At 41.3% G+C, this 72,089-nt stretch overlaps 1 protein-coding gene across 1 annotated transcript; it reads left to right on the top strand.

Moving 5' to 3' along the window:
* The first annotated feature begins 18,737 nt into the window (after positions 1-18,737).
* On the top strand, positions 18,738-67,359 carry SPHKAP (SPHK1 interactor, AKAP domain containing). The gene is made up of 11 exons (XM_010213320.2): positions 18,738-18,837; positions 25,032-25,142; positions 48,283-48,342; positions 51,171-51,305; positions 53,624-53,879; positions 54,148-57,862; positions 60,498-60,677; positions 62,119-62,205; positions 64,243-64,295; positions 64,386-64,570; positions 66,934-67,359. The coding sequence occupies exons 1-11, from the start codon at positions 18,754-18,756 to the stop codon at positions 67,075-67,077; spliced, it is 5,010 nt and encodes a 1,669-aa protein (XP_010211622.2). The 5' UTR covers positions 18,738-18,753; the 3' UTR covers positions 67,078-67,359.
* Positions 67,360-72,089: the final 4,730 nt, after the last annotated feature.

Raw genomic sequence — 72,089 nt, 5'->3', positions numbered from 1 at the left:
GATGATCCTTTATATCGCTGAACTTTTCAAAATAGCAAATACACAAACGACAAATAGTTCACAGCAAATCTGCACAAAAAGGGTATATAGAGGTACACCAAAAATATTACTATTTGTATCACAGTAATGCCCAAAGGCCTCTATAGTTCTAACTGGATTTTTTTTTTTTTTATTAGAGAGTAAATGATCTTCACAATATTGAGAATTTGACAATATCATTTGACAACTTTCCAGAAATGCTGTCTCTGTCCAGAAAATTCTTATTTGTGGGCTTTCTAGATCCTTTTCTAGATCCACTATTCTAAACACACAGCACATGTTAAATTTTCCAAGGTCCTGCTTTTAATTAGGAGATTTCTGTAACAAAGCAACTCATTTGGCAAACAAAGAGAAGTGAAAAGCAAAACTGCTCTCCTGGATGCCTACAGAATTAATTAATCTATTCCTGAAAATATAGGCAGTTATGAAACAGTATGGACTAATCCCCATCTAGATGCGTTTTCTGAGAAGAACCACATCACACGTAAGTTCAGTTTTCACAGAGATTTTTTTGCTGCAAGCAAACAAAATGTCAATGTCAAATCTAAGTCTGGGTGCAAGTCTTGCTCCCTCTGCCTCTTTAGGAGGGACTGACACATTTTCTGACGAGCCCAGCAGCTCAGCTGGGCACTGGGCGTGCAGAAGCTGAAGCAGTAAACTCACACGCTGCAGCAGTGCATCCTGTTCTGCCTACTTAACCAGCAGAAGGGCTGATGAGATATTTTTAAATAGCCCTTTGGGCATTTTCGCAGTAGTTCTAACTGGAAAAATCTGAGGGCAAACATCCGCAAGAGTGTATCCTGCAAAGGTGCTTACATTCTCTGCCCAAGACTTTGTTATTTAATGCAGTAACACTGGCCTAGACTGATACATAAAAGACAGAACAGCTAACTACAACACCAGATTAATCCCTTCCTATTGCCAATTCATATCTAAGAGACAGGGAAAAAACGCACTCCTAGTGACAGCTCTGAAGTAAGTCAGTATGTGACAGTAATCAGTTTTTCCCTGTCAAGTCAGGTTCTGGGAAAAAGAATAGAGTTTCTAGGCTATATACCAACACCATCAAGAGAAAAGAACAAAGCCACGAGGTCATGCCTGGCTGCTGCCCTCAGAAGCAAGGTTTTCAGAGAATAGGAAAGCCATCTACCTAGAACCTACCTCCCTAGAAAGAAAGTTTCTAATAAATTGAGAGGAAATCAGGAGCTAAACCAGAGAGGGCTCTGAAACCACAAAAAGAGCAACTGGAAAAAAAAAAAAAAAAACAGGTACCCTGCCCCTGGGCAGCCCAAAACAGCAAGGAGTAGGCAGTGCAGGGACAGAGCCCACGTCTGTACAAGAACCAGAGTCTTTGCAAGGCGATGGTGCCAGATTGGGGCATGACAAACCTACTGCCTAATGCAGAGGGAAAAGGAATCAAATTAGAGGACAAGAACCAGAGGGCTTCAAATTGGTTGCTCGTGTGTGGTAAAAATCAAAGCAACAACCAGCACTGGTGTAATCACGGTCCACATGCTGGTGTAAGTGCAGGATGAGCGGGGATATTCACCCGCTGCGCCTCACCCAGGCGGTAGTGCCCTCCTGGATCTAAACTGTGATTGTACTGAAGCCGCCAATACAAAAAATAATCCCTCCACATGCATCACCCCTCCAAAACACACTGAACTTCCCGGTCTCATCACACTGCTCCATCCCAGAGGGCAGGGAGGTGCAGGCCGGACACGGCGCCAGGGCAGGAGCGTTGTGCAAGGCAGCGTGGCCGCCCGCCTCGGGCTCACCCGGCACGGCCACGGCTCAGGAGCCATCGGAGCACTGGCCCTCGATGCTCCAGCAGCATTCCTAGACGTCTACGGGCTCCTGCAGTGGTTTTGCTACTCAAGCGCTCTGCTTGAGCGCCAGCGCTTGCTACATACCCGGCTGCATCAACGTGCCCAGGTACAACACGGGGGGGGGGGGGGGGGGGGGGGGGGAACTTTATCTGGCCCAGCAAGTTTTCTCTTAAATAAACAACAATGATGACACCTCGCGCTCGCTGGCAGGTTCCAGGCCGGGCTCCAGGCGCACGGTGACACCCCCCGCGCAGCCACGGCAGCCGGCACCGCCACAGCGGCTCCCCCCGGGGCACCGCGCCGGGCCGCGGAGGCGGCGACGGGGCCGCGGTGAGGGCGGGCTGGGGCGGAGCGCGGCCAGGCGGAGGGCAGGGCCGCAGCCGCCGCGCTCCCGCCGTCCCGACAGCGCCGAGGCGGAGGGTCCCGCCGCTGCCGCCGCGCCGACATGGCCGCCCGCCCCCCAACGGCGGCCGCCGCCGCTCCCAGGTAGGGCCCGCGCCGCCGCCCCCTGCCCGCGCGCGCCGCCGAGCGAGGCGCCGCCGCCGCGTGCCGCGCAGCAGAGGCCGAGGCGCCGCGGGCCGGTGAGGAGGGAGCTCGTCCGCGCGGGGAGCGGGCGGCGGGGCCGGGGCGGCGGCGCGGGGCTCGGCCGGGGGGAGCCGGGCGACCCCGGCCCCTCACGCGCGGTGGGGAGCCGCCTAGGACGGCTGAACGCGCCCTCCCTCCACCGGTATCGCTTGAGCCCCTATCTCTGGGTCGCGGCATCCTAAAAAAGTCTCTGCGCGAGCGGGCTCCTTCCTAATAAAACGCCGTTAGGATGCGCTGTTTGAGCCACCTGAGCCTAGGGACGCTGCCCCTGCGCCCGCTTCTTTCGCGAGGGGAGAAAAGCAGAGGATCGCTGCACTTTCAGTGCCAAACGCGTATTTATAGCGCTCTGGAACGGCATGCGAGGGCAAAACTTCCTCGGAGAAGGGAAGGGAATTGCTGCACGGATCAGAGCTTCCCGGCGGGGACGCGGGATGTTGTTCGCAGTCACCTCGGCGAGCGCGGGCAAATCGCATTGCCAGGAGAGCGGGCAGAGGGGAGCGCTGTCCAAATTGTACCATTTAGGGATAACACCAACTACCCGAGAGGAGAACGCACGGTAACGCGGTTACAGCAGGGTTTGTTTTGCTGCCTTCAGTGCTCTGCGCCCCAAAGAGATGAGCGCTAAAAACGAGACACAAAATTCAGAGCAAATACAGCCTGAAGCAGGGGGAGAAAAGTAAAACACCATGTGAAAGATGCAGGCCAGCCCGGTGGGTGGGGAAGGCATTTAAGAGAGCAAATTACTAGTTATTTGCAAGATTTAAAAAAAAAAGAAAAAAGAAAAAAAGAAAAAAATTTAGAGCAGCTAAAAGCTTTAAAACAAGTCCTCAGAGGACTGACTGACTAGGGTCTTCTACCAAGAGTTACTTACTGACTAAAGTTCAGTAATATTTTTATTACATTTCAGTCTGAATTGCCTGACCTAGAAATAGCCTGTTCCAATTTCTCCCAATGCATTTCAGTAGGAAATTAGCAGATAATAGTTTTTTCTTTTTTTTTTTTTTAAAAAATGCACTTTTTAAAGGAGGTAGTTTTCAAACATCAAATATGCTGAGGTGATTTTACAAACACCAATATTTTATGAGATGTTTGAGTCTGAAAGTAGAAAGCAACTGAGACATTAAAGCCAGAGAGATGTTCAGATAACCTAGTCCAACACACACTACAAGGAAAAGCAGATAAGATGGAGCCTTGACTACACAGTATCTTGGGTCAATTTGAGACAGCTCTTTCCAGGCTGCTGCTTTCCTTGCTTGCAGTCTCTCTTCTCCCGTTAAACACTTATGTTCCCATATAGATACACCTGTCATCAACACCACACAGTTGCTGCTGGACTTTTCATCACTACATAAAACATCTCAAGAAACGAGTCCTATTCTGCTTAAGAGCTCTGCCGCATGGTCACCTCTTCACACCAGCTAGGAACACTACCTGGAAAAACATAGGTCCATTTTTGTTGTCAAGACCAGGGCTTCGCACTCGCAGTCCTTCAAGTGACATACCTCTTTCTTCCCCCTGAGAAGCAAGAGATTCATCTCTTGTAGCCTGAGTAAGTCAGCCATCCCTGGTTCAGGAACTCAAGCTTTCCTTTTCAGCCCTGTTATTTCCTGCAGCTGCTATGTTGACAGCTGCTTGTTGTTTGTTAATCAGGATAACCCTTTCTTTGCTGGAGAGCTATCTAAACCTCATCACTTTTTGTCTGTGAGTAGGAGTTAAAGGATACCAGGAAGGATGGTGGTTAAAACAGTGAGCAATTCATTTAGTCCATTTTTGTCTCCTCTAGAAAAACTTAGAGGAAAAAAACATAGCTGGGAGCAAGCCATGGCACAGATCACTTGTCCTCATTCAACTTCTGCTTGTTGTTCCCACCATACAGTGTCTGGGCAACTTTAAGTGGGAATTAGTTATTTACTAATTCATTGCCTCTTTGGCAGTAGCTACTTGCATTGATCACTTAGCCTGGGGATCAGCTGAGCAGCTTCAGAGATCAGTACAAACCTATAGCTGCCGCTTTTTCTGACCAATATCTTGAAGGGACTGAGAGACATTTTTGGTACATAGCACAGTTGGGAACTTCGGAGGCTGGTGTATAATTCTTGTCTTCATGGTAAACTAAACCTCACTAAGTAAAAGTGCAGTTTTTGATCTGCTCAAGCCTCTCACAGAACTGAGATATATGTAATTTTTGGTCAAGCCTGTATATCTGAAAGTCTGCTTGGATGATGAAGAAATAAGAGTCTTCAAGCACTTGTCGTTTGGATTGGCACATGCTTTTAACACACGCTTTGTGTGAAAACTAGAAAGAAAAGAATTGAATAATAACAGTATTCTTCAGTTGAGGCTCGGCTGTGACATTAGACTGAACAGTAATTCAACAGAATTAAAATGCATCTCCACCTAGCCAGAGTAGCAAAAACTGGAATGAAGTAGGCAAAGACTGAGCTACTCGGGTGAGACTGCCTGCTTAATTTATAGATCCCTTCTCCACATTTTTCATCCTCAGTGAATAAAAGAGGAACAAATGTACTACAAGTCATATTTAATAAAAAAGCAAATGAGGAAATCCTCTGAACAAGAGCGTAGTTTTGGAGCCCTCATTATCAGGGTAATTGCATGCACTGGAGCAGTAGCTGGTGCCACATATAAAGATGAGATTTTGTTTTCTACACAAGTGCAGAATTGGTACAGCAGCCCTATCAGAGCAATTGCTTAAGTTCTTGCTGGAAATGTTTTTCATTTGCAAATCACCAGACAGATTCACCAGATGTTTTGAGTGGAGAGGCCAGAAAATATATTGACTACAGTTTGATCATTTTGGAGATTCACCACTTTCTTCCAGTGTCAGCTTGTACTGTCAGTTTGATTGTCAGAAGTGGGAGTTCTTGAAATGACAAGCTGCATCCTATTTTCCCTGAGAATTTCTTTTTAACAGTTCATTACCTTGTCTAACCTGTGTTGTCAAACACAGGCAACAGTTCTCTGGGATATCTTTTTATTCATTGAAGTCAGAGGAGAAAAAGTTTGGCTAAAAAGAGAAGGAACTTAAAATGTCAGAAGTCATAGGTCTGTGGATGAGGCATCTGATCGCTTGAGAAGTGAGCCTGTGGGTGACAGGAGGAGGGAGAGCTGCAGAAGTAGTGAAGAAATGAACTGTAATTTCTGTGTACTTTCACTAACAGAATAAGGACTGAGGTTTTTGTCACTGTGGTGCACATTTCCATGCTTACAGCCACACTTCTTTTATTGTACCAATTCCATCTCAGCTTTGAGTTCTCTAATCCATGCTCCTGGAGCCTCCTACCTGAACTTCACACCTCTCTTCCTCAGCACTTCCATTACTCTCACTCAACTCCCATCCATCATGTCTCCACTTTGTGACTGCGGTGCTGGTAGCACTGTCCATCACTCTGCAGTGCTGCCCCCATGCATCAAGCCTTCTTCCTCATCGTTCAGTCATCTCCTTCAAATGTCCTTCCACCAGGATAGATTTGAGATGCTGTAGTGCACATTAGTGACAATTTGATATGTGTCCCTAATTTGTGTCTGTGCTGTTCACATCATATATGTTTGCCAGTAATCATTGCAAGTGTGCTCCTTAGGTCAGCGAGGTTGTGTTGTTTCATTCCTCAGCCCTAGGTTAATTACTTACTTCCCGTGGATACATGTGGATTGGAGGGAGGCACTTAGACGAGTGGGAGCCTTTCCCCGCACTGCGGATGAGGAGCCCAGGCAGCAAAACCCACATCGGGTCTCCCCGATACAGCTGTTTTGGCCACAATAATGTAAACTGCAGCACCCTCTGAAGAGCTGTGTTTTCAGGCACAACTGTCACCTGGACAGCCAGAAGTTGGAACCGTCTGTCCCCCACGCTGACTGTCTTGTTTGCTCACAGTGCTGAGGAGCCAGAGGCTCAGAGGACTTGGTCTAGGGCTGAGGATCCAGCTGGGATCATGGTGATCCACGCAATGGTCCTTCCGATTAGGCTGTTCTACATGAAACACTCTCTAACCCACACTGGAGTGCAGCAGCTCTGCCTCTCAGAGCCAATTAACACTCAATTATTTAGCATGAGGGAAACAGCTTCAGCATCAGAAGCCTGGGCCCTAATGGCCAGGTGTTTCTGAGTGTTCCCCTGACGTGCAAAAGGCAGTTTCAGGTTGCTTGCAGAAAAAGACAACAGAATTCAACTCTGCCTCCCACATCAAAAAACTGTTTAAATTGGGTCCAAATCCCCACCAAGCCACCCACTCGAGGCCTCGGGTGCAGCAGGGCTCCCCCTGCTCCTGGACTTTGCGCAGGACGGGGCCGGCTCGGGCTCTCCAGGGAGCCGCGGGATGGGAGCGCCTGCCCGTCCAGCACCGCACTTTGGATATGGGGAGCTTCTCGTCCAAGACTTTTTCCAGACTTTCTTACCTCCTCTGTGCTTGTCAGTGGAATAGATAGTGTTTCAGGCTGCCTTGACAGTATACCTGCCTTCCTTCTGCTTCCTAGAAAGGAAACAAATGGAAAAGTCTATACTGGTTATTTTTGTTTTTTTTTTTTTGTTAAGCAAATAGTACAAATTTAACACATGCAGATTAATACTGCAATTGCAAGGTTTTATTTTGTTTCACACATAGATTTTATGATTTAAGATTTAATTAATTATTATTAATCTATGCTTCCTTCCAATGCTCATGACTCATAAAGGGGAGCCAGTGTTTTTTGTTAAAACTGTTTTCTCTGGTTTGTGCCATCAGAATTTATTGTACATCTAATAAATTCTTCTTCCCTGCTATTTAAGAAATATTCTTTTCTAAATCTTGATATAATTTAGTTTGTAACTGAGATGAAAAATGAGTTACTTAGTGGTAGTGTATGTCCACATTACCACTATTACAGTTGGATGCGTCGTGTTTTCCACCCGGAGGTTCCCGGGGTTCATGTGCTCGGTACGTTCAGCGAGCTCGAACGCCGTGTGTCAGCGCTCTGCAGAAAAGGAGGGCACTCAGCAGGCCAAGGCTGTTTGCAGCGCTTGTTTGCACAGTAATCCTAAGCTTTTGCTTTTTAGTTTAGTTTTACTTCCAAGAAAGCTCAATATGCTTAGAATGTCTCGCAGGACTGGATTTTATTTTGTTTTAGCAGTGAAAAACCTAGTCTTTGGGAAATTGCATATTTACAAGTATTACTGAGAATTTCATAAACCAATCACACTACTTTTCCACAAGAAATGGAACTACTCATGACACGCAGTAGCTCTCCAAAACATTAAAGGGAAAATGAAAGTCTCTCTCATTTTGGAAAACTGTTTAAATTGGGTCCACATCCTTTTCCCCCAAGATTAATTTATAACTATGTTATTTCAGTTTGAAAAGTGAAGAGACCAAGTCAGCAGGGTAGCAGTCCAACAACTTGCTTATAGATTATTTTGCTTTTATGTTGTCAGGGCAATTTCTTCCTCCTCAGTTCTGATGTCTATTACCATTGTAGATACCCAATAAAAATGAAAGCTTATTTATTTTTAAAAGGAAAAGATTTGCATACTGAATGTGTCCACATTATCCTCCCACAAATTCTGGAATGAGAGCCTCCCCTCAGCTAGATGAAAAAAAATGTTTTTTGAATTTATAAAAATATAAAAGTGATAGTGTGCCTATTAGAGACCTTAGTTAAATTTTCACGTGATCTTGGCTTCACATTTAACATGCCAATAGATTAAATCCTGCAACAATACAGACCACAAATCCAGTGAAAACCAATGGCCCTTTATTCACTTTCTTAAATGTAAGTAGCATATTTGAACTCTGTCTGTGGTTTGCATAATATAATTAGTGGTACAGTTATCAAATGCAAAGTCTTGATACTTCTTCAAGTGCAGCCATGTTTCTAAGATGATGGAAATCAATTAGTGTACATTATGGAACAGTGCATCTGAGTATAGTACAGATGAAAGTCCTTGGGTTCTGCTACCAGTAGCAAGTGTTTATTGCATACAGGTAAAACTAATTCACTGGAAAGTACATACTTGCTGAATAGAACATTATTTTCTGATTTAGTGTGGATTTCAAGGTATCACATGTAACAAAATTATTGATATCTATTGAAAAAATGGCAGAGAGAGTGATAAACCCAAATCCAGTAATCTTAAAAAAAAAATTCATACAGTGATCTCCCACTTATAAAGAAATTTTGCAAAACCTGGGTTTAATCATGTATCTCTTTCTTTATGACTTAGACTCGAAAAGGCTTAAAATTTGTAATATTGAACAGATCAGAACATCAATGCACTTAAAGACAAGGTGGGAGCCTAACTCTGCTCCTATTGAAGTGACATGACAGCCCGTGGAAAAGGAGTTTCACAGATTCAAACAAGCAAAACCAAAGGCAGGGTTGCTCATATCTGGATGGGAATACACAGAAGCGTGTTTTATCACATTAGAAGCCAAGATAATCAAGGAGGCAGCTTCATTTTGTTCATATTTCTGTTAATATTACTGGGTTGTTAAAAAAGCACACTTTTAAACATGTCAGTTTTGAGGGCTTGTTTCCTGTAAGTTAGCACACATTGCTGTTCATTGACCAATTAATTAGCATCAAAATTGATAAGATTTGTGTTCTAGTGGGATATCTGTAGGAAAACAGAATTGTTATGAATGTTTCAGTCATGTAAGTTTTGTTAAAATAAGATTTGTTGTGAATAAGCCATGACAGAATGCATTCCTTGGCAGTGAAATAATTTCAGAATGTACCCTGACATTTTAACTAGATTTTAACTAGATAGTTTATGAATGTAACTGCAGGTGGTCATAGAAACAATACCAGATTAAAGAGAAAATGAAACTTCTGAAAATATTTCAGATGAAGACACATATTTTTAGACTATTGTTTTACATCCTGTGATTATTAGTTACGAAAAAGTGCATCATAATTATAATATTACAATTATTACCATAAAACACTATTAGATTCCTTTTTTCTTTTTCCTTGAAAATTTTAGCAGGAATGTAAAGCAGTTGAACTTTCTATATTCAGAGTTGGAGATGAGAATGGTGTTGAAGAATGAATGCATTTAGTAGATAGATACTTTGAAAAGATAGGTACTTTAGTAAAGTACATGGTACTTTAAATGTAAATGGTACTTTAGTACCATCAAAGTAAAATATTTATCAGAAATGAGTATACTTTACTAGAGATCAATATCACACCTTCACAGAGTAGTCTTGACCAGCTGATTTTTGAATATATGGGTGTATTCTAATCTATAGATGTATTCATCTATAGATATATACCTTCCTGTCCAGGGAAATGTAGGCATAAGAGACTATGAATTGTAGTCTTTTGTACAGCTGCAGAAATTATTTTATAATTGTCTAATAGTTATTTCTGAAAGCTGAGGAAGAAGGCTGTAATTTCCATGGAAAGACGTCCACCAAAACTGCCTGCTTTGCTCACAGAAGTCCCGGTTCTCCAGAGAGGACTTAAGGGAGGAATTGAGGCCAGTGGGTCCAAACTATCTGTTCTGCCAAAACAAAAGATCTAAGCAAAAGCCAAAACATCTGCAGGTCACCTTTACGCTGAGGCTGAAGCTAGTCTGACCCATTCCACTTAGCCCTCTGCCCGCTTCCCAGGTTAGAACAAGCCTGGGCCAAGAATGGCTTTTTGGTGGCAAGGAGAGATGGCGGCCAGAGCAGCAGAAGGCAGTAACAGCCTTCCTTGTGTGTGGTAGCGCATGGAAACGGGCTCGGAATAGCCCCAGCCCAGCCAGCTGCACGCCACACACATCCCGCGCTTTCTCTTGAACTGCCTTTGTCATCGTCTTGTGGGTCTCAAATAGAGGAAAAGAAAAAAATGTGCCTCACTGATTTGGTCTGTGGTTATTGGTATCCAGGGGAGCTTCTTGCATTTGGAAGATTTTTTTAAATTGTTATTTCTTTTAGTTTTCAGAAACATTAACTTCTGTGATATGGAAACTTGTTTTTTTTTTTCCTTCTTTGCTTCTTCAGTCATGCTATGCTGAAGTCATTCTACAATCTCATGATTTTGTAGTAAAGAACACTGTACAGCAAGACATTATCATCCAACAATCATCTGCAATATTTATCTTATTTTTCCAAGACACCAAAACTTTTCCTAATTCCAATTTTGCATTTAAACATTTTTTTTCCAGTACCACCAGTCTCTGTTAACAGCTTTCCCTCTATGAATTCTTTTATCATTTTTAAAGTACCTGAAAGTAATACTGTGACAGTAGAAAACTCCCAAGCTTTTCTCATAAATACATGGGGAATCTATGCTTTGTCAAGCACAGAGCTTTGGAAACTGTCAAGTTTGCAAGACCAGGTTTAATACTCCCAAGCAGAGCTGGTGCAAAGAATTTTAGGAAGTCTCCTGCACTTTAGAAGTACCACACTTTAAATGTGAAAGCATCATTCACTTGCCAGTCACACGCACAGTACTATGTATCACTGCATTTCATTACACTTTTATAGTCTTTTTGGTTTGTAATCAATCTAAAAAAGGAAACACTAGAACATCTAGAAACTTTTGATTAGGTACATGCATTTTCTATTCAGATATTCACGGCATATCATTGCCTTTTAAGTTCTACGTCTTTATCATGTTTGTTTTCTTTTCAGGACTACTTGGTATCCATCTTGACTTTAATTAATGAAAATCGTTTGTAGAGTGGACATCTGTAAATAGTGGCTTTTAAGAAAAGGAAGGTCAGATAGTGAAATATTTCATTGCACACGTTGCGCTCGGAGGACTGTTTTGTCAGTGTCTAACCGTGTTCTAATGCTCATAAATCAGAAACACTAAGTATGAGAATATAGCAAAACCTGATTAAGACACTTGGCTGTGAAGCTTGACTATACAATAAAAAAAAAGATGCCAAAATATTTAACTAACTAGGGAAGCCAAGATTAACACCCTCCCCATTAAATCAAGCAGTTGCTCCTATCTCATTTTCCATTAACTTTCCTAAAACGCCCACGTGATGTATGGATAGCAAAAGAGAAGCAGTCAGAACATGTCATTTTTTCTTAACCACAAGAAACATTTAAACCAAACTTTTAAAAAATAGGTAGTGGTTTATGGCCTAATTTGCAACATCTTTGACTTCATCTTGAAAATGCAATTTCCAGTTTTAATTGAAGTCTGTGGGAGCTGCAGATATATTTGTAATGTTTTCAACTGAGATTAGGTTTCACCAGATTCCAGCTGTTTCCGACATTTTTTTTTAGTTATCTTTAGAGGGAGTAAGATCAGATCACATGTCACACTTCTGTAAGTGATGCGGTGCTTCACTAGCACATTCATTTCCCAAAGACAGGGCATTGCCACAAAACTGTGTCAGTCACATAAGTTGGTTAATAAATACACAGTAATGAATGGTCCTGTCTGAGAAGAACGAGTGTTTTCCCGGTGTCCTCCAGGCTTGCTTTCTACAGCAAAAGGACAGGTGCCACTGTGCAGTGTATCTGCATGTGCCAAGTGAATAAGGAATATTTGTAGAGCATGTTTTCAAGAGGCTTTCTGATTTCATATTCCTGCTTTTTTACTCCCTAGGCTTAAAAAGTATCAGGCTTATTGCCTCACTGCAGAAGAGGTAAAACTGTCTTATTTTCTAATATATGTGCCTGCATATAGCAGACTCAAATTTTATCTTTCTCAAATCATCTTCCTGATTAGCACTGCCCACTTAAGTACATACAGATCAAGTAGCTTGAAGAATTCTTCCTTTAACAAGATTTCTTACCTATCCTGAAGTCAAGCCTTAGTTACACCTTTGCTTCCCGTCTTGCTGGCACCCCAGAATTGAGTGGGGTGTCCTTGCTTTTTGGGTAGAAAAGCAGACTCAGCTGTTTTCTGTTTGTCTGCATCTGGAACAGTCCTTCAGCCCTCTCCAAAATCTCCCTGAAGAAGGTCTCTTCCTCAATCTTTCCCAGGTTCTGTCAGTTTTACTCATTATCAGACCTTGGCAGTCTCCACAGCTTATTTTTATATCTTATAAAAAGTAATCCAAACCAGGAACCTTTCAAAAAAGATCATGACCAACACTGCATCTTAGATGCTTCCTTTGCCTTTTGTGTTCTGTCCCTGAATCCAGACCCCAGAAGTAGTCTCATGGATTCTCATGTTTTTTTCTGTAGACTCTTGAAGAAAGGACATCTGTCTCTTTTTTTAAAAGGTTTCCCTAACAAGTAGCTGTTCTTCTACCAAAGTTACAAAAGTTGTGCTTTCTCCTTTTTTTTTTCTCCTCTGAAATCACAGTAAATCCGGCAACAGCTGGGAAAAAGGTAGGATGTGTCTCAGCTGTTTGCTAAAGCCCCGTTTTTGTGGGCCAGTTCTCCGCCAGTAAATGACTGAAATACCATAAAAAATAGCCCAAATCCTCAGTCATCTGTCATTCAGCTCCTCATTGTCAACTTTTGATTCTTGCCTTGTTTAATCTCAGTGTACCCTGCTGTAGCTATTAAATGTGAAGAAGTTTAAGACAGACTTGCAGATAAAATACTGCAATTCCTCCTTCAAAAAGTCAATCAAATATAGGGAGGAAAGAATAATTTAAGTATATCGTACAAAATTTTGTTCCTTTTTTACATTAATTCTTTTGTAAAACTTGCCTGTTTTGAAACAAGGCTGAGCTTTGCTAATGCATGCTGAGGCTTCCAGATTTGTTTATTTCTTTAATTTGGAATAGGATGAAGGGCATTCAGGGCTCTGAACATGGTAAGAGAAGGCTTTTTTATTGTCCAGTTCCTTCTAGAATAGTTTGCTTTTTTCTCTGCTCTTGTTTTTCATTAGCATGTAACAGAAGACTGAGAATTTCTGCAGCTGTATCACTGTGATAAAAATGAAATGTAAATCAAAAGTATATTGAAGACATGATGAAATGAGCAATCTCAGTATAAAGCACTCAAACTTCTTCTCTTTTCAGTGCACTCATCTCTAACACTAGCAACCCTGTTAGACTGTGCAGACAATCAGATATGATGATGACGGGAAGTATTCAATATTTTCAGTTGCTGGTAAAGTCAACAGCAGCCAAGGGAAACTGAAGCAAGTCTATGAAAACTTGTAAGATCAGGCCCTGATATCGCCAGTGATTATATTCAGCACATGGGTTCCAAATCCATAACAAAATCAAAGACATTTGTTTGAGGTATTTATAGAGCGTCTGTGTGAATAACCATCTGTGCTCTGAGGGAAGCATACACATAGTTCAGACTGTATCAAAACCAGTTCTATGCATTAAAATAGGAACTGTTATATCATAGAATCATAGAATCTTATATCTGAATATTTTACTGCTAGTATCTGTTTTGACCTGTTTACATGCAGAGGTAAATTTTAAAACTGCAAAATTTGAAAGGTAGCACTAGGAAGAATGTGATTAGTCTGTTCACTCCAAAAAGGCTTTGGTCTTTGAAGCTCAGGAATGATGTTTGAATGCTGTAGGCCCTTCAAAAGTGGGTTTGCTTAGCGTCTGGATTCAGCCACTTGCCTGCCTTAAAGCTTTTAAGTAGCTTTGGGGCATATTTGGGAATGTAAAGGTAAAACCACGCTGAAGAACTTTGCTGTGCTTTCACTTGTCATGTAATTCTATTTCAAAGTTAGATTTATATCTTTTTGGGAGTGATGGTGTTCAGTAAAAATACTGGTAAAATATTCAAATGTAGCTGACTACAGTGTAAGGCTGATTGTACTGAGAAAACCTGTGGTTGTTCAGTTTGCTAACTTCATCTTTTTCATGGATCGGTATGTTATGTATGCTCAAAACACTGAGATTAGCAATCAAAATGAAATGATGAGTACTAGTAGGCTATAATAGGATTCATGCAAAAAAAATGTATAATGGTCACTTATATATTGAACTTGCTCCTTCGGAATAATTACTGAATAGCAAGTTTTGGAAGCTGGTTTTGCTTGTTCGAGATAGTAGGAAATTGAAGTTTCTGATACTATTTCACAAGATTAATTTTCTTTAGTGATAACCTGGGGAATTCTTTAAATTACCTCTTCTTAGTTGATGTAGCACCATCTGCCACATCTGCAAAGATAATTATTTTTGGGAGCAGCTGTGCTCTTTTGATTAAGTCTTGAGTCATCAAGATCAGTATTTTTGAAATGGAAAAATAGAAGCTATTGTTTTGCATTTTGGTCTGTAATAAATGATGTGTGTTTGTAACAGTCAGTGCCATAAACCTCATAGCTGTCGTCTTCTAATTTCCGAGAAATTTGCTTTCATTTGAATGAAAGCTATATAGCTACGTATAGGAATAAAAGCATCAGTCATAATTCACATATCGGTAAGACAGTACCTGGTGGCCCAGAGGCTACTCTAGAGACTCTTCTGTTAATGGAAATATTATCCTGCTAAAGGCATACTCCCATCCCTGGATCATAGCCTGGGTTTCCAGCTTCAATTTAAAAAGGCAAACTGTAAATTACTGTCACCAAAGCAAAATAAAAATTCCAAGGGAACGTGCACATCTCATTCTCCCACAAGATCCAGAACATTTTTAGTAGCTATTACTGAATATTTGCATCCTCTACTAAGCACTGTACTATCTGCATTCCCCAAATGAACCTCCTTGTAGCAGAGATGCCATGTGAAGCCTGCGGCCTCCTATAGCTCTAAATCGGAGAGCTGGCACTGATCAGATGAGCACATCTTAATCAGGTGAGCATCTCCAGAATAAAGAGAGTGAATTAGGACCTGAAATCTCCACAGCTTGTCTTGTGGTAGTGAAAAGACTCCCATCTGCTTCAGCCATTTTGAAAGGTAAACTCATAAACCCTGTATGTGCCGTAGTAAGGAGCCTAGTGTGTGAAGGCAGAGCGATCGTTTGGTGGTGACGTCTCTCTGCTGTAGTTTCTTTCAGCTTCCTGGTGCTGAAGAACTAATGGGAGCAGGCAGCTTGTGGAAGACAGGATAACTTTTCCCTGGGGAGTTAGTGAAAAGTGGGTTTATCTTGCTGGCTTTACTGCAGAGCGAAGGTGGCAGAGCTGAAAGGCCTGAGGAGGCCTTCTCTCTTTAGAGGTCACACACGTGTAGAAAGCTACCGGTTAGAAGGGAGCCCAGAAAATAAAGGGAAGAACAAAATTTGATCTTATTGTAAGATGAGATAACCGTAAAAGAGCTGGTGAAAAGCCAAACCTGAGGTCCTTCTTGCCTGTACACCTGAAGATATCGAGGCAGAATCTGATACACTGCGCTTGCTTGGGCTGTGAAGGACTTAGGTTGTAGAATCCTTGTGACACTTGATGCCCAACCTGAAGATTATCAGTTGGGTGCTCTTTTTCCATCAGTTGGTATCCACTACTGCGTATCTATTACGTGTGATACCTAGAGGCGTTCACGTGTCTGGCCATCAGTGGTGCTCAGCATATGAGTATGTGTACTTCTCTGTGCTTTTAGGGATTGCATACCCATAAACACACTGAAAAATAAGCTATGGAGTTTCCAAATATATCTCTCATAATTCAGTATTTCTTGGTTAAAGTTATTCCACTTCCAGTGTCTGCTGAATTCCGATTAGGTGAGCGTATCTGCTAACAAGGCTGGAGGCTGTAGTTTGTACCGGTAGCACTGCCCTTGGTTTGAATTGCAGTGTGAGAAGAAAGGTTCTGTTCTACGTTTACAGAGCAGGAACCATGGACCTTAACATAAAACAGAGGCTCTGTCAGTGTTGCAGATAATCTTGAATGTATTGCATGCGTTGGGAAACACAGTTGCTGAATTTACCTATGCTCTGGGTAGCCAGTTTGATGTGAAATGCAGCTCTGAGGACTGGGATAGCTTACAACAGAATTTTATATTTACCAGATTTCAGTAACCTCATTGGTAATCGTTCTTAGTTGCCTGAACTTCAGTCTGAGATGTGGCCTTTTCTCATTCAAAATGTATAATGGCAGCATACATTTATTTCACTCATCACATTCCTTTGACTAGCCTTTCCATATGTAGAATTGAAAGGTAGTTTTATTTTGGAAAGAGAACAGATTTTAAAGGATCAAGCAGATATTACAGATTTTTTTTGCTTGTGATTGGAAAGTCTGCTCTGCTGCTCTGTGTTACACTCTACTGAACTATTGCCCAGAGATAACACAAATTTGTTAATACTCCAGAACATGACTCCCTAAGTATATATCCAAGCTATTCATTAACTTATAATTCTACTTGAGCTGTTTAATTAAAGTCCAAAAAGACCTTAAATTAGTAATCACAGTTTTAGGCTCACCAACACTATGGGTTCATTTACCTGCACACATTGTAAACGATAGCAAACAGAGTTATTATCTATCCATCAACTCCCTGCAGGGCAGAGCAGTGGCAAATCCACTCCGTCTTCCTCTCAGTGAAGAGCATGAAAAAATAATGGACCTTACACTTCAACCTGAAGGCCAGACTTGATTTGTAACTTGCCATTCGATTGCAGAAGTGACACATCTTATGAAAAGAGGCAGTGCACAGCTTCGTTAGGGAGTAGCGAGTTGTACCTAGTGCAGAGGCTACATCCAGCCTAAATGTGGGCTTGTCAATTCACTTATACTGCATTCAACCTGCTGAGCATGATGTTCTTATTTTTAGTAAAGGTATAAAACCAGATGACTTCATATATTCACTGTCCCCGATTCCATTAAGGAACAGGGTATACAGGCATGACCTGTAAAAGTGTTGTTTTGCCTTGTCAAATGTCAGAGAAATTACTGCCCTGAAATGTTGACATTTGTCTATGTTATCTGATCCCTTAGAAAGGGAACAGTATTTTGTGGATAGCCCCTTCCCTTCTAGATGGAAAGGATGTTGATATCTTAGACAATATTAAGTGGTATCACACTTTTCAAGTAAACCCAGTATACCAGTGTCATTTGTACATTTGTATTCAGTCCTCCCATGCATTTCATAATGCATTTCCCTCCATGAAATTAATAGGTGCTTAGTTTTATGTTTTCCACTTACTATTCTAATTCTAGAACCTATAGTTTTGTTGTTGTTGCTTGTTTTTTTTTTAAGTAATTATGGAATAGCACCTCACCTGTTTCACAGTGGGAGGCATATCCTAAACGATATCAAGTAAAGTATACACATATGTATCCTTGGGAAAAGAATAGCTTTGGTAAGTTTGACTGTGGATTTGGGCAAATAACTGAAACAGCCTCCTCTTAAGGCATCGTCTTGAGCTCCAGGGAAGCAGTATTTTGAAAATGCATTTTGCGTTCTAATTGGGTCATATTAGGAAATGGCACTTGAAATTGAACTTGTTATCCGCCTTGAGCTGATGAGAGATTATTAGTTAAGCCTTGGTAACCGGATCACTCGCTATGGTCTCTCACCATGTGTTCCACATCTTCTCATAGATGACTCGCAGTACTAGAAGCACTCTACAGAGCCAGCCTGGCCTGCAGAAGCAGATGGTGAAGGATGCTCCTTTCCCTAGCACATTTCTGGAAAAAACAGGCCTTTAGCCCTGTGTGGCTTTTAGTTGGTCCCACAACATATCTAGAGAAAAAAGCTTCAGTAAGCTTGCTACAGTTTGGTTATTATGTAGAGGGAGATCTTACAAGACTGGCCTAAATTACTCCTGAAGTAATCTGTGGAGTGTGAGCAGCTGCACATGCAAATACCTTGCCCAGGAAAGCTGGGTTTTATATTTTTTTTTCTTTCACATCTATACAGTCTCCGAGTAAATATAGTTCAGCTGTGTATAACTGACTCACAAAAGTGAGTACATGCATGACTTACCTTTGCTCTAACCCTGCAATATATCAGATATCCTGCCTTAATCAGGGAATTCAGCTACTCTTTTTTACATTTTAATGACTGCTCCTTAACTTCTCTTATCCAGGCAGATAATAATGAGGATGAACTACAGCAGGCACTTCTTTGCATGCTGTCTACCAAGCTGAATTAATGCAGAGAGTATTTCATTTGCTGTTTCAAGCCGCTTACTTACGCAAAGAAGCTAGTCCTGTGCTTTACTGTATCATTCAAGGTAGGCAGACGTAATTATAGGCAGCTAAGTGCTAGCCTTTGGTCTTCAAAAGGCATTGGGCTGCTATTTTGTATTCGCTGTATGGCAGCTCAGGATAGTAGTCTTCCAAAAAGGGAGTATTAATGTAATAAATAGAATAGTAATGTCAGCAAGGAGACTATAGAGAACTTCTTGTAATCTAGGTTAATTTACATCTCTCTACTGAACTGCATTTTTGGTATCATTTCAGTAATTTATGTAGTTGAGTCACTGAAAAGATTTTTTGGGTTTCCTTTCTTTTCTTGTTCTTTTTCTTCAGCAACTTTGAATCTCCACTGATGTATGAAGTTCCAGAGCACCAAGGCAACAGCGCAGACAGTTCGGGAAGCAGCTTGGGAAGCTCTGTGACAGCATGTAAGAAGGTAACTTCAAGTTTATTTTGCTTTCAAAGCTAGATATATCCCAGGTTATAGCTCTGCTTCTTAACGTATGCATTTATTGGGAATACAAAATTAAACTAATGCCTTAAAAAAATAAGGATTGATACAGAAGAATAAAGTCTGAGTTCTGCTACATCATCTTGCAACTACAAGGACTATGCTCGTCTAGCACCAAGATTATTTTATATATCTGACAGCTAAACTTTGCCTGAACATTACTATTTTTCTTTATCTGAAAAATAGGAAATACAAATACTACTTAGCATGAGTGTCTTCAGGACTACTCTTTAACGGGCTGTAAGTTTATAGAATCTAGCCTGAAGGTTCGGGAGCTTTGCATCTCTCATTTCAACATGATGTAGTATCTTGCATGAAATGGAGCTTTTCTGCCTTCCCTAGTATCTGACTAGATTGGTTTCAGCAACCTAGGAGGTTATATAGTTTGACTGTTTTTGTTTTTATTGCCTCAAGAGTTTTTTCTGTAGTTACTTACTTTAGAGGACATGCAAAAAAGAGAAAAGCAATGACTTTGTATGTCATTATGTGGAGACTGATATTGGTTTATGCATATAGATATTTCAGGGCAACTGAGAATATACCCTGGGTGCTTTCATTTATTCCTGCTCCCCAGGTTTGGATTGTGTTGGCTGGTCTAAAGGAAAGGCACTGTCAGAGACCTATTGAGGCCAGTGGGTTATCTTTTATCTCTCACTTTGCAATAACCCACAAAGCTCCACTGTCTCCCACAGGCATAATTCTAGAGCTGATTAAAAAAAAAGCATTTGTTTTGTCCCAGAAATGTTATGAAGCTTCACAGTTCATTCAGTTTGCTTGCTACTTTTTGTTTCTTTTCCTTCCACCAAAAAAAGCATTCCACTTGTTTTTTTTCCAAAGACATGCAAACACACACACACATATATATATATATATATACACACATGCATATATAATACACAGAGAGAAAGTTAAAACATGCAAAAGACAGATATATTTTCCTTGTCCTTCTGAAAACCACCTTGAGTAGGGACAAGTATTGGCTGTTTTCAAAAATGTCATTAACTGTAAAATCATTGAAATAAAAAAACCTCAATAGACATGTATTTATGCTAGAATTATATTAGGATTGGGCATCTCCAATGCACCACAGTACAGCTGAAATATAAAGTGTCAGTAGTTCAGGAGAGTTTATTTCTAAGAGAATATCTTATTTAAATGAAAATAAAGCTAATAACTGCTACTGAAATCTCATTTTTTATAGGAGCATGTGGAACACTGTTAGATAATTAGGGAAAATGCCTTAGATTTTTTGTTTAATCTCCAAATTGGCCATTTTATATAAAACTGAAGGACAGGAGCACAGCAATGAGAAATATTTATAAATGTTCCATCTTGGTCACCTTCAGCAACACTGATCACTTTTAAAGAGAAGCCTTTACCACCTATTTTAGAGCTGCTTCACTTGTCTGATCTCTTACATTTGAACTTTTCATTGTAGCACAATTCAATTTTATGATTCTAGGCATACTAAAAGAGGTGATTCATTTCTGCCAACACTTCTGACAAACAGCAGGATATTTTGGGCTTCTTTACAGCAGTGTCACAGAACGTGTTAGTCTTTTTTTTTTTTTTTGTGGAAAAGGATACAGAATTATCAAAGTAGGCCATTTCCTTTTCTTTTATCCTATGTTTGTTACCGTGGTTTTCAAGGTAGATGAATAGCTGGTGCTGGGATGAAATACTGTATATTCCTGCTGCAAGGAAATCGTTTAAATAGTTCACTTGCAGGTTTGAATAGTAGTATTTAGCATGAATGACTTCGGACAGGAACCATATGAAATGTGATCTGTTGCCACACAGGCCAATCTGAACAAATGCAGAAGATCTGCTCCTTGATATCTCATCTTATTCTGTATGTCCCACTTTCCTATCTTTTTTGATGAGTCGTAATTAACCAAGGCAATTAAGATGATCAGCCACGACGACGCAGATGTTTCATTAGTGGAGCAGAGCCTTTTTAATGTCATCTTGGTTATAGATATTTACTGTATTTTAATGTCTTATGATCTAAATCTGGGAGCAGGAAGCTGCTACACTAAACTTGTATGCCATATTTTCCTCTGGGAAAGAGTGACTTTTCCAATGCACACTGGCTCGAGGCTGATTTAGTTCATTGATTCACAACACACTGAGTAATGCTGACGGCTGAGTCTCTAGATGAGAGTGGAAAAGTTTGGGTTTTTATTTATTTTTTTATTTTTTTAAGAACCATGAATTACGGCTGATTTTACATTTAGTGAACGTTGCAGACTCATCCTGAATTATTTTCCAAGTGTGATGATCCCACTCTGCAGCAGATACACAGCAGTATAGCATGTGCGGCTGTTACACATAAGTATGGCCAAAGAATCAAGTACTGTTTTAGCTAGTACTGTTGTAAATCAGAAAGAGCCTCATCAAATTCAGCAAAATTACTAAGGATGTATGTCAGAGGAGTTGGCCCACAACTTGTCTCAATTAGGTAAGAATGAAGAAAACTACAAGATCGGAGGAGGAAATTTTGGCAAGCAGTGATACTCACCATAAAAGTGTGGGCTGTATGCAAGAAGGGCTCTGAGTGACAGTTGAAGCAGAGCAAGTTCAGATTTATTATGCTTTGATACAGAGCAGCTCAGTATATTTTGTAAAGACGTGCCTAATTGCAGAAGTGGCGGTCAGAATGTACGGGTGAAGTTACAGCTCCGAGGAATAACTGTGCTCACACTGCATTTGAGAAGTTCATTAGCCCTGTTAATTTAGGACAGCTCCCTCAGGACGTTCCTTAAAAGCATGAACATCCTAGCAAGTTCAAATGGATACACACACACACGTGCCTCATATCACATGCACATACTCAACAGTCTGTCATGAAAAGATGCATAATATATTTATTACCAAAAGACCTAGCAATCTATAAACCATCCTAGAGTGACTTGAAATTTGACAACCAAGGCCTGACTGAAGCATTTCTTCTGTTTCTGTGTTACCAGTATTTGCTTATTTCTCCTGAAATGGAGATAGAGGTGCCAGGGGTCATCTAACATCTCACAGGAAGAAACCTATATGAAGTTTGGACTACACAGCTCATTTCATGGATTAATTGCAGTAATCTGCTACAATCCAACTGTTCTGATGAGAAGATGGGTTGTATACCAATTTGTTGCCACACAATAATTTCTGTCTAGTCTAATTTCTCAGAAACTGGCTGAGATTTGGGGCAGAAAGATCTGAAGTGATTAAACTTAAGACAAAGTTGCTATGATTTTTAAGGAAATTTAATGAGTCAACTTGTTATAACAAGACTGTTTCCGCTTAAAGGACTGTTTCTTTTATATGCCAAATTATGTCAAATAGGTGGTTATAGCTTCAGCACTTGAGGATAAGAAGATCTACCATCAGATGAAATCTAAAAATCTTATACATATATACATATATATATATATATATAGTGTGTGTGTATATATATATATATCTCATATATAAAAATATAGAGTATGTGTGCATGTATCTTCAATTCTATGTCTTAATAAAAGCCTCAGAAAATAGCATTTTGTGGAACCCAGGTACATTAATAGGAATATAAATGACTGATTCTGTGTTTTACCCATCAGTTTATAATAGTTCTATTTTTCCACATTTGAAAACATTTATAAAAAAAACAGTTTATAATGCTAATGGAAAATTGTTTCCATGGGATATGGAATATATTATTTTTCCCCCTCTAGTCTCAGAGTTAGTTATGGTGGCACAAATCTATTCTCATGGAGACAGGAGGTTATTTATTGAGTGCAGAGTCATTGAACTGGTAAACATGATCAGCTAGCAGCCACCAAGAAGAGGCTACTGTAGATGTGAAACATTCACAAGCCCTAGTTGTTCTCAGAACAAAGTCTTTGGGTATTGTGTCTTTTTATGAGTATTTTGTAAGCGCTAAATACATTTGTATTCTGAAGGTCTCAGGTAGAAATCCCATGCCAGGTCTATAGTACAGAGTTTCTTTGCATATAAACCTACTTTCTTCTGCATGATAAAGCAAAAACAAACAGCGCAAAGGTGCAAAGCCTCTTGCTTGCAGATGGCACGAAAGGAACACCAGATTTATGAGATGTGGTGTTTCCCACTCCTTCATCCATCCTCTGCTTCTGGCTTTTATGTAAAAATCAATGGAAGATAATACAGGGAATACCGAATTAGCTATCTCTCTGGCTTTCTGCCAGGGAGGTAATTTTAGAGTGGTTGTTAGTCTGTGGGTAGTAATAAGCTTACTCCTGGATTGTCCCCGAGTATTAGAAAATTGTGTCAGCTCGTTAGATCACTCTGTACACCCAGTAATCTTCCCTGAGAAATGAGGAGGCCTCAAATTCTTTCGATTCTCTTCCTAAGCAAAACAGGTCAAATGTTCCAGAATTTTTCAAAATACTATAAGGGTCTGTCAATGCAAAATATGCAGTAAGATACAGCAAAATGCTGTGGTTAAATTTTTACAGGTATGGCAACAAATTTATGTTTTAAAATATAATTATTAAAATTAAAGGCCAGATAGATAGAACATAGCCAGTTTCTGTGTAATGCAGGAATTCCCAGAAATACAAATAAAATATACCACCCTTATGTCAAATATGTTTGTAAACACTGCTGCTGGGGAAGAGGTTATAAATATATATATAAAAACATATATATATATAAAGATATATATATATAAAGTATTCTACAGGTACCATCGTTGCTGTTGCTATTCTTTCCCTGCAGTTATCTATAGTAAGGATCGTCTTTCACAGAAGGATTTTGCAGAATGGGGAAAAAATGTGTAACTGGTGGGCCACAGCCGAGTTCAGCAGACTCTCACAGTACCGGGAATAGAGGCCTCAGCCCGGGCGATGCGAGTGCCCCGGCGGGACGCCAGCCTGAGGGGCGCTCGGCACCGAGCGCTCAGGGCCTGCGGTCAGCGCCCTCCTCACGGGCTGGGCAGTGCACGCGCGCACCCCACGTCACGCATGCACATACCTCCTCTCCCCGTTCCTCCCCATCCTCAGCCACCTATCTTTATTGCAGAGAAAAGGCAGACTCTGATCTCTCCTGCTGCCAGCTGCCTCCCTTCTTGCTATGGATCTTCCTGCTGCATCCCTGTAGCAGGAGTGCAAACGGGCCCGTTCTCACAAGCTCTTCCTCCCCGCATGAGTTGCGTGGGTAGAGGAGCCCCCTCACTCTGGCTCCACAGTCACGGTGGCCACGGCTGGGCATAGCCAGTCCAGGTGCACGAGCTGCTTTCAGATGTGGAGGCATTTCAAAGAAATCTCGTGCCACATTCAAAAGAACAATCCTTTCTAAATGCAGCTTGCTGCAGGTATGCTTTAATAATGCGTTGGGGCTCTGTTTATTAGAAGGGAGATTTGACCCCCATTAACGTCGAGCATATTTATACAGGGGCAGCAGATAAGGAATTCAGTTTGGTCTAGACCACGGGACTTAGAAACCTGACTTGGCTTCTTTCTAGGCTACAGATACCGTGGCCCCACTTTGGTTTTGTAGGAGGCAAAACTTGTCCTTTTGCTGTAGAATTGAGTCAACAGCACTGAGGGATAAAATTCAAAGCTTTACCCTCATAATACAGACTGACCTCGGTACTCACTATAGCAGGTCTTTAACTACTTTCAGCTTCTCAGAAAGCAGAAAAATGTATTTTAGAAGAAAAAGTTTGTAGCCTAGGCAGCCCCAGAAAAGAGGCTGCTAGAATAGAGCTGATCTCTTGTGGAAAGAGGTACAGTAAATCATAAAGGCTGCAAGTTTGTACACTTTGTTATAATTAGTTTTCCCAACATCCATGTTTACCACTTTAACACAGAGCAAAATTCCCAGCAATATTTTCCAATGCAATTGTTTTAGTAGGCATCTTCCTTCAAATATTTTGAAGGACTTTCAGTTCAAGGAAATTGGCCAATACTTTAAATCATTTGAATCCCAGTTGCTTTAGCTGGATAGGTCCAAAATGAACAAGGCTCCTAATCTTGACTCAAAGAAAACTTCCCAAAGATTCCCTTTGAGCTCTGTGATGGAGTTCAGGCCCCTGGAACACATTAGAGCTGAATAAATTTTTACTTTTTTATTTTATTTTTTTAAACTATTTTTAACTATTTTAACAGATTCTCTGCAGTAACAGTCTGCTAGAGTCAACAGACTACTGGCTGCAGAATCAGAGGACACCATGCCAAATTGGCTTTCTGGAAGACAAGTCAGAAAGCAACTGTGCCTCGGTAAGTACTCACTATAATCTTTCTCTAGGGAAAAGTCCACAGGGAGCTCTTTGGGTAGGTGTGGGGGCAACCATAGGATATCAAAAAAAAAAAAAAAAAAAGTGATGGACACTGAAATTATAGTAATCTGCCTATAGTTTTTGTAATTTTCAGCATTATGTTGAAAGCAAGCACCCAAAGCAAAAACACATGCAGATTTCTATACATTAATAAAGATTATTTCCAATGTTTCCCCACATTCAGTCTTCAGACTTTGACCCTCCGTATTTTATTATGCTGCTAGTCTGCTACTGGAGAGAAGAAAATAGGCCAAAGAGAAAATTTTTCTAAACCATAACTCATGGAAAGAGCAGGTGTTTAAAAGGCTGCTAAATGTTCTTGAAGGCATAGAGATAAAATTAAAGAGAAAACTTTCCATATTAGATGAGGAGAAGCTGCTGAAGAACTCAAACAGAATTATTTTACATTTGAAATGATATGTAAGTGTCATTATTATAATGCAGTTAAATTAAGAATAGCTTTTGGTTAAAAGTATATATGGGATGGTGCTGGCCTCTTCACTGGTGGCCACTGACAGAACTAGAGGAAACGGCTGGAAGCTTTTTTTGAGGCTAGGCTCCGGAGAGCAGATCATAGAATCATAGAATCATAGAATCATAGAATGCTTAGGGTTGGAAGGGACCTCTAGAGATCATCTAGTCCAACCCCCCTGCATACGCAGGGACACCTAAAGCACGTGGCACAGGACTGCATCCAAGCGGGTTTTGAAGATCTCCAGAGAAGGAGACTCCACAACCTCTCTGGGCAGCCTGTTCCAGTGCTCTGTCACCCTCACTGTTAAGAAATTTTTCCTTAAGTTCCTATGGAATTTTTGATGTTTCAGTTTCCGGCCATTTCCTCTAGTCCTATCAGTGGCCACCACTGAAAAGATACCATGACCGTCCTCTGCACTCCCTCCCTTGAGGTATTTATATACACTGATTAGATCCCCTCTCAGCCTTCTCTTCTCCAGGCTGAACAGGCCCAGCTCCCTCAGCCTCTCCTCATAGGGCAGATGTTCCAGGCCCCTGATCATCCTGGTGGCCCTGCGCTGGACTCTCTCCAGCAGCTCCACATCCCTCTTGTACTGTGGAGCCCAGAACTGGACACAGTACTCCAGATGCGGCCTCACCAGGGCTGAGTAGAGGGGCAGGATCACCTCCCTCGACCTGCTGGAGACGCTCTTCTTAATGCAGCCCAGGATCCCATTGGCCTTTTTGGCCACGAGGGCACACTGCTGCCTCATGGTCAACTTGTCGTCCACCATGACACCCAGGTCTTTCTCCGCAGAGCTGCTCTCCACAAGCTCAGTCCCCAGCCTGTACTGGTGTCTGGGGTTATTCCTCCCCAGGTGCAGGACCTTGCACTTGGCCTTGTTGAACTGCATGAGGTTTTTCACCGCCCAGTTGTCCAGTCTGTCCAGGTCCCTCTGGATGGCAGCACAGCCCTCTGGGGTATCGGCTACTCCTCCCAGTTTGGTATCATCAGCAAACTTGCTGAGGGAGCACTCTGTGCCTTCATCCAGGTCATTGATGAATAAATTGAACAGGACTGGACCAAGGACTGACCCCTGGGGGACCCCACTAGCCACAGGCCTCCAACTAGACTCTGCACCGCTGATCACCACTCTCTGGGCCCTGCCATCCAGCCAGTTCCTAATCCATCTCACTGTCCACTCATCTATCCCACACTTCCGGAGCTTGCCCAGGAGGATGTTGTGAGGGACGGTGTCAAAAGCCTTGGTGAAGTCGAGATAGACGACATCCACCGCTCTCCCCTCGTCTATCCAGCCGGTCATTTCATCATAGAAGGCTATCAGGTTAGTCAGGCAAGATTTTCCCTTGGTGAATCCATGCTGACTACTCTTGAGCACCTTCTTGTCCTCCATGTGCCTGGAGACAACGGCCAGTATGAGCCGTTCCATCACTTTTCCGGGGACGGAGGTGAGGCTGACTGGCCTGTAGTTACCTGGGTCCTCCTTCTTGCCTTTTTTGAAGACTGGCGTGACATTGGCCTTCTTCCAGTCTTCCGGCACCTCCCCCGTTCTCCAGGATCTTTCAAAGATGATGGAGAGCGGCTTAGCTATGGCATCGCATTTGAGTGTTACCACCCAACGCCAGAGAGCCCACAAGGGTTTAACAAAAGAGCAGTTTTATCTCGGGCTAAAGGTTTCCAGTATCACTCATACCACACAGCCCAAAGACCAGCTGGGCCTTTCGCAGAGCCTGTCCCTCCGGGACATGAATGTTTCAGCTGTAGCTGGTGAGCTCAGATTCCTGCTGTCAGAGAACTGACTTGACAGCAGCAATGACCCGAGGCCTCATGTCATGCCTGGGGGTGAGGGAGGGTGCTCTGCCCAGCTCACCTTGTTAAATGACATGCTTGGCCATGCTGAGTGCACGAGCAATCCAGGAAACAAGAAATTCTTCCTGCTGTGCAAGAATTGATAATTCAGCGTTCACACTGAGACCCTTCAAAGCGTTTCGTTCTGTGTCCCTACCAATGACTGACACTAAATGAGCAGAGGCTGCAGGGATAAGGAGGGAGAAAGACATGAACATGAAATGGTTTCCACAGCTTCTCAGTTAGCCACCGAACCAGACTGCCCTCAGGAAAAACTAGTCTGCCCTCTTTACCATGGGGAATATTGTGCAAGTTACTATTAAACAGTTGCGCCAGAGATGTTTTAGCCCTATGAAAGCTGCCACTAAGTTTGAAAAGTGAAAACGAATATTATAAAAAACAAACGAAACCTCAAAAGTACCAAATCAATAGTGGTTGCATTTCCCAAAGACATCTGGAAATACAATTAAAGTGTTCAGTTTTTATTTGGAATAGTTCATGCGTAGTTGTAAGGGGTCTAGTCTTACTGTAACTATCAATGCAACAGGACCATATGAACATAGCTTTCATAAATGTTATATTCATTATATCCAATTACAGATTAGCACACTTAGAACAAATAAAAATAGACTCATGGCTGTCCTACATATGCTCACAAGTGTGTAGTAACATCAAATTGTTAAATACTAAACATTTAACTAAACCATACCAGATTGCTTTTCCAAAGGAAAATTTTTTAAACAGAACAGGCATTTTCATATATGTAATAGTCCATTAATTTCCAAACTGTCTAATGAAAAGATAGCTATTAGGATATGAAAATAATTGTGTCAGAGGAACTATATTTCATATTTGCTTAAGCTGCACTTTTTTTTCTGAAAGTATAAATATTTTTGCAAGATATGATCGTAACTTGGTATTTCAGACTGTGGTTCCCTGTCTTGAACAAAGAGCTACTAGCATGCCCATATGTAATCCAACATTAGCATGTTGCTACCAAACGTCCGTGTTGGTGATAGCTTGTTGCAAGTGCTGATGATCAGCAGCACTGCCATCATGGGCAGATGTGCTCGTGAAATAGCAGAAGTGCCTGTATGTGGTACAAATATTTTTTTTGTGACACATTGCAAAGTCCTGTTCCAGAGAATTGTATTTCTAGTGCTACATAGAAATCAGGTAATTACTGAAAAAGAGGTATTTATCTAGCAAGTGGGGCTTCCACAGCTTTCCAGAAAAAGCCCTCAGGGATTGCATGGGCTGTAGGTCCAGGCACTTGCATAGCCCTGAGCTGGGCGTAGCTGAGTCCTGGTGAGTCCCTGGTGCTAGGGCAGGACAGAAGGCCTATCTAGTGCATTGCTCCAGGCAGAATTTGGCCCTAACCTTATAATAATCTCAATGCAAAAGGTCCTTCAAAGCCTCATAGACATCAAATTTCTTTCAAGAAAGAAATGGCTGTTATTGTTAGGTTTTCTTTAAAAGCTTTGCTGTATGCTTTTACCAATAAAAAGTTTTATCAGTCTCCTAATCCATCTCAAAACTCTTACTTTATTTTTCATACACATAGTCTTTTCACTTAGATCTTAGGCTACGCTCTGTTTACTCTTCTTCCCTTCTTATCCAACTTAAGAGACCTAGTATTTATTTATGGACTAATTACGCTATGTAAATCTGGTGACATTAACTTTATTGGTTTGCTTCAAGTATTTATGAGCAGAAAAGGTTTTCGGTGTAGATAGTCAGAATCTCTCCAAGGTCTGTGGTCATCAGGGATAGACAACAGAAATCATAAGCAGAGCTGGGTGCCCTGCCTGTTCTCCACTCAGCAGTTCTGATATGTTGGCAAGCTGTCTATGAAAAGAAATGTTGTAGGAATTATGAGTGAGCATGGTGTGAACACGGTTTGAAAGATCATCTTGTTTTAATTTTTCTACTTTCTGTGGATGAGCAAGGAGTAATTATTATATATTTTTTAAATCAGAGTTCTTTGTGTTTCCATTTACAAAACCAGATGAGGTTTAGTCCAGGTGGACAGGGCTAACTGTCCTAGGTAATTAGGGATTTCTAGGAGACTTTCAGCAGAGGCTAATCAGGAAGGAACAGTTGGAGGGTTCTGAGAGCTTGCAGTGGGAAGGAGTCAAGGTAAATCCTAGGTTGCACTGCTGTTTGTTTCCGTTTCTGGAATAAAGAATTTTACCAGGCCTTTTCAAAATCCCCAGGTCAGAGTATACTACCTTTGTATTTAAGACGAACCTTAGATTTTGCTAAGCCATCTGCTGAAAAAGGTTCAGCACCCTAAAAGAGCTTCTTCTCTAGACTGATATTATGAACATGCACAGTGAAATGCTCCAGCAGCTCATCTAACTCTTTCCCCTCTTCAGAGAATATTTGAATAATTGGTAAACATTAAATTAAACCTGGTTTAATTAGCAGTGATATTGTTTTGCAGCAGTTTACTGCTGCAGATTAGGATATATTGTTTTGTGCTAATGTCATAATTAGACGATATAAATTTTAAAGGTAGTTTAATTGTGGAAGCTTTATTTTGTTTGTTTACACTGAATGAGAATTTAATCAAAATACCAATAAAAGTAAAATATATGGATTCATGAGAAGTAATAATTCATAAGCGCTGCAAAATGATTTACAAATGCAGTGAAAGTATCTGTAATGCAACATTCTTATTACCCCACAGAGAGATGTGTGAACAGTTACAATTTGGTGCATACATATCTTCGTTTATTTAACTGTTTCGCACTCTCTTTCACTGGACCTATATAAATGTTCCCAGCTTCAAACCTGTTTATAACAAACCTTGATTAGAAATAAAAACCTGGTAGTTGCACTGTCCCTAGTTTCCCTCCAAAGACATCGGCTATCTCATCCTTGAATGTGTATGGTTAAGTGGAGAAACTGAAGTTCTTCCTTTCTCAGAGGACTTACAGTTTCTTCTTCTAGCATAAGACTCTCCTAAAGCACAAAGTCCTAATACTGCCTCCAGAAAAGTCATTTATGAGTCTCCTTAATAGATCCTCAGACTCGACATCTTCTTTTTCCTTCACTGCCTGTGCAATAAGTATCATCATGAGTAAGGTCCTATTGTCAGGCTGCTATAGATAAATCACAATTTATCTTTTAGGAATTCTAAAGGAAAAAATGCAAGTAGGGTGCAAAATAGATAGGTGCATTATAATCCTGTAAGATATTTGGCATTCATTTACTTAAAGGTACAGTGAGATTTCCAGAAATTCTCTGGATTTTCATGCCCCAGACCAGTGATTGGTAGCAGACAGAAGAGCTATTGGAAATGATATTTGCACTGAAAAAGAATCCTGTCTCAAAAATGCATGCAGACCCTCATGAAATGCAACATATATCCTTTCCCCCTTCATATGACTAGCAGGGAGGTTGGGAAGCAAGCCTCCCACTACACAGCAGTCTACAAGAAGTTACACAAACTGTTACAAGAAAATATGTCCTTCCCTCCCAAAGCAATATTCTTCCTTATGAAAGGTAAGAGGATTTCCAGACCTGGACCAGAAAAGCTTTCTTGGTAACACTATGTAAACACTGCAAAATATTATGCCAAGTGTCCTGGAAAACTAGAAACAGGAACTTTACACCATTACACCATCTCTAATTAAAAAAAAAAAAAAGAAAAAGAAAAAAAAGAAAGGAAAAGAAAAAGAAACAACAAAAACAAACAGAGTGCTCATTTGTCTGACTTAACAAGCCTTGGCCTATCCTGCCAGCTTTTAAACAGACAGTACGTGTCAAGGGCTGTAAAGCTCATTTTTACATGATTTTTAGTGGCTTATAGTTGAAAAAAAAATAGCTGTTCAGATAGATGGGTGAGAGAACAGTTTGAACAGTTTCAATAAAAGGTTTAAAGATGTAAGCATTCTTGAAATCCTTGCAATTCCTTCAACTCTTCTGCACTCCTACTGTGTAATAACACTCATAACTGATCGCACCATAAGACTCCATAAAAGTATGTTTATAATATAAGATATATATGCATACACACGCACAGTCATTTATTAGTTTGATGAGCCCAAGTGAGCAGCAGGAATACATGGTCAGAGTGGAGGAGAGGTAGCAGCCCAAAGTTAGATTGGACTCAGTATTATTAAAATATTCTCTGAGCCTTATTCAAGGGATGGGACTGACACATGCAGGAAACAGCTCTCACATTAATTCAAACGGGAGGATAACGTATGCAGAAAGGGAGATTCATTGGCAAGATGTATTTGAGTGGGGAAAGAATAAGTGCACTTTCCAGTTGAGTCAAAGTAGATTAAGAGTGATTTTCATCCATTTTTTCACTTAAGGCTTTTGGTTAACACTAACTATAATTTAGATGTGTTTAGTTACAAATAAACCAATTTATATTTTACATCAGCCTCTTTAAGTTTAGAGCTACTTCCAGGTAACTAGCTAATAACAGTGCAATTGCTAGGTCAGGAACTGAAAAAAAAAAAAAAAAAAAAAAAAAAAACTACACGTTGGGAGACTTTGTCCTCTTAGTTGGTGCCCATGTCTCCAGTGTGTTCTCTTGAATCCTCAAAGGATAGCTCTCCTCGAAGGGTAAAGGTGTAGTAAAGGCTCAGAGTTCTTCCCAGGATTGGTAGTATCGTGGAAGACTCTCCATATGCAAGTACAGACACGAGCTGTTCAGTTCCAAAGGAGCTTTTTTGTTTGCTTGGGTTTTTGTTTGTGGGGTTTGCTTGTTTTTGTTTTTTTAAAAATCTTTTTTTTTTTTTAATCAAAACCAGATGTGTGATTTCAGCCATCATTCAAAAACATTCCTAAATATACTTTCCTGAATAGCGACCATAGTTAAAACAACTATTTTGTTTTATTGTGTTTGAAGATTAACATTTCTTTGTGAAGAAAGGCCTGTTTGTCTGTATAAAGCAGCAGCCCTACGTTCCAAAGCGTTTCCCCTCCCTGCAGCACACACTTGCAGCTGGCTATGTAAACCAAGAGCTATGGAAGGGTGTTTGTTTTAGCGTGCACTCCATAGTAACTCAGGCATTTTCCAGGACAGCATTGTCTCTTTCAGAAATCAAAATCCAGTTGTTGCTTTCCACATCTAAGCCATAATTACCAGAAGTATTTTTAGTTAAGTCACATCTTCCTATTCATTCTGACAGTACCTTAATTATACCCTGACAAGGAGCAGGAATCAACAGCTGCAGGCTAAGTTGTAGCATCGAGTCTCAGCCCTTTCACAGGCATGTGTGGGTGTTCGTGCTGCCCTGGTAAGTAGTGTTATGTCCAGAAAGACCCACTATAGTTTGCACAAACTGGGAAATGCCTCTTCACCACTTCCTCTGTCTCCTATGGAGCCCAGTGCAAGTAGACTGAACACTAGCTCAAAAGAGTACTGGCTTCTGAAAAAGAATTTCATGCATAATTTGTAAAATATTTTTCTCATTTCTCTTGAGCATATTTGGCTCAGGAAAAGATATCTTTATATATGAGCTAATGTTCAAGCAGAAATTAAATACACCTTTAGAGGGCTATATTTCTGCATTTGCAGTGCCACAGATGTAATTTATGCAGTAGTCAAAAAATATCTTATGAATTCTGTGGAGGTAGAACAGTGACAATAAGCTTGCCTTTCCTTTACAACTTGAGATTGAGACATGCTTGGAAGATCTGTCTAGATCTTCCATCTGCTTTTCTGGTCCTTAATGATACCCTCATGTAACAGTGTTTTTGATATCTCTATGTAAGAGAACCAGGTAACCAGCCTTACTCTGACAATGCTAGAAATAGTGTCCAGCACGCAGAGGATTAAGCATGGTAATGTAGCTGTACCCCCTTCAGCATTTCACATTGTCACAGTGCCTCTGTGATCTCCTTTCTCAAGGAATGGGATCCTTGACCTGCCTCCAGAGTGCACATCTGTAACTGCTTGCTGCTGTCACAACCACAGGCTCCTGCTAACATGAATTGCAGTGTAAGGCATATAGAAATGTGTTAAACATTGTGTGTATAGGGCACTGGAGAAGCAGATGGTGCATGTGGCATAAATATTTATTGGCATATTTTCTTTAAGTCATAAGTGACAATTAATTACATCAAACCCAAAGGAGTAAGCATTAATGGAAAGAAAACATTTGCAGCTGTTTTTGAAGCCATGAATTATGAAGAAATGACTTTAGATGATTCATTAATGCAGTCTGGACATTCAAATAGGAACAATCTCTAATATACCTAGACCCATAAATTCATCAAGACATTTGAGATTCTGAAGAGTATTTGGGACCAAATTTCAGGTATATTTCCAGCTAAAAATGCTGGAAGGAGAAAGGCTGCTTTGGAAGCAGCATAACACGTCCATCTGACAACATGCAGTGCTCTCTCTCTCTCTTTCTCTCTCTCTCTCTCTCTCTCTGAGAGAGAGAAAAAAAAAAAAAAAGATTCATGGTTGGGCTGGGGAGACATAGCAGCTAGGGATCATGCCAGGACCTTACTACGTGAATTTAAATGACTTACAGAAGGCAGTATATACATATATATACTGCGTTGCTTTTGGAAACTACTGCTTGCAAAAAGTGCATTTGGAAACCCCATCTACGTGATAGGTAGTAATTGTGCAGCAAGCCTCCTGGACCCTGTGTGTCAGAAGAGAGAGATACATAGGGGGTTAAAAGCAAGAAAGAGGAGACGTGCTCAGGCACTTCCATTTCCACAGTGCTATTTCCCAGACCCATTTTCTTGCTTGTCTTCCTGGGAGGGCAGAGGGAGAGTTTTAAGAGGCTACCCTTCGTATGAGTTACTGCGTTCTCAGAGACATCGGCTACCTTGTTCCTGCCTTTGAGCTGCGGGTTGGCACTAAGCACTGAAGCACAGTATAGGCCCACTTATCCATCCAGTCGTTCTGAAGACACTCATACGTGCTCATACTACGTTTTAGATATAGGTGATATGTCCCCTATGGCAGTGCCATCAAACTGCACAGAAGTGCCAGTAGAAGGATGCTGTCAGTAGGGTCACTTTTAAGTTTTAAAGAGCAAGAGGAGCAATACACTCACAAACGTCTACAGGTCTGCTGTCTTCTTTCCTTACGGAGAGACTGTGAGGGTTGAGCACAGTGCAAGGGTGAGCTAAGCAAAGGGTGCCAGAGACCTGCGAGTTACTCATTCCAGCACCACTAACCTGATGTGTCCTGAGGCAAAATTACTTAGCCCATCTTCTGCATCCATACAAAAGCTACAGTAGCTCTGATAGAAGCAGAAATTAAACTAAGCATATAATGCCTACATGGTATTAGAGGGTATAGTGTTCAACATACTGTTTCTGCTTTAGCTGAAAGCCATTACCCTGTCTTCCTTCAGCCACAATATAAAAGTCCATCTGAAAGTCAAGGCAAGTAGCCTAAGAAATTATGGCAGAGAAATAAGATGTTATTTTCATAGCATACCTTAGCCAAAAAAAGCCCCTGGGATTTTACAGTCTAAAAGGAATAATATGATTTTTGTGGCTGTCATAATGAAAAATTCTCCCACCCATGTAATGCTGCTGCCTTGCATTTCCATTTGTGTACATCCTTTTACAAGCAGCTGCGTGGCAATTCTAGTACTTCCAAACTAATGTTTTTATTTCTACATTTTACAGCTGGTTTCTCTGCCAGAATTTTTTTGGCAAGCATGGAAATTAATGCGAGACAGGCATTGCATCCAAATTTTAATGGATAATTAGTTCTGTCTTCCAGAGGATGCTTTTTTCTTCTGACTCATTTACTATCGAGTTATTCCAAATGCCTCATAAGACATATTCTACTTGAGATCCTCTTTAGCCATTTAAATATTAAGAATCAAATTGTACCACATACGGAGGAGAGCCATAGCCTCTTACAACATTCTGTCTCCCATCTCCCAAAGAGTTGGGCTATGCATGTTAGTTACAACATTGACTCCTCATAGAAGTGATTATAGCCAGTATCAGGGAAAATAAGAGTCACCAAAATTTAGTCAGTGAGGGTAGGAAAGATTCTGATCTAAAAGCAAGTAATTTATATGCAATAATTGGCCTTTTTTAGTTTCCTTATTTATTTTCTACCCAGAATCTCAGATTTGTATGAAAAGAAGTTAGTCCTTATAAAACATCCCTTTTCTCCAGGAATTTATCTCTGTGTTCAGGAAACACAGTTGCCTTCTTCCATCCTATGACTACAACTCACTGGCAAGGTAGGAAACAAAATCCCACCCACTTCCCAAAGCTTTTCAGAGGTGAAGCAACAGAAGGCTAAACAACAGAAATTATCAAACAAAAAAAAGAAAGGAGAGGGGAAGAACACATACCCTATCCATAGAGTATGTAAAAATTTAGTTAGCAGTTTGTGAATATTTGAAACCTGTCTCTCCAGAAACCAAAGACAACAAGTGTCTTCTCCTTTACAGGCTTAATAACTGAGTGTCACAAGCTTCCCTCCCCAGCATGAAGATACTTTGAAGAAGCAGTTTAAAAACAGAAAGATGATGAATGAGGATGGTAAATTAGTCATTATGAAATTATATGTGCAAGAAATGTACACTTCAGATAATATTCATTTCTTCTTTGTTAGCGTACGTGTGACTGCACAGTTACATCTTTAAACAACACAGAATTAGTGAATAGGCCTGAGCGAATCCATCTGCCCTCAGGCAGCTACTCTAATTGCCTCTCTTCCAGTTCAGTCTTCTGCTAGCTGCAACAATAAAGCCTCTTTGGGGTAAAATGAACAGTTATTTATTACACAGATAAACAGTGTGAGAGTAAAGAGCATGCTAGGGCTGGAAACTCTGCTGAATAGCTTTGCACATCAGGGTACCAGTCCCAACTCTTAGCATTTAGAGTATGAAGCTTCCATTGCAAGTTACATGTAATTGCAGTGTTTTGCCATAGCCATTTTACTCTGGATCTTATTCACCTTATTCATGCAACGTAACATGTTCAGGTGCCCACTGAACTGAAAGATTACCTTTAGCTATCCATGCAGCATCCATTTCTTTCTTAGCTTAACTAACAAACACTTGCTACCGTCTATGTGAAACTAAGGATGGGGGGTTGTGGGTTGTAGAAAGTTTTGCTTTCTGAATCAGCATAGATCAGAGAAAAAAAAAAAAGGAAGAAAAAGAAATCTGGAATCCTACCACATAGCATTTCTGATAATACCTGATTTACCCCTACCACTCCTGAAAGCATAGCAGGAAACTGTCTCAGACAAAGGTTTCTGGGTTCAGACGCCAGGATTTCTCATCTTTTTGCTCTTCTGCAAAGAGGCAAGGAGCTACCAAAGCCATGACTTCAATCAAGACTGTGGGAGCATCTGAGCCATTTTCTAACACTTTGGAATATAAGCCCACATTAGGGATGGTGCTTTCAGCCTTGGAAATCACAGCAGGGAGCCTAGCAGGCCTCTGGGCACAGCTGCTCTGGAGCTACAGATTAAAGAAGCCTATGAGGAAAGCAAATGGTGTCTTAGTAAAACCCTGTTTAGGGGAAGAAGAAAATTCAGACCAGAAACATTTTTTAGTTTCCAGATATGCAGTTTAGGATGTAATCATTTGGAAGCTAGAAAATGCTTATTTTATTCAACAATTTTGCTGTAGAAACTTCAAGGGCATTACTCAGAAACTTTTTCTCCAGCCAAATACACAAAATGCATTCATACAGCTATGTGGACAGGAGACCTTATTTTTTAAATCTTCAGAGCTTAAAAACAGGACTGGAAAAGCTAAGAATCTGACTGATTCCCTTGGATGGAGAGATGTTTATTTCTGCCTGGTGCTATTTAAATTAGTAGAAAGGCATCCATAATTTCTGCAAATGCATGGTCTGTCTCTTGAAATACAGAACTCGTGAGACTGGACGAGTGCGCAGAATTGCAGATACTTGTGCATCACTCACAGGATTTAGCAATGGTAATTCTGATCCAGCGGTCCCCAGCTCCAAATGCCAGCAGATGTTTAGCTGTGACGTGTCCCGTGTTCTTGTCAAGTCACAATGTAACAATGAGGGCAGTCATAGTTTTCTAAGTAATTTTTCTAAGCATTGAGGAAGACTCGTTGTAAAATACACCAACATGATTTCCCAGTCAAAACTACTTTATGTATCATGAACAATTTAAACAATTTTCTAGCTTGCTTGTTAAACAGTGAGTGAATCTTCCCGGATCTTTTCTTTTGAAAGATGGTCAAAGAAGACTGTAAGAAAGAAAATTCTTTTATCTGTTTATCTTATCATACCAGATTCTGGGCCACAGAATCAGACTTCAACTGAAGCAAGACCTAAATCTGTCAAACTACCTGCAGTTAGGAAAAACATTGTTCCAAGTAGCTGTGGATTTGCGTGTGTGAAAATGCTTTGACGGATTGCTTGAATTAGTCTCTTGATTCTTAAAAAAATATTTAATCAAGCTACTGTAAACCTATCTACCTTCAATTACAGTCTCACTCAAGAACCATAATGATGGTTTCTGGTTGCCTCTTTACTAACAGTAATAATTTCAGGCTCAACTGAGAGCAATGAAAGAGCAAATCCAAGCTGAGGGGAGAACACATAAAGAAGTGGGGGGCAAAGGAATCAGAGCATGGTAAGGAGAGTGATTCATTTTATAAAAAAAGGGGAGGGGATGGGGCGGGTTCTCAGGTGGTCCCATCCTACAAGATGCTCACTTTTGTAATGAAAGCTAACACAAAGGAATTGATCTGAAAATAGGCAGAGAGAAAGAGGGCAGCACCAAAGTAACCTGCTCTTTCTGCAAAAGCACAGAGTGCTACTGGCACTCCTCAGAGGCACCAAGAGAAACAGAGGAGCCAGGGACTTGACCAAGTTAGGTCAAACCTAACTTCCTACAAGACGCCCTCAACAGAAGTTCAGCATTGAGCTTCAGCTTTTTCCAAGCCAAATTTTAAACCCTGATGGTCTATGAGAAGCAAGTGAGGAGAACAAAGGTTGAAGGGTGGGCAGCCCACAGCAGGAGACAGACAGTTGCCAGTCAGTCGTGACAGAGGGAGATGGAGGAATTATCGTTTCTGCCACCCCACCAGTATTCTTGCAACAACTCTGCAGTTTGCAAGATCTGCTCTCTGACATGCTTGACATGCCAAGCGAAGCTGCCACTCCATGTGCTGCAGATGAGAATTTCATTTCCAATAGAGACATAGCTTAAGAGAACACAGCACCCACCTAGACTGCTTGTTAGATTTTGAACTTGCTGATTGATCTCTGCCTATTTTGACAACAGCACAGAGATCCCAGAGTATATATATATATATATATGTATATATACACACACACACACATATATATATATATATATATATATATATCATGAAAGCATTCCAAAAATGCGTAGAGCTGGGAGACTCTAGAGTGCACCAGCTGAGCATGAACTCACACCTTACTGAGCAGCAGAAAAGCAAGATATAAGCACTTCACTGAAGCTGAAGTGTCAGTCAGAGTTTACACCTCAAGATGCTAAAAACTTCACTTTGAAATGTTAATATGTAGGTAAGCAGGCATTGTTAATTCTAGCACTCACATAACCATTCAGAAATTCATCTGACCATTTTCCAGAGCATCTCATCAGAACAGGAACGCGTAACATTTCATCCTTTTCAAGTAATTTTGCCGCGTGAGAGCTCTACCTATTTATAACCTGTCTAACAGCTGGGGCAGAACAGCCCTGGAATTCATAACGCATGTGCGAGCAGAGAGATGCTGGATAAGCCTCCTTCAGGAGAAACAGAGGTCAGTCCTTAAAGGTTTAGCTTTAAATTACTGAAGCTGTTGGGAAGCATATGTTGCCTTTATTTTAGAAATTTATTTAGCCAGAAATGAGGAAAATGGAGATTAATGAGCCATAGCAGGAACAAAGCTGATAGCAAGAGATGGAGGTGGCGAGGCTGGACAGTCAGCCCTCCGTCTGGAAGGTACCATTAGAGGGGATGCACAGAGCAAGGGGCAGGACTGCTAGTTCTGGAATAGTCCTCAATTCTGACAGGTCTGGTATCATCATTCCTGTTTCTCTGCTTTCATGTTCCTGTTTCCTTAGTAGGTCATGTCTTCAGTGGCCTCTGCGCACGTGCACTAATGGAGGTTAGTGGACTGAAGCCTGCATCAAGGGATTGCTGCATTTTGAGACTATTCCATGATCAGGGAACTCTACATTTAGAATGGGGAATGTTATCTTCTAAATTGTGGTGAAAGACACTAGCTGTACTGTAAGAGTTTGTTTTATGTGAAAAGGATACTCTAAAGAGCCCATGGGTTCAGTCACAGAGTAAGGGGATTTGTTGTACTACAATGTAATCTAGAGATACTCCCAGTGTAATTCTGGTAGATGTTGGAGTGTGTGGAGCTATAAACATTGTTGGCAAACTTCTCTCCATTATATAAAGCTGTATTTTCTGTTGCTTTTAACAATGACTTATCTATACCTGGATCGTTTAGGGGCTGGATGCTACTAGGGGAAGGATGGGGCATTCTTTTTTAGAGCAGAGAAAACACAACAATCTCAGTTTTAAAAGTTACCAATCTCCTTACACAGGGAGCAGGAGAAAGTCCTAAGGTTATGCAGAATGGGCTTGAGGGGAAAAGAAGTAGAAGGCTTTATCCTACTTAATCACACCTTACAAACTTGATTCTTATTACTATAGATTGATATAAATTTATCATATGACTGGGTTCAGTCAGAGCTCATCATCAGATCCATGATCAGACTAGAGGTGCCTCCTCCCTCAATCAGTTCCCATTTCCACTTTCTCAAAGAGAGAGAGAACTTGCTGTGTGTTAACACGCATTTACTACAGAAGGATTATGTTGCCTAGCAGGAAAAGGGCCTGTTCTTAATCTGTAGGCAAATGCTTCCTTATACAGGGAGCCCTGTCCTGAAACCCTTTGCACAGAGGACTTGGGGTACAGATTTATCATGGGGCACAACACCACAGCCCGGTTCAGCACATCCCCACACTGAGAAGCGGCGGCGGCTGTAAGGCCCGGCCAGGGCCCGCACATGCACTAGGGCAGGGCCTGTCTTGGCTGCAGGGGCGGCCCTCACCGCCTCCCTGCGGCCACGGCTGGGCCCTCACTCCAGAGATTTCAAAATGAGAGCGTGAACATAATGGATGTGTTTATTTTCATTTTTGAGTCCACTGAGTGGGAGCGGAACAGTGTGTTGCTTACTTTCCTGTAAGCGCCAAAGGTTTTACGATGCCACCTACTCACTGCACTCTCCGTCCCCACACGTAGTGATGGGTGAGACACCCCTGGTAAAATTATATCGCCATTGCGCGCTCTGCGTTAGGTTTTCAGCCTGTGGCGCTGACTATGAACAACCGCCGCCTCCTGCTTTTCAAATGTTTGACATGCACAGATAAGAAGAATGAATTTTTTATAATCTTTTTTGCCTCTACATGATATACAACTGTCTGCAGAAAAAAAAAAAAGTTTATAGTAGTTAGAGCAACACTGTATAGAATAGTGCTATGGGAAGAATAGACAAATATTCAGCTGTCCAAGAAACAGTCATTTGCTAGTGAACCATAAATATTCTCTTTTCCATATATCCAAGACTAATAATTCCTCACTATTCCCCACTCTGCTTGCAAGAAGAATTCATCTGTTCACCTTTATAACTATGGGCTGCTACATTCCTTGGATTACAAGCAGTGGCCTGGGCAGAGGCTTCTAAGTCAACTGAAAATTTGAAGTTTCAAGGAATCATTTTTTCACTTTGTTTTCCTTACTTAATCAGCCACTTTTCCAATCCACTAACACATTGTTTTCCTTGATGCATTTATCCAGTTTCTAGCCCATAGTTAACCACAGCAGTTTGAACTCCACACCATTTTGGCAACTTGGCAAACCTAAAGAATGAATTTTTCCAACAATTTCCATGAAGCCTTTTTTTTCCCTAGAAATATCTGAAAATTACATCTAAATGTTTAAATCAGTACGTTTGGTCTCTGCCTTTCTGAAGCAACCCTGTCACCAACATGCTGCTTCAGGCTGTACCAATACTCGGGTGGCCAGCTGTGGCCTGCCGTGCTGCCAGAGGCTCAGGGAAGCTGGAGAAGGAGCAGGGCCGGCTTCTCTGCGACACACAAAGCGGTCTCAGATCCACACTCATTATTTTGCTTCAGAACAAATCCTCCTTGAAAATAATTTGCCCTGAAATGGTCTGATGGAACCATAGTTTTGCCATGCCAACAGTCTTGAAATATAGGAAATGGAAAAAGACAAGATTAACTTAAATAAAGCTAAATGATGGTTTCAGTAATGGTTTATTGGGTTAGATTTATCAATATTTTACTCAGAGTGGCCTTGAAATCAGATTTCTTAGCTTTGTTAAGAAAATTCTATTGTCCCAATTCTATTTTCTAGTCCTCTAAGATTGCACTTGACATTTGAATGGGTATAAAAAGAAAGAAAATCAGTAAGCATAAGGCTTAGCAAAAAAGCAATTTAAGAAGACTAATAAGGACATAAGATTTTATAGGTATGTGCCTCAACATAGTCACATACCAGCAGCTGTGGTTTTTTAGTTCTATCTGCAGCAAAGCCTACTTTTTGACCCCAGTCTCTAATTTCAAATGGCAACAGACACATAAACCGTTCAGTGCGAGTGAGAGACAAGCAAAAGGTAAAAATAGCAAACTGGGTATATTGCCTTTGGCGTTGCTGGGTGCCGCATCACGTGTGTGAAGCTTTGACACCAGACATGCGCTTGCTCATTTGGCCAGTCACCCAGCCATGGGTAACAGGGCTTCCCTCAAAGTCACCCAATTTGTCCAAGACCTCGGATTTCTGAGGCTGCAATGAAGGGAGCCTTCACAACCTGAATGCAGCCTTTCAGCGCATAATTAGATTGTAAAATTTACTCTGAGAGGTGTAGCCGAACTGGCCTCAGGCATCAGGTTAGAAAGATTTGTTTTAATGACAGATAGCAGTGAACTGACAAAAGTCACAAGGATCCAAGAAAATTCACACAAACATGCACTTCTGGGTATTCACGCAAGCCTCACAAGCCTCATACGCTAAAAAAATTCCTAGGGTCCTCCAGATTAGGAAGTAGTTTGATTAGTGTTTAGATAGAGGGTGTTGTCATAGAACGTTACAGAATGCTTATCTAGAAATCATGATTTAACAGCTATTTTGCTGGTCTTTCTAAACAAAGAAATACAGAGTAGTTGAAACACTATTGTAACTACAAGATTCAAGAAGCTGCAAGCTTAAAGACAGTGACATCAGTAATTAGGGTTCTTTAAAGCCGAGTTATATATCACGAGAACTATGAGTGCTTTTATTTAACCTTTACATTAGCAAAAATATTTTCAGTGAAAATAAATGCATAGGTCTTTTTAGAAGATTGTGGATCAGCATTTTGATAACCATTGAAACGAATTAACTTGTCATACAAACAGAAGAGACAGATGGCTGCATTGTTAGAATCTGCTAGAAAAGACATTTTATGCCATCCTTACATAAATCAAAAATATGTAAATATTGCTGGTCATTTTCAAAAAGACAAAGGCTTACAGAAAATTTTGAAAATATGGCCTCTTGCCATTCCTTTGATATTCCTGTGGGCTACACTATGCTTGGAGTAAAATGATATTTTTCCTAGGGCTTTCGCTGACTTCAGCTCCTAAGGGAACCCAAAATGCAGCTGTACCATTCTACTAAATAGACACTTTCCATTCTAGTGAGTGATGACTTGGAGTAACTATATTTGGTTATTGTGCTGTGGGGAAATTATGGTGATTTAAACTATCTTTCTAAAGCCAGGAGACCCTGACTTCACTCTAATAAAAATTTAGAGCAACTGTATCCATATCCTCTCTCTACTTTGCATAGACAAAATTAAGAGCAGAAAAGGACTCAATTCCAAAAAGGCTCATCACAGAGCTATTCCTCAGAGAAGAAATGAATAAAGCCAGATATTACATTAAATTTGCAAAAACAGTTGAAATAGTCATAGTTGCCATAAGATTTCACAGCCAAGTGTACTTTCGTAGTTTTACATTTAAAAACAAAACACATTCTGGGAATCAGCAATTCCTTCCCAATCGGGGAGGGAAAAAACATGGAAATAAACTCTCAGCTTTTAATTACTCACAGGAGAAAATGGTAGCTTTACTGTTCTCTGGCCTCTTCCTAATTCTGTGCCTTTTTGTAGTCTTCCTGCTCAGCGAATCAGCCAGAGCCACTATGCTGCATAAATGCAGATGTGCAAAGAGGCAGAATTAAATTCACCTAAACCGTCTATGTACAGTCCAAGTCTTCAAGTCTTGTTTCTTCTTCATTTAAAATAGGTTTGGAAATATATTTGGGAGAAATGTACATAATGTATATATTTAGATATTAGGGGGGGAAAAAAAAAAAAAAAAACACATCCTGCAGCACTTAGGTGCTAATTGCAGGCTTTTACAGCACAGAACACAAGACCATGGCTTTACCTACATGAGTAGCTTCATTAGTTTGGTGTACGGGACAGCTACTTTCCCATGATAACCACATAGTGCTGGAGGAAGAATATAGTGGATTTTCACTTCAACTTCTTCCATAAGAGGAAGCTGGAGGAAGTCATGCTTCATGGGAAGAAAAGGGACCAAGCATTTCAGAGCTGTTCCTCTTCCTAGCACGTTCCTAGGTTGGACTAGATGATCTCTAGAGGTCCCTTCCAACCCTAAGCATTCTATGATTCTATGATTCCCCAAAGCTGCTAGCAGCTCTTTATAGCACTGCTTTTGTGGCAGAATGAGCCCACCTTTTAGCTCTCTCATAGAAGGGCATTGGAAAAGGGAAACATTTTTTTTCTTCCCCATAAAAAATACTTCTTAATACCATGAAAGGCTAAATTATGATTCAGAGGACAAAGAAAAAAAAAAAAAAAACCCTTTCTTAACAGCAAAGGCTGATACAGATAATCTAAAGGGACATCAGTGCTTCCCAAACAAACAGGAAATGAGTTTGACAGTATCTTGCCTTGGAAAAATACCACAAACCCAAGATAGGCACCACCCTGCAACATATATTTAGAAAAAAAATATAGGCTGTCGGGTTTTTTGACTTTTTAAATGGGATGAATCTTGAATAGATGCATCTCAGATGGGTATTCTTTATTACCAACATTGCTTTTTTTTTTTTTTAAAAAAAAATCTAGGGAGCATTAAAATACTGGTATGCCAAGATTGGTTAATATGGGCTGGAACAGAGCAATAAGGCAAATGGAAGCAGTAATGTATTTCCTTGTTTGTCATTAAGTTGTTTGCTCGCATCCGCACTGTGAAGCAAACCTAAAATTGCTTGACTGTTCCAGGGTGCAGAAACAGCAAGTGTTAGTCTTTTAGCAATCCCCCGAGGCTACTGCTCCATCTGTCAATGACTATAATGTATTGTGTGTATAGTGCATTGTCTCTTTAGGTGCTTTTAAAACAAACTGTTTCCTAACATGCAGTTAATTTAAGTAGTAGTATTCTCACTTTGCAGGCAGGGTAAACTGAAGTGCCTGCACAGTTTCAATACAGAGTCAAGCACAGAGTTCAGATCCGGAAAAAGTTCTGCTTGAGAACTCCATGCACATCTTATCTTTACCTGGAGTTATCATGCAGTATAGGCCCATATTGAGCAAGCAGTACTGCTAGGCTGGAAACAGAACTGTCCCAAAGTAGACATTATTCTCTCTACCAGAAGATTTGGGCACAGCTATCTCGAAATGTAAGCCTAGAAATTTTCCATTAACCAAACAAAAAACACATTTTTCAAACTGGTCTTCTCTCTTTGAGCACCTCTAATGGAGTGCCTCCAGGACAGACAACCTTGCAGTGAATTGCCTGGCATGTGGCAGTAATGCAAAGCACATTAGGAGGGAATTGTAGAATTCGTTTGTGATTAGGACAATCAGCTAATCCAACGTCCTATTCAAAGGAAGGCTAACTGCAAAGCAAATACCAGAAGGAGAACAAAAGGTAAACGTATTTTTCAGCATCGTGCAAAAGTTGCTGATAAGTTACGATTACAAAATCCACAGACAAGAAAATGCTAAGAGACTACATTGACAAGAAGTCATCAATAACTAGAGCATTTGGACTTTTAAGTGTTTTTGGAAACTAGATTCAGTACTGCTGTAGGCATTAAGTAATAACTTCACTGAGTTCCAAAAATAAAATTTAAAATAGATGAAGGAAACAGGGTATGACTTTAAATAATGGATATTTCTACACACAGTATTATTTCTTTTACTGAGGCATTAGAGAATTACATGTCATCTACACCACATGACACAGAGTTGGTAGCTTTGAACTGGCATGGTTTTAGGAGGCTACCTGATGTCACTTAAGAGTGGTAGTGTGTAATGCAGGCAAGGTAAGTGCCATTATATCAACAGGTAGGCAGCAATCGGCAGAACCAGGTTTACCAGAAAATAGAGCATTTGACTATTTCATATGTGCACAGCCACCACGGCAGTTATGCAGGTTCTTCTGCAAAGTGCTCAGATTGAATCCAGTGCCAAAAGCAGACCTTACTGTCCTGACCTGTGGGCTTGGAAACAAAGTTCCTGGGGCAGAGGCCTTCGGGCAGGGAGCAGCGCACAGGCCGGCAAGGCCCCGGAAGCAGCGCCGCACGCGTGAGCGCTGCTGCCACGCGGCCAAACCATCTCCCGAGCGCTCACGCGCCTCCGCGTACCTGTGCGCTCAAACACGGGGCGCCGGGGACGTCTGTGCACTTCAGAGCGTGTGTGTGGAGGGGGCAGGGTGCTAAATGACTGGAGAGCATAGTTTTCTGATGCCTTGTAATAATCGCCTATCAGCTAGATGATAGCACTTAAAATCCCAGTGGAAAGTAAGAGAGATTTTTGCCTGTATAATTAACTGCAACATGTTCAGGACATTATGTAACTACAGCACTGTATTGCTAGGGGGTATTTTTAATACTTTATAGCTTGAAATTTCTGTAACTACCTCTTAATGTTAGCCATACGTAAAAAAAAGAAGACAGTGGCTAATTCTGATGGTTGACACTGTTAGAGAAATGTTTTTCTTTAAATTGCAAAAATGGTGGAAAATATGTTTTTATGTGTTTTAGTGGTAATATAAAGATGCATTAAACCTTTTTAAAGGGCAAAAAGCTTTTTTTTTTTTTTTTTTTTTTTTCTTTTCTTTTTTTTTTGGTTCGGGTAGAGGATAGTGTTTGGTTCATAATGGGAGATCTGACCGGATCTTTCCATCTGCTGTGCTGGCTGTTACTGCAGATGGTCATATTTTGTACATATGGTATGTGCATATATAAACTGAAGTCAGTGTTATCTTGGGGTGAAAGTAGGCAGGCACCGTGAGCTGGGATGCCTAACAACAATCCTGGTGAAGGCAGTAAGCAATTCAGAGCATTTTACTTTTCTAAAAATAAGCTACCTGAAATTAAGGGAAGAAGCATCTACTGTTAGGTTGGAAAAAAAAAAAAAAAAAAAAAAGGAAGGAAAAAAAGTTATTCACTCATCTCTGGGTGGATCTGCATTTAACTTGGGATCAAGCTTTGGCTTCAGCTCACAGCCCTGAATATGTGCCAGATTTGGGTTTAAATCAAGACAACAGCAAACTCTCACCAATTTCTCACAAGATTTTTGCAACACCGAAAAGACAGTCCACCCAGTTTCATTTCTGTAAGCACGAACATAACCTTTTAGTTATGTAAAAAAGAAAATTCTTCAGAAGTGAAAAGGTTTAGAGATCTTAGGTTTAGATAGTTAACTCTGGTGCCATCTCTGCAGCTTCATTGCCTGGTTAGTATGGCTGAAAATTTGTACTTGCATGTTGGGTCATGAAAAAAAAAAAAAAAAAAAGAAGAAGAAAATGCCATAAACTCAAACTCCTAGTTAAAAAAAAAAAAAAAAAAAAGGTTGTTTACCTACTAATTTTACTTTTCCCTTTTCCAGTAGTTTCTGTTTTCCTTCTTTCTCCAATAAATGAAAAAAAATAAAGCTAGCTTGTGTGATACTGTGTCTGTTACATTAGAACTCTAAGCAAAACAGGCAAGTTGCGCAAAGGGAGATTATCACCAAGTTTACAAACACCAATCTTACTGAAAAAGAAGAGCAATCTGACAGCACTTGAAATCTTTTGATCTCAAAATGAGAATTTAAGCTTTGCTGTCAGGAAAACACATAAGCATTGTCAGGAAAACTCATAAGCATCTGTTCACCCTGTTTCATTCCAGTCCTATTCAGCTTCAAGTACTTCAGGCACAATCCTGCCTTAGGTGTCAGCTCGAGAGCCTTGCTGAATCAGGCCTTTTACTCAGAGGCTAAGAAAAATGCTACAATGATTCTGTGGTACAGACACCATTCCAGAAGCAACTAAAATTGTCACATACACCAACCCATGCACTTACAAAGCATACAATAGCAAGCCTCTGAAAAGAGGCATTCATTGGAATAGCAAGACATAAAGAATTTATCCAATATATGATGAAATGCATTTTTAATATCTCCTCCATCTGTATTACAGTTTATTGACATCATTTGGCCATTCATCAGAATTTAATTGTAAGAGCAGACAGAGTCACAGCTCTTATTTCTGCACCTTTTTTTCTCCTTATTTAATATCTATGCAGTTATTCTCTCTTTGCTAACCTTTCTACAGCTCCAGTATTAGAAAAGGGTTTCACAGTTTCAGCTGTAAGAATATAAATTTTAATTGATTTTAACAGGATTGCCACTGCTATGGTATGACTGGGTAAGCTACTGTTTCTTTTCTTATTGCAGGTTTGTTTCGTGAATTTAGATGCAAACAGAGATGACTGCAGTGACGAGCAAGTGAAACAGGTAACGGCTTATTTCTTGATAACATGGACAGTTGGTATGTTCAAGTACACCTAGATTTTCTCATATAAAGCTAGCTCTAAATTTTACGGACTACAATGCTGGATGAATCAAAACCAGCTATAGATTTTAACCTTTACAGAGAACAATGAATTCAGAATTCAAGTTTATCTAAACAATAGCTTTTTTTATTCCTAGCCCATACACACTTACCAGAATATTGCAGGCTGAATTCACAGTGTTTACCTTGAGAGTAGGCTTCTTGCTTAGCCTCAGTTTCATTAGAGATGTGAACAAAGATGTATCATATATTCCAACTATCTAATTTAACAGAGTACTACATTAAAAAAAAAAAAAAAATCTCTGAGGTCTTTCCTTCCTACTGCCTAAAAGTCCTCAAGTCTGTGCTACTCATTTAGCTCCCACTTCCTACTCAGCTGGCTGGTCTTAATGAATCAAGCTCCAGGTAGTTTGATTGTGTGGTCAGGGGAAGAAACTAGAGAAACCAGAGCTAAAGATGTGATTCACTTGTTTAACTGAAAGTTTGAAGGGATAGAAAAAGGGATTTCTCTTTTTAATCTACAGACTGTAAAATAAATTACACCATACATATGCTATTTAAAATATATACCTTTCAAAACAATCCTTGAATCTGAGCAGGAATCCCTATATTAATCATATGCCCAATGTGAATTTTGAACTTACACTTTCCTTTATTGCTTCCATTTCCATCATCCTGAGCTGGCGCCTACAGCTGGTGCAGAGCTGCCAGCAGCAGTTGATGGTGTGTGAGCAGAGGTGGGATCTCCTCACACCAGGCAGGGAGTTCCTCAGTCTAACATCAAGGTTAATTTGCTGGGACCATTTTTAATTCATGGGAACACAGCCAATGTTGGGACCTATCTGCTTCCTGGAAGTCATTAATTAGCAGGGACTGCTTTTACATGCTGTTTTCTACATCCTGGATCTGTGAAAATTCAAATATCAAAAATAATTACAGCTTTTTGCAACAAATGATTTTTCTTTTGAATCAGAGGCTTGACTGTGCAGAACGGATTGAAAGGTTTAACTTCACTGAATCCTCAGATGCATAGGATTGTTTTCTAACAACAAAGAAATGGTTTTATTGCTTGCAGTGCTACACTGTTTTTTATTAAGGATCAAAAGCTATAGCAAGGCCTAAGGATTGAGGAAACATCAAAGGCTTCATATTCATAGGTTAACACTAAGTATCTGTGTAAAAGCCAAGTTAAACTAGCCTTATGCAGCTCCTCTTTATAATACCTGGAAATTAGATTAGTGCCTCCCAGGCACAAAGCACCTTTGAAACGGGCTGCAGGCCCTGCAGCAGGGACGCGCTCGCCTGGCTGGCCCGGCCAAACCCCAAGGCTTGGCCTCGTTTTAGAAACGTCATTTCTGGTGCAGAGTCAACACACTTGTTAAGCGTGACCAGAGGATGGTATTCTTCCTTTCGTTTTCAGTGTACAGAATAAAATATTCACAGCTGGTAAAGGAACTGTGTGTTCTTCCTTCCCTCTAAGAGGAAAGCTGTCCCATCACAATTTGTATCTATAATGTACAATATGGGGTGTGTTAATATCAGCTGCGAGCAAGATCAATTTTATACAACACACTAACATAGTAAAAGCATTTTGTAAAAGGAATTTAAGTATTTTAGTACAACCATTGCTCAGATGAAATATATATCATTTTAGTGATAAGTATAGTTATTCCCTGTTTGACTTTCACATTACCATTGCATCTTGGAAGGGGTTAAATTGTTTTTTAAGTGTTGAAGAATTGTCTTTCTAGACTTCTTTTACATTCCAAACAAAAGGGAAGGGAGTAAAGTAAAAGATACACTGAATGTCATGATTTCCTACCTAAGGAATCTGATAAAATGTAGCAATTTAGGCAGTAGAAAATAGAGATAAGTAGTGTGTATGATAACAGAAAGGTTATAATTTAAAAAAAGAAAAGGATGAGAAGATTTTTTGTGCTATACTAAAATGTCAAACTGAATTGAAGCACTGAATTTAGTTATGTCAAGTATAAATACTTAGCCTCAGCTGAAGATCAGTCTCCTTAAAAGTGAATTCTTCCCCAACATTGAATTAGATTTGCAAAGCAGGAAAGTTTTATTATATTGAATTTAATTCATTCTGAAGAAAAATAGCAGTCCTGCAAGCTTATCATTTTGAAGAGGAAAAGGAAAAAGTGAAGCATCATGATTGCTCAGTAGCTAAAGCCAAGTGTTGGGCGCAAGAGCTCTGCATTCCCTTACTGGCTTTGCCATTTGATGTGCTGCGTTCATGAGTATTCATGGATAAACGGAGGTGCTATTTAGTCCCTCTGTGAGGGAGTCATCCTTGATTCCCTCTTCTTAAAGCACATGAGATCCTTGGCAGAAAGGAATTGGGAGCGCTCCTAGAGTAGGTCTTGTCCTTTGGGTGTGCTGCTGAGCACAGGCATGGCCTGGCACAGCATCGCACTGCAAACACCCTGTGCTACTGAGCACCACTGCTGTTAGCACAGTCGTTGTTTTTGGCTGTAGCAAACATATAGCAGATAGCGAGTGGATGTATCACTGGAGGTGAAAGAACAGGAAAGCATCCAATGGAGCGTCTGAGAAATGGATTTCACCTGTGTTCATCTAATTTCCAGAAATAATGTATGTTTTAATGCTGCCACATTTTGATAGATTCAAGGTACTAAGCTTAAGTAAACTTTTTGAAGTAATGCCTGTAACTATTTTACTGTAATATTTATGCATACAGCTGTGCCACTCAGAGATCTTTACCTGACAGCAAAATCTATGTTCCATACTGCAGAGATTGATCAGCGTCTCTCCAAATCTCCCCAAACTTATCAGCTCCATGAACGTACAGCCGCCAAAGGAAAACGAAATAGTCCTGCTGAGTGGGTTAACATCAGGAAATCTTCAGGCCGATTATGAAATTCCCCAGGTAGGAGCTATACACTTATCTTTAAGACCATGTGAAAGCTATGAGGGAAGGAACTTAGAAACTGAAAAAAGAGAAGCTGAAAGCAAAGACTGTATACCAGTTTAAGAACTGCAGGGTGTTTGCAAACACAAAAAAAAATTAGTCTGTCTATGAAAGGTCTAAATTAAGCAGGGGGAGGAGCAAAGCTAGCAGTGAGGTTCTCCTGTGGGCATCTGGGTGGCAGCTGATGCTGCTTTAAGCCGTTGGAGCGGCTGCTCCTCCAGGGAAGGCAGCATTGGTGGCACGGATGACTCATAAACCCAGATTTCAAGAATAGCAGGAGTCAGAAGGGCAGCACAGATGGGCTAGGAGGAAAGATGTAATACTTTTTACATACATAGGACTGGATCTGGGTGCAGCTCCTATAGAATCTTTTAAGTAAAGCCTTGCTACTTCCCACTTCCATTTCCAATCCATCTTCTCCTATACGAACCCCTCAGAAAAGAGCTGACAATGTGACTTGAAGATCCTGGAGGCTACCTTAAGTCTGAACATGCCAATGGAAAATATCAACATATATTAATCAGATCAGAGCTGATACCTCATTTAGCTTCTGTGCTACTTAATGTAATTCATACTTTAATTAAAATTTAACATTTAAAGGATTTAAAGACAGATTTCTCATGCAAACCCTTTCACTCTTGTTCCTGCCTATGAAATATTTCACACCTATGATTTGTAGGCCAGGAATTCGTGCTACTACTGGATCACATAGAGAAAGGAAATAAATGAAACCATTCGCTTAAAGGCACAAGTTGCATAAGCTTAACTACTTATAACCAAAACCTCTTTCATTTTTTCCTTGTTTTTATTCCTTTCTCTTCATGTCTGTGTAAAGAAGATAGAATGAATATTCCTAGTATTTTAAGTCTGATTCTGATCTTAATCCTGGTATGAATTAGCAACAACTTCATTAAAATTGCAGAGTTGCTCTGCAGTAAAAACCAGACATTCTTAGCAAGCTTAGAAACATGAAGATATTTCTCCAGTTCCTGCAGGAAACATCTTTCCGCTGAATTTAACTCGTGCATATAAATCTTTATGGAATAGACTCCGTAACAGCTGTATGGCAAAGATCATTGAATTTTATGCTATAGCAATGCGCTCTTCTTTAAAGGGAGAAATTGCCTGGTTATTCCTTGTCATTCATGACTAATGGCTTAATTTAGAAAGATTTAAAAAAATAACCTGCAAACGTGCAGTGGGAGCAGTGAGATGCCAGGGAGACGCCTGGACGCCACTGTGGTACAAACCAGGCAGCTCTGAGGTCTGCACAACCCGCTAGTTGCCCACATCTCTGGTGGACTGCAGCTGTCACCGAGAGGGAGCAAATGTGACACAAATGAGAACTAACCCAAATTTCCCTCTTGCACTGGAGCTTCTGTAGAGGGCCTGAGTGAGGTTCATGGGCTCGTGCTGGGTTTGTCCCTGTGTGTTTTTTTGGCTGGTCAGAGGGTTTCATTTGTCAGGAGCATCCCTCGCTGCAGAGCTTTGGCTTTGCCTCAGAGTGTGTCCCCAAGGGTAGCCCACGCGGGGATACTGCCTTATCTCTGGGGTTGTATAAACACCCAATGGCTTTTATATCTGCAAAATGAGGGCAAGAACTCCCTTCTTTCAGTTTCTATCCAGCATTCAGCTTTATTGTACCACTTCCGTGGCCAAGATGTTTTTGATGTAAACCATACAGTGAAGTCTGCATTGCATTTGGGGTTCTGCTTGTCCAGAATGATGAGGCTTTGCACAAATACAGGAATTTTTAAATAATGTATTTTAAAATGGTCTCTAAGAACAATTCAAGGTGACCTGCTCTCAGCAGCCTCAACAACCACTATTTATAAGGCTGCTTTCAATCAAGCCTTGCTGCAGTAATTATCTCGAAGATGAATTCAGGCCCACAAACTATTCCCTCAATGCACAGGTAGCACTGGATGGTGTAAGGACTTTAACAAAAGTATGTCAGATATCTAAACATGGCACAGCTAAAGACAAATAAGGCTCTGTCACTTAAACAAGTTGATAAAAAACAACTTGATAACGTTAACAAAATAAAGATGCCCTTGTGATACAACAGAGTTCCCTACCAAAATGCTTGTATACCAGAAGATGTCATTCCAAATGGTCCTGTTTCAGCATATCTTGTACACCGTGTTACAAACAGCTCAATGACAAATTGTATTGCATCTATGCAATAGAACATTCCTGAGATATTTATAGAGAGAGAGACTTAAAATAAGTTTTATATTTTAATTAAATAACTCTGAGATTCTTTTCCCCTCTAGTGTCCTTGGCTGGCAGATGTCTGCTTGGTTCAGTGTGCACGGGGGGACAGGAAAAACAGCACAAGCTGCATCATCTTTGAAATAAACAAGTTTCTGATTGGACTTGAGCTTGTTCAGGAGAGACAGCTGCAGATAGAAGCTAATGTCTTAAAGCCTGAGGATGATACAAACTGTTCAGTGTCCTCAATAGAAGAAGATTTCCTCACAGCATCTGAGCACCTCGAAGATGAAAACGAGGCTGATGAATATAAAGCTGGTAAAAACAACGAGACTGAGCGTAATTCTGCTATTGTTCATATTGCAAAACAGGCATGGCAGGGCTCACAAACTGCATTTGATTTTAATGCATGCAAATATTTAATTGTAATTTAAGAAATGTAAAATCATGTATTTTGAAATTGTTGCTCAGAGACAAGCATACATGGCTGTGCAGTAGTTTTACAGAGATATACAGTTATGCAGCCATTTTCTTTTCAAAGTTACAGGATGCTTTGCAAAGACTGCTGTCTTTTTTCTTTTAATAGGTCATGAAAAATTAAGTGTTTCTGAACTTTCTTCAGACCTCAAAAAAAATAAAGGAAAGGGACCTGAAAATCCTCACTACAGAAAAGCCAGGTTGTCCCCTATTCTTGATGAAAACTCTATTAATAAAGATAACACAGCTGCCAGAGCCTCCGAAGCTCTGACTGTTGTGGCTGAGGATAGCAACTTACAACTTGAACATAAGTCAGCCCAAGAAATACTCTGGCAGAAGGAATTAGCTGAAAGAGCTACATCGTCCCTCAGTACTAATAATTTGACTGACAAGGTTGGAAATTCCTGCTCAGCTCATGTGTTCGAAGATGTATCTGTAACTGAAATGGCTAAAGAGGAGCTGGGGCCTCCGCATGACCCAACAGCAAAACAGGACACTAAGATGGATGTGGAAAATTGTGCAGGTATTAAGAAAGCTGATCCTCCCCTGCAGAATGAGCAAGCAACAACGGGTCAGTATGCCACAAATTTAGCAGAATCTGTTCTGCAAGATGCATTTATTAGACTGTCCCAGTCTCAACCCACTTTTACTGATGAGGCTGCTGTTAGCATCTCTGTAGGAAGCTCTTGTAAAGCAGAAGATACGTCTGCTTCCCGATCATGGAATGAACTTCCAAAGATTGTCATAGTGCAAAGCCCAGATAGCTCTGAGGGTGTCTCCGAATGGCCAGGATCGGCATTCCCAAATCTGTACCACTGGACTGAATCAGAAAGTTCTGCGGAAGTTTCAGATTCCTGTGAGGAGGAACATGCAGACGGGCACACCCAGAGCGCCTTGGAAGTGGCTCTGGCTTGTGCAGCCACAGTTATTGGAACCATTTCAAGTCCCCAAGCTGCAGAGAAATTCAGAAGAGATCAAGAAGCCACAGACTCTAAAAGCAGAGCAGTTGATAATGAAGTGCTACAGACAGCATCTTCACAGCTACTTGATGACTGTGCTGGCACAGAATATTCATTTCCATCTGCTCTGTGTGGCATGACTCAAGTAGCAAGTGCTGTAGCAGTCTGTGGTCTGGGCGAAACAAAGGAAGATAAGTACCCTGCGGCTTCAAGTGGGCTCCTGTCTGCTGCTCAGACTTCTGCAGCCATTACTCTTCATTGTAGCATAGCCATAGGAAGCAGCATGGAGAAGCTGAACGATAGCATTGCAGAGACTCTTCTCAGAGAGGCATCAATAATTTTGACAAAGCCCAGCACCTACAAAAACGTAGGGCATTTTATGGAGTCCATGAATGGAAGAATCATTGAAACAGTGGCAAGGCCACGGATTCCACACTCTGATGAAGTAATCAGGGATGAACTTGCACAAAACTTATCCAACATTATTCTACGACATTCTGTTGAAGAGGTTAGGAAGAAGAGACAGCTACAGCCTCATTCAGAATACAGCTCAAGTACACAAGACATTTTCATGGAGACTGCAAATGAGTTGCTTTTTAACGTGATATATTTCACTTATAAGAAGATGAATGATATAAGACATGCTGATGAGTGTTCTCCTCTCTTTTCTGAGGGCACAAAAGCTGAGAAAGTAACTGTAGCAGAAGGTTGGCCAGCACAGGCAACACCGCATGAAACACTGCACAGACCCCCTGACCACTCTGCTAGTGTGCCATTGCACACGTCTTACAGTACTAGTGCTGGCAGTGATCTTGGAGATGTCACAAGCACTGGGAAAAGTAGTATGACAGATGTAAGTAGCTGGGAAGGTGTCCCACTGCATTCAGGACCAACAAGTAGAGCTACTGGGCATAGTGCACTTCTTGCAAAAACATCTCCCAAGAAGAGATACTTGAAAAGAACTGCACGAGACTGTTACAAATCACCAAATCAGAATACCAATCAAAAGAAGAAAGACTACAGATCATTTTCAGATGGAGGAGAAACCTTTACAGACCCTGAATGCAAACACGGTGTCCAAGAACGACTGTCTTTTGATGCCCCTGTAAATGCAGAGAACCAGGCCAAGCATAAGTGTGATGCTGTGCTAAGTAATGATGTCCAAGTCAGCTTGTCTTTATTAGGAGACCATGTCTTGCTTCCTTCTCGGCCTGTGCTACAGGTGAAACATTCCAGGGACAAATACTGTATCGCAGATTTTGCGGAAGAACTGGCAGAAACAGTGGTCTCTATGGCAACAGAAATAGCTGCCATTTGTCTTGAAAACTCCAATGGAAAGCAGCCCTGGTTCTGTGCTTGGAAAAGAGGCAATGAGTACCTGGTCACCCAGAGTTTATCATGCCGAACCATAAAGAGGAAAAAGGAAACCCAGACTAACAGTTCAGTGGTTCGGAAGCACAGGGCACCTAGACTTAGCGAGATCAAAAGGAAAACAGATGAGCATCCTGAGCTGAAAGAAAGACTGATGAATCGGGTAGTGGATGAATCTATAAACCTTGAGGACACACCAGATTCTGTCAGTATCTTTGCAAATGAAGTGGCCGCCAAGATTATGAACCTCACTGAACTCTCTGTGGTTGACAGCATCTGGCAAGGTCCAAACCATCCCAGGAACAGGCTGCACTGTGAAAGATGGAGCCGAGGCAAGGCATCGAGCTGCGAGAGCATCCCCGAGGAAGACGCAGATTCCAGAGGCTCCCTCCATACCCTCGGCCTGACGAACGCTTTTGGTCAGCCTGTGAGCCAGACGAGTTCAGTCTCTAAACAGTCGAGCTGTGAAAGCATTACGGATGAATTTTCAAGATTTATGGTGAACCAGATGGAAAATGAAGGAAGAGGCTTTGATTTGTTACTGGATTACTATGCAGGAAAGAACGCAAACAACATCTTATCATCTGCTTTGCAACAGGTAGCCAAGAAGAATGGTCATCTTAACGTAAAACCAAGCTGCCCATCCAAACAGTCCAGCACAGAAAGCATAACAGAAGAATTTTATAGGTATATGCTAAGAGAAATAGAAAAGGAAAACAAAGATAACGCATCTTCCCCCCGGAATTCAAAGGACTGGTGTGGCAGTTTGCTGCCTCCCTCTCTACGAACACCTTTCTGTTATAGACAGTCCTCCATGCCTGACAGCAGGTCATCGGGCTCCAGGCTAACGGTGAATACCCCCGTTAAAGCAAATTCTCTAGATGGATTTGCCCGTCATCACCAGGATTCCTTAAGTGTACAGCCAGTCAGTAGTGCGGGTTCTTCGGGTCTCTGCAAGTCTGACTCATGCCTGTACCAAAGATGCAAGACTGACCAGATAACAGACATGCTGATTCATGAGACATGGGCCAACTCTATTGAATCACTAATGCGCAAAAACAAAATTATAGCAGATGAGGCAGAGACTGCAGAGGCAGATCAGCCTCACAGTGATTCTCCGCAGCACGTGGAACAGTATGCAAACAGACTGGCTGCAAATATTGTTGAAAGTGGTAAAAATTTCATTGTTGTCCAGCCAGATTCCCTTGATTATACAAGCCGAGAACACATGCCGGAAAGCAAGCATCAGATGCAGTCAAAACCCAAAGGAGAGGGAGTAGGTTCAGATGAGAAGAAAGGGCTTGAGAATGCTGGATCCCTCCCTGCCGGTCAGCGCAGGGAAGTGCCCTTAATTCAGATAGAAACTGATCAACGAGATGAGCCAGAAGAGTCCCTAACTGCAGGTGAACCTTCTGAAAAGGAGCATCTAAGCAAAGAAAAGCCTCCAGAAGAATATGCTGTGAAGCAGATGGTTTCCAGTTCCCTACTAAATAGGTAAGTGACCAAAAAAACAAAACCAAAATCAGCACATTGCCTTAGTGTTTGCTCGTTTTAACTTCCCAGTAAATAACGACGATGCAGGAAGATAAGGAGTTAACCACTTCTTGAGAAATAGTCAAGGTAAGTTTAACTGTGGGTTCCTTACAGCAAAAAATCACCAAGTCTTGTATCGCAGTACTGATTTCTGGAGCAGACTTGCATTGAACGTGCCAGTACTATGGTTCCGAGATCCCAGTCTAATACTGCACGGATGAGTAAATTTTATCTTAAAGGTGTTTGTTCTCCACAGTCAAGATAGGAGAGACTGACAAAGTGTGAACTTTCTAGCCTCACTTATCCTGCTTTCCAGACTCTCATAGGTGGCACCATCTACATCCACTGCTTTTCGCATTACTAGAAGGTATCTCCAAATCCAACTGAGGAAGCAGAGCACTGAAAATAAATCTCACTAACTTGCTTGCAGCCAAGTTGCCTTGTAAAAATCAGTGCTGGTTCTGCCAGCCGTCATCTGTAGGCGTGGATGGATGCAACTAGCTACTATCTTCTCAATTTAAAAAAAAAAAAAAACAGTTTTATTGTAAAAAGAAAACTAGCCTGTTGTTCCTTCTTCTTTCCTGCCATTTGACCTTTAGTTCTCTACTCTGCTTGTTCATGTATTTATACCAGCAAAGCAGACGAGGCTTCCTACAGCTTGAAGTTCCACTTTTTTGTGTTTACTGTGTGGAACAACAAATACATTTTTTTTCTACTAAAGAATTTTTATTAAAAATACCCCTCACCTCCTTTAGTTCAAGACTGCTCTAGTAGAATTTAGATAAAGAAAAGAATAAAGTTTAATTTCATGGAGCTTATACCATAGCCTACCACCCTTTCCTCATAGCTGCTTCCTTTGTTGAAGAAGCTGCAGCTTATTTTGATTAAGGAAAATGAAAACCCTGCCATATTACAGTGGATTGCAAATGTACAGGATTGCTATGGATGTTAAGAGCAGTAATCTCCTTCAAGGCATTGCCTATTTTTAACTGTGCTTCTTAATCGTATCTGTTACTCTGATGGTATCTAAACTGCCAATCCCGGGGAGCGTCGCAGCGCTCCGCTACCTCGAGCGCTAGCGAGATTGCAGGTGCTAGCATTGGAAACGCTTTTGCAGCCCGTTTCACCGTGTACAGTGCTGTGTTTTGGCTCCTGCCAGTGCTCTGCTTGAGGCGCCAGAGCATGTACTTCCCTGCGTAGGTGGCAATTAGGTGGATAATTAGCACAGTGTCTCTGTTATTTCATGCTGACTATCCCCCCACTAACCTTCCCCTTCCTTCACAGGCAACCTGCTTTTAATAAGATACATTTAGAAATCTGCCTGTTCGCAATCCTGACTGTTTGAAAATAAAGTTATTTTCTGCACAGCTTACGACCCTTTCAATAACAGCTTTTCCTCTGCCTTTGATGCAGAGTTCCTGAAATGGCTTTTGCAATTTTGAAGTAAAAGCATAGGTAGATCAGAGGTGGCAGCCAGAGACGAGACCTATATTAGCGTTTTGGTCTGGTGTTGCAGAGCGGCTCCGAATCAGCGTGTCCCCGTTTCCACGCCGTGCCCCTGGCTGCAGAGTGCCAGGCAGCTCCTCCGCGCTGGGCCGGGCGCTCTCGCTGCTGCGGGACGACCACGTTGCACTGTTGTTCCCCTGCCAGCTTGAACCACAGTGGTATGGGCCGAGCCTCAGATACAGTAAATCCCCAAAACAAGCACAACATGGCTATAAGCACCAGCACCAATTGCTTTGGTCCACTGACCCATTTGTGAAATTATTTGTAGTGTAGGCAGCAGCAGACAGGAGTGCAGGGCACACGCTCGTCATCCAACGGGAGCTGCACAGGCCTGGGCAGAGGGGCTGCAGGGGGGAACGAGGCGTCTCGTGCCGTAGAGCCCGGCCAGGCACCTGCACACACAACTCTGAAAGCACCAAATGCTGCATCACGTGCTGAGGATTATGGCTGGCCTTAGAAGAGCCAGGCAGGGGTAATGGGTGTTTTGCGTTCTATCCTTTATAGCCCCTCTTATTTAGAAAATGGAGGAATTGTTCGTGTACATGCAAGTATTAGATGTATTATAACACACTTAGTTAATGATCATATTAAGAACATACCTAATTCTAATGAGTGGTCAAATAGAAATAAAAGGTCCTCAGAAGTGAGGGGAAGCCTTGGCAGAGAAGCTACGCAGTAGCAGGACAGGAATCAAGTGTCAGGGATAGTTCCCAGAAGTGCTCTGGGTGGCACTAGGGGACACCAGCCATTGCAACCCCCAAGCAACTAAATGTCTTTAAGGATCAGGCCCAACAAGCAGTGCTTTTTGTACATACAAAATCGCCTTGCATAAGTTAAACCTTTCCTGTGCATATTTCAGTAGAAGCCTAATTTTGTTTTGGATTTATAACAACCATAAGATGACTCTTTTTAAGGGAAATCCCAGACCATAAATTCAGCTGGACTTTGTGTAGGAATTATAAGCTTATCCAGTCTCACAACTGTAACTTCCTTGACCTTAATGAGCAGCATTTCCTGAATTGGTGACAGTAGTTATTTGTCTATATGTTTTATTTATTCTATCAATGTGCCTTCCTTATCCCCCCACCAGCAACAGTCCTCAGAGCAGACCAGAGGCTGAACCCATAGCAGAGACAAAAGCAGCAGCAGAATTCCCAAACCAGCTGAGCAGCAGTGAGGAGAGCACGGGCAGCTGGTCCCAACTAGCTAACGACGAGGACAACCCTGATGACACCAGCAGCTACCTGCAGCTCAGCGAGAGGTCCCTGAGGTACCTGCGTTCTCTCCGCGGTCAATATGTGATACTGTCTGATCAGTCAGTCTGTAATTCGCTTTATTTGTTACCAGTTGCATAACGCTTACTGTGGCATTCTCTTGAATGAGACTCAAGCCAGCCTGTGTGGTTAAAGATGTCATCTAGTCCTTGGAGCTTATATAAAGTGATGTTAGTTCAACCTCAACCCTTTCTCAACTTCACATTGAGCAAGAATTTTTCTTCATAGGCCCTTAGATTATTTTTTTTTAATGCAGCCAATTAATTATGTCACTCTCTCGGGTATTCTGAAGACAAGGAGGGAAGAAGTGAGCTAATGAAGCAGAGAAAGGAAGGAGGCTCCGCATGTCAGAGACACCTCTGGCTAGTTTTAAAAATAGTGAAATAAACTTGTCTGCCCCTGTGGATAAATGGTCATCCCATTACACGGAGCATCAGCCTTTAACTAACTCGGTCTGGGAGGCTCAGGCGTTTGCCTTTTGGCTGTGCACTGAAACAGAAGTTGATACAGCAAGTCTGGATGCATCGGGTGCTGACACTGCCTCAGAAAAAGCCCTGATGAAGAAACTCTCTAGTCAATGCCCCTGATGTCAGGGGAAAATACTATTAATTGCTTTTTTTAGCAAAAAATAAATGGTTCAAATTTAATTACCACACAGAATTTGTTGGTGCTAATCGACCTGTAGCTAGTAAATTCCCAACCTGTTTATCAGACTATTGTGAAATCCACATACACAGTCTAGGTTACAGTGAGCTAGTACTACTCTTCCCAGGTATTATCAGATGCAACACTTCATTTTTATGAAGTATCCAAAAAGAATACGTCTGCAGAGTACTAGTCCCTATGAGTCACCACACACACACAAAAAAAAAAAAAAAAAAGGCATCTCAGTGTTTCAGAGTAGCAGAACTGTTAGGGACCACCCCGTACCCATGGGTAACATCTCGGACAGTATTTGGGGTATGATGCCATACGCTGAAACTGCTCCTGGTTACGGGCACAGAGTAACCCAACAGGTAGGTATGTGATGGGCAGTCCAATGCCTTGCTGTAATTTACCACGTTCAGCGGTATCTGAATCTCTGCAGGTTTTTCCAGGACATCTCTATGCTTGACAATTTTTCTTTCCAAGGACTCATGCAGATTATTTCTCTGCTGGAAGCCATATGTTCACCAAATAAACTGTTCACTAGAAGATAGTCCAAGGTTTATTTTCAGTTCACAGCATCACTTGATACACGATCCATCTACAGCTATTTTAAGAAAAGCCTAATTATTTTTCAGATTAGTTAGTTGCCACTTGTTGAGCACAGTTGCTTCTGTGGAACTGCAGTCTGGGGGCACCCCTGTCATCTTGCTTTGTAAGGAGATGAGAACATATGTACGGAGACATGTTGGGTGCAGCTTGGCACTAATATTTAAACTTTTGCTTTGTCAGCAATGGCAACAGCAGTACAACTAGCAGTCTTGGCATTATGGACCTGGAAATTTATCAGGAGAACATGCCACCTTCTCCTATGATTAAGTAAGTAGTTGTTGAAGTAAGATTTGATGTTTAATCTAATTTTAACTGCCAACCATTTATGCCATCAAAAATGTGCCAAGCCCTGCTAAGCACCTGCTGCTTAGCTTGCCATCACTTTCAGAAAAATAAATGCACATGCAGGTGTGTCTGTGCAGAACGACAGCACTGCAGAGTGCAGGACTGTGGGGAGGCCCACTCGGGTGGACCTCTCAAGAGAACATGGATCCAGCAACTGCTTTGCCTACAACACAGTTTACTGAGCTATCCATTTCCCACTTTGTGAGTTTTTGCTTTTTCTCTAAACTATTTCAAATGTTACCAAAACGGTACTAATACCAAGTAAGAGCAAGCAAAGAAAGATCAATTAGTTTAAGCTAAAAGGCGAAGAGAAATGATAATATTTTTTTCAAGATGGAGAATTTGGCCCAAGGTACTCCTTTCCTGCCATTTCTGGGCATGCTTCTACCCAGCCTGCTCATTAGCAATAAAACTATCAAGAGATGTGCAAGTACCTGCCTAAAGATTCTGGTACCCTGCAACATGGTATAACCTGCCAGCCACTAAACGGTAAAACACCCGGTGCAGTCAGGGCACGTATGTGCTGAATCTCATGCGGAGCAGATGAGAGCCTTGAGAAGCCAGTGGCAGCAGCAAACCTTCACACCACACTACACTGTAGCAGCAAACCACGCTGCTTTCCAAAACCCTTCTTTGTACAAGGTAGCCATCTGTATTTCTCTAGAGGTACCTGCATTCTTCCACCTACTGCTTAGGGCCCTAACCTTGCTGACACATCCCGTCATGCACAGTAGGTAGTGCTGGCTCCTACACGCGTTCCTGAAGGTGACCACTGCTCCTCGTGTTTCCAAAGATGAAGGGGCTGAGGTTTTGATTTCTAGTGCCCGACCAGCGGGTACTCTGTGGTGACAACCAAGGGGCTGGAGATGCAGGAAGGACAGATGTTGTAGAAGGCCAGACCACCTCTCAGGGCAGCTTGTGCTTTCATGAATCAAAGTCAAGATACAGAACACTTAGGTAGTGCAAACAAAAATCTGGTGCATAGGATGGTATTAAGCACCTAAGTCATGCCACATCACACATGGCACGCTGCTGTTCTCTCCTTTCCTCTCACATCTGGCAGCAGCCACTACAGAAGTTTTTATAGTCTTTGTCCTTCCAAACCTTGGGAGAGATTCTGAAATCCTGTGGAAGAGAGTGGTAAGAACAGCATCCTACCACGCTAGAAATATAATGCGGCGCTTGTACTGGTCCTCTTGACTGGGGACAGAATGGGACAGACTGCACATGTGTATTTGCAGGAGCGATGAAACAAGCGTCATCATTTGTGTCCTCACCACCCATTTGCAGTCTCCTGCTACACGTGCAAGAGTGGGGTTATAGTCTTCAGAAAGGGAAGATAAAGCAGTGATTTCATATCTGGAGTTGGTTTGGAGTTCAGCAAGAGGAATGGTAGTACATACGAAATGAAGATCTGCTGAAATTTTTGCAAGGTGTGCACAGAATTCATTTTTCCAAACAGCTAGTATATTTAAAAACAGCAGTAGCTGAAGTCACTGCTATTTATGATTGTGTTCAACTGTGAGAGAGAAAATTAGAAAGCAAGACTGAAAAAGATGAAGCCAGGGACCATAACACTGTAAAATGCACACCTTGAAAATTCAGTACTTCCCCCTTCCTTATCATAAGACACAGCAAGACACAGTGTTGTTTGCTTTTTCATTATATAAGCTGTATAGATACACAGATCTTAATAAAGTGTAAAGCACAGTGCATACAGTACAAGCAGTTCCTCCTTTTGTGGGAGTAGCACTGTGCAATTCCCAGGGCTTTTCCTGATTTACAGATGAAATTATTGTAGTATATTCAGCATTTTACTGTTTCATCCTATGTAATGTTTTTCTTGCAGTTTTCTAGGTGATAAGTCTTACTTTGAGGGAGAAGTTTATCCATGACGAAGCAATGTTGTAGACTGTTCCTAAGTATCACTAATAAGCTTTGTTGTTGTTTGTTTCTAAGTGAATTAGTAGAAGAAAAGGTTTTCCTTAAAGACCAGACAGAAAATATAGAGGGTAAGTTGAACCATATCAATTATAGATCAGAATTTGAAGCCAAAACAAGAAATTGCACAATAACTACACAGTAACTTTCTGCCCCCCCAGAAAGCACTTCTGTGCTCTCAGTGGGAACAGCCAATTGTCAGAAGGAGCTGCTGGTGATCAACTTCGACCTGGAGCCGGAGCGGCCCGACGCGGAGCTGCGAGCCACTCTGCAGTGGATCGCTGCCTCGGAGCTCGGAATTCCAACCATCTATTTCAAGAAATCTCAGGAGAACAGAATTGGAAAGGTAGTATCTACAGGATTGCACACACTATTATATCACTTAAAGCAGCAATTGTGATTGTATTGAAGTTACCGAGTTTTAAAAACAGATGCAAAAAACAACATAAGATCTGTGTTACAAGGAGATGGCAATACAAATGTTAATTTGAGAGGGAGAGGACAGGATTAAATATCTCAGAATTTAAGGCACGAGAGATTTAGCATAGCTGAAAAAAGGTTATCGCCACTTAAAGTTTTCTCAGAAATCACATTTGTGTTTTAATGAATCTAAGTTCCCTTTTTCAGATCAGCTAGAAATGTCAAAGACAATTAACAGAAAAGGTCTTATATATAAGTGCATTTGAAGGGCTACGAGACAGTTTACATGGAGTTTAAACACGTAGCTTAAAAAAATAACTTCAATGTAGATACCACGAGTACAAAAATCTACTACAGAGGGCCCATTAGCGACAATAAGAACAGACTGTGACATGAGACATGAGCTGTGCTTAAGATTTCGTCAGGCTTTGCACTGGCTCCTTAGTCCGCACGGAGGCCGTGTCTGCCCGGGGCCTCCCGCCCCCCTGAGCTCCCTGGGCAAACGCCCGGGCTGGGAGCCGCGTCCCGGCGGCACGAGGAGCTGCTGCTCCGCCACTGCCCGGGAGGCCGTTCAGCACAGCAGGGACCAGCCCGTGTTTCTTGTAAGCCACATCCGACATCTACTTGGAAAGTGAGAATTGTTGACTGAAATATTTTGCACCACGCCTTGGAAATTATGATCAGCACCTACATAGGAACAAGAAGAGCAGCGCGTGGTTCCAGTGCCCCGGGTCCCAGGCAGTCACTTGCCCTCTGACAGTCGCCGTTCTGAAAGTAGCATCGATCTCCAGAGGGAGAGACAGAGAAGCCAAGCAGAGAAACCCAAGGCAGAGCACCAAGAGCATCACTGAAGTCCAAATGGCCCCAAAAAAACTTTCATTCCAGCATGATTAGTTAGTGCTCAGCTGTAGACACCATCAAATGCCACCTGCAATGTTTCCAGGATGACCAAAGCGGCCCCTTTTGCACAGTCAGCAAGACTGACACAGACCTTAAGGCTTTCAGAACGTGCCATGGTATTCAAATAGATTAATGAAAAAAGTATTACAAATCAGTATTTTGGTCTTTTAAAATAATGTCTATGGGAAGATCATTTTGAGCAGCAGAGATATTGTTTGATTTTTCTTGAGTACATGCATTTGGGAATCATAAACATAATTTAAAATGCATTCAGCAGCAACAGTCCAAATTGCATCTAATTAAAGAAACAGCTGTCAGCTTTACCCATGTGCTTTGGCAAACAGTTAATTCAATTGCAAAAATACACTAGAGAATAATGAAGCACATCCTGCCTACAACAGTGCTCTTGGAAATCGTGTGCCTATTAAATATCATTAAAATACATATTAAAAGTTTAGACTTCAGTATGTAAATAGCAAACAGCTACTCTAACTAGACACACACAATATTTTCTTGCATGGTTTAAGATTGGAAATGTGGAAGGAGGAAGCTAATTAGATATTGATTGTGAAATTCAAGAAAATGAAAAGCTTTGATTTTCATTGCCAAGCTTCAGAAAAAGATTGTACCAGATGCATGACACTGCAAAGCCCACTATTAAGTTCGAAGTGGACAAAATTCAGGATTTTTGCCAGCTGCTTAGGAACATGTATTTAACTCCTTGTTCTATGGAGATAAAATGGAGGGCAAATGGAGGGTTCTATGGAGGGCAAAACCCGCCTGGATGCCACCCTGTGCCATGTGCTCCAGGTGTCCCTGCTGGAGCAGGGGGATTGGACTAGATAATCTCTAGAGGTCTCTTCCAACCTCAGCCATTCTGTGATTCTGTAAAAATAATAATAATAATAAAAATAGCAAATACAGATCCTGGCAAACATATTCACATGCAGGGAGTTTACCCAGAATACTGGTGAGTATTGTGAGAATATTTAAAAATCTGTGGGATGTGGAAATACAGGAACTTAATATAATGGAAGCAGAACTAAAAGTAACAGAGAAGGAATGCTTTACTTTAAAATAAATAGTCGCTCTATTATCTTGACAGTGAGCTGCAGATAACGTGGAAATTTCTAACCCTTTATCAGGCTCACTTTTATTTGTCACCATTTCATTGTAATAAATACTAAATAATTGATGAGAGCGGCTGATTTAGACAATGTCATGAGATGAGTCTTGAGAGAGCCTGTGGAAATCCCTGTGTTCCTCTTTTGTGATGCGCATCCATTGCAGGATGATGCGGTGCACTTAAAAAGGACAGTCTTAGAGCAGTTTGCTCTAACCTAAACTGAACATTGACCAAAACCTAAGTATGTTGTTCTGTGTTCTCAGTTCTTAGATGTTGTGCAATTAGTTCAACGGAAGTCCTGGAAAGTGGGGGATATCTTCCATGCCGTGGTGCAGTACTGCAAGCTCAGCGAGGAAGGCGGCGAGGTGACACCGAGCCTGTTCGACTGGCTTCTCGAACTGGGTTAAGGTCACTTGCTCTGCGGTTTTGTTTTAATACTGTTTAAATAAGCAGTGGTTTGTGTAATGCTCTGATTTCCAAATATCACTGAGTAGAATGAGCAAAGATATACAAACTCTACAGAAACAGCACGCATCTGTTCCACAACTATACACTGAGCAGAGTGAAATTGAGGTGTGTCGTATCTTTGTATCATGAGGGACCCTTGACATACTGTGCTATAGGATGTACTGTACTGGGAGGGGATGAATTTTATCCTTTTTGAATTAATGAACTATACAGTAAAGGCTTAAATTAATATCTAATATGTTCCATTTTCATTGATTGGATTAAATCAACCAGGTGAAACTTAATAATACGTTAAAGCGCACTTTAAAAAAACATCTTTGTACAGTCTGTCAGAATACGTACGTGTTCCAGGATGCTGAGGAAGGCTTAGGTCCCTAGATCAATAATACAGAAATACTACTTTTTTTTTTTTTTTTTTCGATCCCCAGAGCCTAATAAGGGGTAAAAAGCTTTGAAGTGTTAACGTGTTTGCAGTTAGACAATACAATGTGATATAAAATGTGAAAAATGTGGGATTTTTAATGTGATTCTCTGCCATAGCTCTTCCCCATTCCTCTCTATTTCTCAAGAAAGTGAAATCTGGACTCTCAATATGACTCTTCAGAAATACAAATTCCTTGTCCTTTGGAGGCAGTGCACTTTAGGATAACCGGGAGACCCCAGCACAGCTCTGGGATTCGGATCCCCGCAACCCTGGGCAAGTCCATTCACCTCTGTGCCTCAGTGTCCCTGTCTGGTAAGAGGGAGCAATGATGGTAAATTTGTTATATAAAGTGCTTTTATGTAAAGCACTATGTGTTGGTTAAAAGCACTGGAAAAATAAATAATATTTTAATTTCAGTTTAATAAATTGTTAATAAGAGAAGGATAATATCTAAAAAGAGAATTGTGTTCACATAAAATCTTAGCAATGCTAGTTTTTATAATTTACAAGAAAACAAAATCATTGTTAACATCTTTCAGCACACACAACTGCTCATTTTGGATATAAATGTTTGGGTTATATATGATAGTTCACATTACTGTAACATTTGTATAACTGTTTGATAAGATGTAACTATGGTACCTTCTTGTTGAGATGATGTTTCATGCACTTAAGGATACTTTCTTTTGACTCTGCCAAAGAGATTGGTTTTGAATTTAATGATAAATATAAGTTATCACATCAAAGCTCTTCTGTGATTTGTTTCTTTGAAAATATATTTATCTCTGCACACCAATGTAATAGAAAATCTGCCTGCCTTTCCCAGTAAAATATTTAAGAGATGTTTTATTTTCCATATAACAGTATATGCTTCTGTAATATTTCTTGAAAAAAAATATATCCTTTTGCACTAAGTATTTTTGGAGATTTTGAAGTAGTTTTAAATAATTTATGAAAAAGAGCCATATTCTCAATTTTATCATTAAATCCATTCCTAAACTTGCATGGTTTCCTCACACTCATTTGTTAAGAAATGCAAATCATCAGTGAATCAAAGATCTAATGCAGGAGATGAAGTAACATGGCTAATTCTGCATCTGCTCTGCAGTATGAACAAGGCAGTGAAAGTCACTTCACTGGCAGGAGAACTCTCTGTGCCCACTAAATTGCCCCCTGCTGTCACTGGCCCTGCTCCTCAGGGCTAACGAACACCCGTAACTCCCACTACCACCAGTGGGAGCTCTGAGCACTCGGCATTTCCGAGGTGGAAACATAATAAAAAACACCAAGTATCATGGACTGAAAGTGCTTTGTTTGAGTTAGTGAATTGGAAAGTGTATTTATTTTCAAGCCGAATCTAGTTAGCTGTCAGTATACGAATTTTTGCTGTGATAGAATAAATGTTTACTTATCCTACAAAGCACAAATATCATGACTGAGTTGTAACAGTGTGATGCAGTTCCTCTGTACAGTAGTTCTTAATGTTGCAATTTATTCAGAAATAAATTTATGTTATAATGTGCGTCCTCTTCGTCTTTCTAAAAAGGCTCGTGAACGTGACCCATTTTATTTGACCAATTTAACAGCATACACATCCTGTCCCTGTAGCCTGTCGGAGCTCCTGCTTCCGAAAGAGACGTGTGACGGGGGCCTCCCCGCTGCCTCGGCCCCGCGACTCCTGCGGCGGCAGGAGGCTCGGCCCAACCTTCCGAGTACCGCAGGGAGGCGAAGATGAATGACGGATCCGCGGCCTCTCCGCGTTAGGCAGAGCCCCTAGCACTGCTTACCCAGCACTTTACTCCCTGCCAAGGGCTGGGGGTGGCCACGAACGTCACACAGGTATTTACTGCCCACGACTGTCCTGTTAAATTCTGCAGGTAGCTTTTCTGGACGGGTTGATTTCACTGTTTCCAGGCAGGGGAGCAGCAGCCCGAATCCCAGCTCCCAAGGCCAGCAGAGCCATAACCATGAAGAGCCCACCTGAGCTACTTCATAAATAACATCTCCTTCTCAGAAGGGAAGCCCATCTGCACGAGCCTGTTCAAGAAGTTTAATGCAAGCCTGACTCATTCCTTTCCTATGGTAACTATGAGCAGACTCATAGTACCTGCCACTAGCTTTAATTTTTCAATGCCACTCTGAAGCCATTGCCACCGCTAGGAGTTGGCCCTCAGGAAATAGCTTGGAGCAGGAAAGCATTCAGCAGGACAGACAGTTAAACTAAGGAACGGCACTAGCAAACTAATTTAAATGATTTGTAGGAGAACCAGGTTTGTCTGGACAGTGCTGTGCCCTCCCCCCAACTTCTGTGGAAAATGAGACGCTAAAATGCAGCAAACTGGAAATTACAACCGTGGGGGATATATTTCATATCTCTTCACTATGCACCCCAGGTTCTCACTAACTGCCACTTTTTAATGAATGGGTGTGAGTATTACTATTCTCACTTACTCAGGAAAGAATTTAATTTTCAAGAGATACCAAAAGCTTATGTCACACCACACACTTTCATGGAAAGCTTTGCCCTTTGCTTGTAAAACATAAGTTCCATCCTAGGAAAACTATGTGACACAATAAGCCGAGGGCTTCTTTCCCAGAAAAAAGACTGGCATACCCATAGAGGCAACTGGTGGAAAGATTCACCGGACTAAGAGACCCAGTGAAGCCACTCAGACTTGCACAGCGATAGTCCCTACCGAGGCGCGCTTCAGGAGCCTCCTGAGGCCACGAGGCCTTTCCGTGAACGCCCAGCGAGCGGATCAAGTCACCAGCACCTCAGGGCCATGTCGAGAGCCTCATCCTACTCCAGCCGCCCAGCGCCTGCTCCGCTCACTGCAGTGCAAACAGCCCACGACACAGAGCTTTGGGAAGACTAAAATAGCACCAGACAGCAGTTTTAGTACACACGGACAATTTTGGTCTTGGGGGTCGAAGGGGTATCAATTAATACCATGAGGGTAAACAACGCGCAGAGCATCTAGCAACAAAGCATTTGCACAGGGACACCTGGAGAATGGCTTCGTGGCTTCCGACCCGCCAAGTGAGGTGCTTGTTAGCAGTGCTGTGCAGCACCAAACACGCAGACATTTCTCATTTGAGCAGGAAACCTGAACATCTTAGATGAAAAGCCCATCTACATGTATTCCCTCAGGCAGCGCAGGGAAAGCCAGAAGAAGAACCCAGGTAGCCTGACGCTCAGGCCAGTGCTTAGTCTGAGACCTCAACTCACTTGCCATTTGCCATGAAACAGGGCAAGAGGAGATGTAAGCCAAAAAAATGTTTGATTCACTTCACCACCAGCATAGCATAAGAGAAAAACCACAAGGAAAAAGACAACAGAAAAGATCCCAACCAGAAAGATGAGGCAAAAATCTACCTCCTGTTTGCAGTCCAGAGAATTTTTTACTTAATAATGGAAGGTCAAATTTTAGTTTTGAAATATTTTACAGTATTTATGCATATTTCCTTACACTTGTTTTCCTCCATTTTTGCTAAACAGAAATCATGCCTCATCTCTACATTTAGGTGCAAATTTACCTAGGGGCACTGGGCAGTTCTGGAGTGACACAGAGCTACATTGCTGCTCCTGCTGCACTGAAATCAGGATTACCAAGGTGCTCTGTGGAAGTCAGTAGTTGTTACACAGGAGAGGAGGAAACACAACATGCATTATAACACTAATAGCCACACTGCCAAGGTCTCCTACAAGACAGCTCTACTTCAAACAACCAGGACGTTTCCCAAGTGGCAAGAAGCAATTTTGTTCCTGCTTGTGTACACAACACAAGCCAGCAGAGTCTAAATGCCCCAGCACTGGTAACTTCATATGAAGTTTAACACTGAAAAATACATAACAACTCAGAAACCTTCAAACTTCTGCCACTCGCTTCCTTCTCCCTCTCAGTCTCCATGTCACCCCCTGCCCAGTTCCCTCAGCCCTGCGCTCCTTACCTCTCCGTCCATCCCTCCGCCAGCAACAGGACCGAGCGCTCGGGCTCTGCTTCTTTGCTTTCCCCTGCAGAGAGCAGCCACAGCTCCAGGTGCTCGTTTGGTGGGCAGGGATCTGCCCAGCTGAGGCCTGTTGACAATTACTGGGGAGAGAGAAGCCTGGGGGGAGGGAGGTCATCGTATGGTAGTGAATGACTTATCTAGGTCCCCTGCCATTCCTCAGTTCATGTTATGATTCTCAGTTCACTTATTTCCAAGTCTTTGTCTTGTGCTGTTTCTTCATCAGCTTAGGGCCATGATTCAAAGTTGGTGTCACCGCTTGTTTTTTTTTTTTTTACCTCAGGTAGAAATAGAAGAATGTGGAATAGAAAGAAATGAAATTAATGAGTGATGTGGACAAGTGTGAAAGAGGAGGGGGTGGGAGTTAAAACTGCTGCATATGGTAGTTAGTAGCAGTGCAGTTCACAAAGGATTGCTCACGTTGTTCCCCCAAAACACCAAGTGGGACATGGTATTACAAGTAACATAATATTTTAACACAATCCTTTATTATGCAACAAAAAATAATACAAAAGTACT

The sequence above is a fragment of the Tinamus guttatus genome, unplaced genomic scaffold (genome assembly GCF_059628265.1).
Source record: "Tinamus guttatus ecotype Peru unplaced genomic scaffold, ASM5962826v1 Tinamus_guttatus_pri_ptg000311l, whole genome shotgun sequence".
NCBI classification, from domain to species: Eukaryota; Metazoa; Chordata; class Aves; order Tinamiformes; family Tinamidae; genus Tinamus; species Tinamus guttatus.
Note: the sequence above shows the minus strand (reverse complement) of the source record. Positions and strands in the feature narration are given on the sequence as shown.

Excerpts from the sequence above, each read along its gene's own strand:
- SPHKAP (XM_010213320.2), top strand. The coding sequence starts at position 18,754 with ATGTATGAAGTTCCAGAGCACCAAGGCAACAGCGCAGACAGTTCGGGA. Across the intron at positions 18,838-25,031 it reads CTGTGACAGCATGTAAGAAG|ATTCTCTGCAGTAACAGTCT; the intron begins GTAACTTCAAGT and ends CTATTTTAACAG. Across the intron at positions 57,863-60,497 it reads TCCAGTTCCCTACTAAATAG|CAACAGTCCTCAGAGCAGAC; the intron begins GTAAGTGACCAA and ends TCCCCCCACCAG.